The sequence below is a fragment of the Sardina pilchardus genome, chromosome 10, assembly GCF_963854185.1.
Source record: "Sardina pilchardus chromosome 10, fSarPil1.1, whole genome shotgun sequence".
In the NCBI taxonomy this organism is placed as follows: Eukaryota; Metazoa; Chordata; class Actinopteri; order Clupeiformes; family Clupeidae; genus Sardina; species Sardina pilchardus.
In genome coordinates this window covers 10,015,716-10,087,477 of record NC_085003.1, presented here as the reverse complement: position 1 = coordinate 10,087,477, position 71,762 = coordinate 10,015,716, and the positions used below count along the sequence as shown (strand labels likewise).

Sequence of the window (71,762 nt, the reverse complement as noted above, 5' to 3'; positions counted from 1 at the left end):
CTCTCCGGGGACGACTATGTCCAGCAGCTGGTGGAGATGGCCGGGAGAATCGGAGACACCACCATTGTGACCTCAGGGACAAGGTAAGGGCGCTGATTAAGAATGATCACCAGACTACACGATTTTTTGTCTCTCACGATTATCTTTTACGGTTGACCATGTCAGACTAGGCGATCAGAGAACCACAAAATCTTGCCGCGTCTTGGTCATTACAAAGACTTTTGGTCATAACGTCGTAAAATGTCACAGACAATAAATCGTGGATCGTTAAATATAACAAGGGTCATTGGGGCTTCCTCCTTCGAATGTCGTTACCGACTTTGAATATTCAGACACGACAATGGAAATTTGTCGGCCATGACACAATCGTGGCTGAAACCGTGTAGTCTGTACAGGCCATTACAGGAGCCAGCTTCAGGAAGCTTCAGTCAGATCACTTCATTAAAATATAATGTTTTTTGTTTGATTCTTTTTGACAATTATGATGGCTGTTATTGTAACCTTTTCCAAATTCTTGATTCTAACCATCTCCCCATTAGTAGTCTCAGTATAAGCTGTGTTTATTATTATCTTTCATCATTTTACCAAATTGCTTTGGTTGACTAGAAGTATACTTACTTAAGGACATCAATCCTCTTTAATATCCCTTTTCAACCACTTGTAGTTGTTGTCCTTGTCTATCCAGGGAGAGACATTGTCACAGTGAGGGGCAAAGTCAGCTAATTCCTCGCGCATTAGATGTCCCACAAACCCAGCATGCTCCTGCTGACTCTCACCAGTGTGTGGTGGGCTAGTTATGGGTCTGGCTTATATATCTTGTGGGCTTTGACAGTCTAAGGCATGCTGTCACAGTGGTATTACAGGTTCAGCTTTGGCATGGTATGTTCTTCTTATGACTGGGGTATGCTGATGATCTACCAGTGTGTGTGTGTGTCTGTGTGTGTGTGTGCATTTATGTTATGTATAGATTATGTACATTTATGTGTGTGTTTTTTGTTTGTTTGTGTGTGGACTATACTATCTTGGATGGACCATGTTTTTTTTTATCTCAAAATATTGTACATAGGAGATCATTTTCAGAGAGATGGTGCATCTGTATGTATACTGTAGATGTATGTATGTTAAGTGTTACTGTGTGTTTATTCTGTAAGTACATTGACTTTGCAGGTCAGCAGACATCTACCGAATGTGGTTTTGAAACATAATGCATAATAACTGCAAACATAATGAATGCTAAGCTGAATGCAGGACACCCCCATCTGAAGTCTGCGCCCCCTTTTGCAGGTCCAGCCAGAGGCCGCACTTCATCCAAATGTCCCCTCTGCAGTCGGACTGGACCTCCGCTGGAATCAAGGGCATCATTCCGGCCCTGTTGCACTACAGCCTGCTGGGATACAACTTTGTCATTCCCGACGCAGTAGGTAATAAGAATAAGCTGCCTCTCTTCAGAACTTCTTTAGAAAAGCACGAAAGAATGTCCTACCCCTGTTGCAAAAAGGACCTGTCAACTGTTGTTGTGTGTTTTATTATAATGAGGGCAATCGTGATCATTTATGATGGAAAAAAGGGCTGCAGCCAAAACAGCTCCTCAGTGAGGATTACCCTCAGTAAACCCTCTTGATCTTATCAGTGGTTGGAGCCAGTGTTTGTGGACTCACTATTTTTAGAGAGTCCAGATGATTTGGATTCTTTTTTTCTTTTTTTAAATCTCTGTGTTGTTTACTGATTGTAAATTTTGCTGGGTGTGAATGGAGAAAAGGGAGTGAATCAGTTTGGAGTGAATTGGAGCTTTGATGCCTTCAATATGTGCAAAGCTGAGGTATTTTGAGCTACTGGCAAAGGTGTGAGTGTGTGAGTATCCTTAAATGCTCTGAATTCTTGATCCCGAGTACACTGTGGCTATGCCACTCAGTGGGCACGCCGAATACCTTCTCTTCCAGCATTTCATGCACAATCATTTATTTTAAGGCCTAGTTGACGAGACAGGCATTTAATATGGACATAGTTGCCTTTGCAACGTGAGAAGAAGTTTATTTCAAGTCCAAAGGCTTTTAGACGGCAGTATGACTAAAACTTCAAAGCTCCTGCACAGGTTCCTCCAGATTTTTTTGTATGTGAAAAGAAAGCATTTGTGAATGACGTGTCAGTGCTGTATAGGAATAGCTCATCTTCACTGACTTGATTCTTTCGTTCCCCTCCCTTGCTGTAGGAGGCTCCCTGTGGGAAGAGCCGGTCGCTGATCAGGAGCTGTTTGCGCGCTGGCTGGAGATCGTGGCTCTTCTCCCGGTCATGTCCTTCCACACCCCACCGTGGGACTTCGGAGAGGACTGGGTGAGTGCCAAATCCCGTTCCATTCACTTCGTTCTCCTGAAGCCTTAATAGACAATATCAATATCAATGAGCTGAATCGCTGGTCTGTGCCTCTTCCCATCAGCGAGCTGAATGCCTGGGTTGAGTTTCCTCTCTTTTCTCGTTTATTTACTGTTCTCTGAGTTCTCTCCAAGTCTTTTTTTCGTCTTCTTTTCAGTTCTGAATACAGTTGAGTTCACTTCATACTTGACATGATGACACAGCTCACAAAAACACAGAACCTGAAGCATTGAGAACAGAACAGAAAGGGGAAAAAACTGTTTTGTGCGCCTACTCGTGAAAAGTATTGAGTGTCCACTAAATGCACACGGTCCACTCCGGTCATTCAGCCCAAGAGATGTCTGCTCACTGGGAAACGCCGCTACAGCAACTCTCCCCTTTTCATTTCCGTCTGTGGGAACGAGTCTGAAGGGAACGTCTGTGATATCAACTCAGGTGTCTGAATAAACAGACGCAGGCCGGGGGGGGGGGGGGGGGCGAGCTCAGGTGGGTGTCGTGAGCACCATGGCGTCAGAGGCGAGGCAGGGCAGGCTCCCCCCTGCTGAGCGGGACAGGGACAGGGTCTTCATCTGGAGCCACAGTATAAAGACTATAGAGACACACCCAAGACAAACAGCAACTTTAGGTTTCACATTACTGCTCCCTAATGGGATCCGTTCACCCTCATTGATATGTTTAACGGCTTGGTGCCTCGGTTGGATTTCAGGGGGAAATATGGAACTTCTTCTTCTTGTGTGTGTGTGTGTGTGTGTGTGTGTGTCTGTCTGTGTGTGACTAACAGAGAGAGAGAGAGAGTATGTGTGTGTGTGTGTGTGTGTGTGTGTGTGTGTGTGTGTGTGTGTATGGGGGGATGTTGGGTAAGGAGTGGGGGTGGTGGACTGTTTTCCTTGCTTTAAGGAAGTAAGATTTTGGCACTCTCCCAACATCACCTGTGGTTAAGCATTCATCTGTTGTGCATTAGCGTCTCTTTTAAATTTACGACCTTCAATCGCAGCTATCATGAAAACCACTTCAGCTGGAATGATAATGAATTGAGGATAAGCCTCACAAAATGAGCAAAAGCCTTTTATTATGAGCAATTAAAGTGATGTTTGCATTGATGGGAAGATATGGTGAAGAAGAGCATTTATATTCTCCTCTTCAACTGAAGGTAAATAGGTTGGCCATGAAACTCACAAGTCAGATGTTATAAATAACGGACCCGTCTAGTTGGGAAGCTTTTGTGTTTTGCTTACTAAGTGCTGTCTGAGTTGCAGGAGAACTAAGATGCCATGTTTTTCTTTTCATAAGAAAACAGCAGTATTTTACGTGTCCTGGTTAAACTCGAAACTCAAAGCAGTTATCTTAGCTCGTCAGCCCAAGTTTAATCATGCCAAAAAGTTCTCCCCCACTTACCTTCCCATTATGTGTGGGTCTGTGTGTGTGTGTGTGTGTGTGTGTGTGTGTGTGTGAGAGAGAGAGAGAGAGAGAGAGAGAGAGAGAGAGAGAGAGAGAGAGAGAGAGAGAGGCTATTTGAGTTGGCTGTGTTTGAGATTGGTCCATCTGTGTATGTGACACCCATCAGAGACTGTTAAATCAATGACGGAGTTGGGCCTAAATAGGAATAGAACCCAGCATGGTAACCACAAGCCTGTTTTTTCCATTTAAGACAAAGTCGAGCTCAGGGCTATGGCTCAAAATTCATTTCAAGAGATGTTTTTTCTCCTCCTCAAAATACATTTTTTATGAATGTGGTTTGACTGGGTTTCCGTCGCCAGTGGCTGGATAGGATGTTAACTCAAGGATGTGACCCTTCGTGGAATGCGAGAGACACTCCACAAAAGGAATGGATGTATGTAGTGTCAAACCGCAGCTTAAAAATATGCACATTCCCTTTCTACATCTGCAGGACAAATTTTTCCATCAAAACATCGTGCCACGGCCGCCGGGCGGGCGTGCTTTGCGCTTCCTTACCTTCCAGAGGCCAGCCTAAGTAGCATACTGACAAGCGACCGCCGAGCGCCGTGTTGTTTTAGAACTTGAACAACATCAAGGAGAGGCAGTCAGATCGGGTCAGTCGGGTCAGTCTCCGTTGCCTTTAGGACAGTGTGTCCAAACACTCTCTTTATGCCCGTGCGGTCTCAAAATAGGCCGATCCGCTGCCCCTCCGTCCTGTCCCGTCCCAGGTCCCTGTGGGTTACCTCATGTCAAGGCTCTCTTCTGTTTCTGCTTCGCGCGGACGACCCACCTGCCAAACCACTTGCTACTTTGGGTTCTTACCATTTTATATGATGTCTTAAAATTGTAGGCCTTCGCGAACAGAGCCTGCTGTGTCAGAAACCAAGATGTCAAAATTCATTACGTTCAGAATCATTTTGACATTTTTAAATCTAATCACAGGCTATGACTGTCATCTCTTCATTAGATGTGTATGGGTGTATGCTTTCACATTGTGTGGTAATACATTTGCATGATTGAGTGTTTTTTAACCGTTTGAATGGTTAAAACAGTAAGAGAGCATTAGTTAGTGGAATGAGGAAAGGTTATGGGTGCATGAAACAGCTGCCTAATTACATTTTTAGGACATTTCAGCTCGTTTTAAAGGTTCTATAAGATTAAAGCTTGAAAAGTTCCCTCTGTCCTGCTCCTTTCCCACTATAACAATTGTATGTTGATGTATTTCTGCTTTTAAAGGCACCATACTTTTCTGTCTCCAGATGTTGAATCTTACCAGGTTCTACGTGTCAAAGCACCAAGAGTTTGTGGTTCCTCTCATAAGGAAGTACGCTGAGGTGTGGCAGGCCAGTGGTGACCCGATATACAGGCCAGTCTGGTGGATAAGCCCAGACGACCCCGTCACCTTCACTGTGAATGACCAGTTCATGATTGGAGATGAGGTTTGTCTATTGTTTCAAAGTACAGACGCGGTCTAAAAATACTCAATTCTAAACGTTTTCATCCTACTTTGTTAGTTATATTATTGTATATTGTTTTGTTATTAAAAGTAATAGTATTTTTCTACTTTAAAGTATTTATTTAAACATTTCAACAGCAGCTTCTTCCAACAACATCTTAGATACTAATGCAATTGCATCGTGCAATTCACTTATTTGACTTTGTCCAGCAAAAAGAGTCAATCAGGCAGGGAATTTCTGCATAAGTGAATGTGTGATGAGTGTTTAATAAATTTGTGTCTTTGTTATTTTTTAGTTTCTTGTTGCTCCAGTGACAGAGAAAGGGGCAACACACAGAGACATTTACCTCCCGGACGCTGACTCTAAGTGGCAGGACACGAACAACGCTAAGGTGTTTGATGGAGGGACGTTTTTGTACGACTACCCGGTTGCACTGGATGAAGTGGCCGTTTTCTTACGCGGGAACTCTTGAGTCCAAGTTACCTAACTTACTTTGCTGCCTTTTTTTTTTTTTTTTTTTTTAAATCATCGTGCTGATCTTAAGTTGCACTTTCCTCAAAGACCAGTACTCTCATCTCAAGACAAGATCTTGAGACTAGATCGAATATCATTTTTATATTTGCACTTTACAAAAGAAACGATTTCTGTTTTCTCATGGTCGTTGTCCTGTCTCTGATCATCACCATTCGTTTGTCCTTGCTCCTCTGCTCTTTTTACATCCTTTCAGTGTCAACAGTTCTGTGCGTTTACATTTGATCACATTTTTACAACCTTTTAAGATTTTAAATTGTTTTCCTGATTGCATTTATATGGAGTCCAGAGTAGCCCTTTATTTGCTTAAAAACACTATGAATTTCTGAAGACCAAACAAAGATTCAAAGACTGCTACTTCATCTCTGCTGAGAAGAAGCCTTTGATGACAGAAAGAGTGTGAGCAAGTCTTGGACAAAGCTCAAATTCATGTCATTGACTCGTTGAAGGCTTTTTACTTGAACTCTGATGGCTGATTTGCCAGTGTTTTGTAAATGTACCTCAAACTAGGTTTATCAATGCCTTTTATTGTGAATTCTGCTCTCTGTCAATGATCACCACTGTCCATAAGGAAGAAATGCTGCCTTAAAAGCACTTATTATTTGAAAAATTACAAGAATATTGTACTGTCTAGGGAGGTGATGGAAAGCTTGAACATGTTACTGTAGGACTTTAGCTCAAGTCTGAACCTCACTGCCGCTCTTGAAAGTACACTACAAAAAAGTCTGTCCAAACATACTACTAGATTTCCAATCTACTTTTCCCAATCCAAATGTATAGTGTATCAGCACAAAGTTATATTTATTCAACTGATATTGGTTTTCATCTTTGATATCTCCTGTTTTCATTTTCCAGATAATTGAATGAATTTTTGTAATCATTTTTTAAATGTACTTTTTCTGGTATGGTGAAACTGCAATTAGGTTGTTGTTATTTGATTTACTTTTACGTCATCAAAACAACACAATTGCACGTTTATTGATAATACCTGAAATGCACAATGAAAAACATGACTTTTTGAATATTCTTAAAAATTGAGATATCCTTTTTTCGAACCAAACTGTTAAAGTATATGACAAAAAAAATGTAACTGGACAAAGTGATGTCAACGAAGAAGAGATCAGTGTAGCAAGATTACTGCTGAGGTCTTTTCTTTGATTTTAGTACTGACTTGAATACTGTGAGGTACCCAGTGGTGTGAATGTGATGCCTTACAAACCAACCTCTAAAAAATTTTTAAAAATAAAATAACAATGGTAAACAAAAGGCTAAATTATATAAATAAATGTTAGTCTGTTATTAGCTAAATAAAAAGATAGAGAGAAATCTTACCCCAGCTCTATTAAAAGCTACTCTAAGCTACCTTAAATTATACACTAAATTATCACAAACAACCCCGAGCAAAACAACAAAAGCAACAGAATGCTAAAATCCTGGCATGACAGGCATTTAGTCACCTAGTCAGGGGCCTCTCCTCTGCTGCTGAAACCTGTGTTGTGCACGTGACTCTTGAGTGTCCGAGGAATACCTCATTAACACAACTAGCTGTAGTTATCAGACACGTTATCATAAGAGGGGAGAACAAAAGAAAATTATCCACAAGAACAACCAAGTTCTAAGACCATAACAGCTAGCGTGCAGACTTAACTAGTATCGATACAAATCTGTATACACCATTGTGTCCTTGTAGTAGAGCGTGCTGTCCTTTGTAGTCGCCCCAGCCTCTCAGATCGCACAAGGGTTGTTTCCTGAAAGGAACATGTTAGTAGATATATCCAATGCATTTTAATATAAGTAATAATTGTAACAAGTAAGATGAATGATTAGAAAAAAATCACAAGATGATTACCTGGTATCTGTGTCCGCCTGGGACCGCTGACTTTAATAGTTCATGTTTACTGTCATTTTCAGGACACTCAGGTTTCACCTATCAAATGAGAACTGTCTTAGTGAGACCCGTGATTGCATATACTTTAATGTCTTAAACCACTTCTATATGTGAATGTGATTTATACATGTTAAGCTAAAAAATGGAAAAAGAATAAAAATAACAAATACTAACTGTGATTATCTGACACCCTTACGCCTTTTGACAGAAGTTGCTTTTTCTTTAATGCTTTTATTTTAGGTTCATGTGAATGAAATGACATAAAGTTTTAAAAAAAGTTTTGAATTATTCCCTTCTCCGTATCAGCAGATGTTGTGCTATTTTGTGCTTTTGTACCTTAAAACAGGACATACTGTGTCAGTCATGTATATATATATTTTTTCAAACACTTTTGCCATTAAATGTTGTGTTGTTCCACTGTAAATCAGAGAAATAAGAATGACAATATGCAATAAAGTTTACATTTTTTCCTTAACCACTCTTGTCAACCGAGGCGTTTGAGGGGTGCGTGACGCATAGGGGATTTTCATAACAGTGTTTTTGAGCTCATTAAAGGCATAGTCTGCATTCTGTGACATTTGAGCTCAATAGTACACCCCTCCCGACTGCTCCTGAAGCAATGTGTTGATTGGCTGAAAGACTGTGTGCCTCAGTCTGAGGCACTCTGTCCGTTTTCCATTCACGTCGCCAGGCCTCTACAACATTTTTTTTGCATCCCCACAACAGACAGCAGGGACCATGAGGAGCAATATAAAAACCGAATGTCGTATTTAAACAGCCTTTACCTTTAACTTCGGAGGACATGAATGTGTGGCCAGTGAGAGGCCCCTCAGGCCTAATATATTGGACATATCGGGTGGAATTGAATATAGAACACGTTCCCATAAAATGTGTTCCTGTGCTGTATATTTGAAAGCTATCTGAGACAGTGTGGGAACTCCGTCTGTCATAGTGCCATCCTGCCATCCCCCTGAACTCGAGCTCTCGCCTTCACTCGCGCTAGTCTGTAATGAATGCCAGACAAGATGGTGTGTGTGTGTGTTTGTGTGTGTGTGTGTGTTTCCATGTGTATCTATGTGCCCCTGTGTATGTGTGAGCGTGGTGTGAGGAGTATGTATGTGTGGACCCATGCTCATTCACTACAGTACGCACACCAATACACACGTGCATAGTCAAATGTGTAAAGGCGTTGCAAGTGTCTTTTCCAAACCCACCTGACGACAGACGTCTCCACTAATTCTACTTAAACCTTATAAAGATTATTTATAGCCACGGTGGGCATGTGAAGCGGTTCATATGGAGAAGACATTTGCCGGCCCCTCCTTTACCTTTCAGCCAGCAGTGGCCTCTCCACTCTGGCCTGTCTGTCCTCCAGAGCTTCAGCAGAGAAATGAACCCAAAAACCTCCAAATGAGTAATGATGAGTGATGCTGTGACTGTCAAGACATCTTCATCTCCTTCTTCATGTGTGTCATGAACGCTTTTCAATTGCTTAAGTTGGAACTGAGTGGTGCTTCTTTTTTTCTGTTTGTGATTTCAGTGTGAATGTAGTAAGTCTTCATAGGTTTCCAATATGCTTTCCTCCAAGAGTATTATAAAACTGCTCTTCAGTTGAGGTTTTTGAGTGCAGTGGGAAAGAAGGGGGGGGGGGGGGTCCTTGTACGTTTACAGTAAGTCAAGATAACAGATAAGTAAAGATAGCATTGAAATATTGCCTGAGTTAGATTATTTTGTCATTCAAACATTTGCTGTGTAAAGTTAAAAAATCACACATAAATGGCCAGAAGGACTTAAATGATCTCTAGTACACGATTCTATAACTGGGGAACAATTGACCGTTTTGTGGTCAATTGCTTCAAACAAACAAAATGAGAATGAGAATAAGAAATGCATAATGCAAAATCCACGGTTGTTTGTGTCTGAACCGTTGAGCCCTGATCTTGAGATGAATTAAACTGGTGACAAGCAGTGGAGTGAGACCCCTCTCTCATGGGCTACTTTTAGAAAGTGCAAGTTGAGGTTTAAAGTTTCAGTGGCAGTCAGAGTGAATAGGTTTTCCAGCTTGCCAATTACAAACACAATTTTATGTCATGCTAGCAGCAGCAGCAAACAGTCAGCTCAGTTGCGAAGGGCAGACTGTTTTTTTTTAAATTTTTTTTTACATGATGTGTGCATATGTGCTGTTTGTGGATTTCACAACATGTGCACAATATTGTTTGTGTGTGTATGGATTCGTTAGCCTCCGTTCACAAGGTGTTTGCCCTGCATTGGTTGGGGGTCGGGAATGAAATTCAGAATCTTGTCATGTCTTAACATAGGCTACTTAATACTAAAGAGGCTACGATTTTCCATCTAAAGCAGGCTCCTGTGAATGGGACGGCTGGTGTTCAGGCGCGTTTAAGTAAAGGTCTAAAGAGCACAGAGTTGTTGAGGGGCTCATGGATGCCAGGAATGTGGCCTTGAAATGTAAGCCTGGCCCTGGAAAGTGTGGGCTTCCATCGCTGGACTATTGTGGTGTGGTCCGTCTCGGGATGAGGTTATATGTATACAGTATGTGTGTGTGTGTGTGTGTGTGTGTGTGTGTGTGTGTATGTATGGAGCTTTACAGGGGCGTGTGTGTAATGCCAAGGTGGCTCTGTCGCCTGTAATGACTTCCTGTGTCTCCTTGCTGAGAAATCTGTCACCCCCCGAGGGCTCTAAACGTCTTCCTCTCACTACCCCACCCAGCCACTTGTCTCGCCTGTGTGCCGGCGGGCCCTACCCGGCCTCCTCGGCTCTGCCGACCGCAGGGCTATTTTTAATCGGGCAGGGCCGAGCCACCTCCTCACCGGGGTCCACTTGAGTGTCCACCACCTGGTGTGCTGGAGGGTGCGTCCCGAAGGATGGATGACAGAGGAAGGCGTGAGAGAAGTGATCACACATCTCCCACCCAGAGTCATTATGGTTTTGAAATTCTGATTCATTTTTGTTTTCATTTAGTCTTTCAGTGATTTCAGTGATTTCAGTTTGTTTCGCAAGTGCAAAAAATGTTTTAATTTAGCTAGTTAGTTTTACTTACATCGTTTTGAACTGTCCGTTGTCGTTTTTATGTAGTTTGTTTTTTGGAAAACTATTTTTTATTTTTTATTTCAGTTGTTAGTTCATCTCTAAATCATTTTTTGCTATAACTATAATAAATATATATTGTTCTCACCCATGTCTAAAACCAAGTCAGACTTTTAGGAAGTATGAATGAATTTACTCTAATAAGTTACTTGATTTTTAGGCATTACTGCACAATATGACTCTACACTCTTTAAAACGGAGTTCTTGTTACCTTGTTACCATGGACTCCATCAAGTTCAAACTGATTTAAGTTTTGACCCGACACGCAATGCAGGTCTGTAGAAATGTGCTATAAGTGTGCATTCAGAGTACACTTCACTTTTCGCTCCAACACCCCTCAGTTTGACCTTCACTAACAACACTAGAACTAGTGTGAATAACATTGATTGACTTGCTTGCCAATGGATACAGTTGTCTAGCGCCCCAATATACAGTAGGGCGCTATGGTCTGTGGAGGAGCTCCCTCTAGTGGCTGTCTCTGAAAAACAGCCTCAGGGACGTTTATCTCAATTAATCTAATAACACCATTATAGGGTTTGATATGACATCAGTCCACCCTTTGCAGCTATAACAGCCTCAACTCTTCTGGGAAGGCTTTCCACAAGGTTCAGGAGTGTGTTTCTAGGATTTTTTGACCATTCTTTCAGAAGCGTATTTGTCAGGTCAAACACTGATGTTGGAAGAGGAGACTGGCTCTCATTCTCCTCTATCATTCATCATAAGGTGTTCTATTAGGTTGAGGTCAGGACTCTGTACAGTATAGGCCAGTCAAGTACATCCACACCAAACTCTGCCATCCATGTCTTTGTGAATCTTGCTTTGTGCACTGGTGCACAGTCATGTTGGAACAGGCAGTGGCCATCCCTAAACTGCCCCAACAAAGTTGAGAGCATGTCATTGTCCAAAATGTCTTGGCTAATGCTGAAGAATTCAGAGTTCATTTCACTGGAACAAATGGGCCAAGCCCAGTTTTGGGGATTCAGTTTTCCACGAAAATTTGAAGCTGTTGCAAAGAGTGGACCAACATCATACTAACCCTCATCTTGTCCTTGGGGTCAATTTGACCGCAAGCAATGTTTAACATCATAAAATAAATGGTTCACTTTTTTTTTTTTTTTTGCTTCATGTTTCATGACTTTTCCTCATTTGAAGGGTACAACAGAGTAATCATGAAATTTTCACAATATTATGTTTCCAATGTCCTGTAAAAAAAAAAAGTTACATTGTTCTTGGGGTCAATTTGACCCCATTTTTAAGAAACATGAGGTAAATTAATATTTGACACATTATGGATATTATTAATAGTATGAGAACATATAGCTATTATCATTATTACATTTACAAGTACAAGTGGCAGGACTGAAAAAGTTCAGAAAGTCAGTATTTGGGCTGCTGACACTAGATGGGTAATATTGCCAGCCAGGCTTCCAGGGTTCATAAAGGGGTGTGGGGGGGTGGGATTGTTTTGTAGGGCTTTTGATGGTGGTTAAGTACCTACCACAAAAACAACTGGGTAAAAAAAAATATTTTAATAATTTTTTGAGAGTTTGTTTGACCCCAAGGATAACGAACGTCGGTAAGATTTGAGGAGTGGTTCCCAAACTTTTCTGGCTCACAACACCCCTAAACATATCTCTCTCCTCCGCGGCACCCCTATTTTTTTAACTTTTTATTCTCAACCTACTGTACTTTGTGCATTATTTGTACTTCCATGCCATTTTATTTAACCTTGTGATGTGTTGGATAGGCCATAACTGCTTTTATAATCGTAGCATTACTATAAGAAGGTGAGGTTTATCTCATCAAATGAACCACTTTCTTTAATTCAACTCATTTAATAGATCTTTTGAAAACAGATAAGAATATGAACAGAAATATCAGAAATAGCCCTTCAACTAAAGTGCATAAAATGTCTCCCTATAGTGGCCAGAATTTAATTTAAATCTCTCAATTTAGCCTATAGGACACTGACTGGATCTCTTCATTCCAAAAATAGTTTTGGATCTTTCAAGAGGGGTCTTAGGGCATACTGTATGTATTCAATATGCACTTAGTTAAGCATTTCTTATGATTATGGTTTATATATTATAGTGTTGTTTTGTTTCATTAGGCCATTGATTAAATTGACATTGTTGTTTTCTTATGATTGACTTAATTGTTTATTTACTATTCTCCCATACTGTATATTCATTGTTTATTTTCATTAGGTTTCTTGTATTGATACTGCTTATTGTTTATATTGCTATTCTCTTTATTATAATCCGACCAACTTCTTGAATTTGTTCACTGCTATATTAATTTTTGTTTATAGGTTGTGGGAGTGACCCAATACTTTTGGCAATATAGTGTACTTTTACTTTCATAACATACTGTCATTTTTGTGGGTACATACATGTGCATACTATATGTGCTAATTGGGGTCATGCTTATCTACCTGAGTGCAAGTAAAGACTGTGCCAATATTCTATTGTCACTTTTAGATCAATTTTCATGAATGACTACAAACAAACCTCACTTCTCATTTGCAAAAACATAACAACATGGACAACTTGGCACTCCTCTTAGATGTCCAAATTTTATTGTGTTAAAATCTCTTTTGGTTTCTCAGCTGCTCATCCCATTGCACACATTAATCCAGTGAGCATACTGATGTCATTCTTCATAAAAACCATGCAAAATTTCACATTAGAAAACTACGGTGAAAAATACAACAATTTCACGTCTGGAATACCTTGAAAAGGTAACATGTTGATGGTTTGTTAACCAATTCATATCTGTACATTTGACTGTTTTGTCAATATTAATTCATCTACCATGAAAAACATAAGTTATAGCTCTGTCAACCTTCAGTTCCCCCCAAAATATCAAACAAACAAACAAACAAACAAACAAATTAAACAGAAACCCCTACATCCCATGTTCATGTGAAAAGGACTAAAGATTACAACAGATGAATAAATAGCACGCTGTTATCCGCTGTGGAACATCATATACAGATAAAAATTATTCAATTCCTATTATTTGTTCTTGAATATGAAAGAGCCACATTTTGTTTTTTTTCCTCCACTATGATGACAGACCTCGCCCACAGTGCATTCTCAGACTCAGACAGAGGAAGTCAATGTCAACGCCTTCCACCCACCCGCACCCACCTTCCTTCCCTAAACATCTACAATATTGTGGAGTGATTTCTACCACAGAAATACTAGCTAATACAGTGGTCTGCCATCTCTGGTTCTGCTAAAGAACATTCTCCCTTTAAACATTCAGATATAGGGCGCATGAGCACTACACAGACACACGCAGAGAGACGAACACGGAGCTTCAATGCCATGTGGAGTTAACTGGCCATTCATGGAGGGTCAGGGAAGCCAATCAAAAGTGCAAAGGTCAGCCGAGATGAAGAGACTAAGCTGAAGGTACTGCTAGTCAGAAGTACTGCCATAGTCCACACACCTACTGTGTTACGACACTCCTTCCACCTCCACCCACCCACCCACACACACACACCCACACACACACACACACACACACACACACACACACACACACACACACACACAGGCATACTGTCGTGCATGTACTCACACATACACTCTTTTCATTGCCAGTGCAATAATGCTCTCAGTTAACAGGTGCTACATCAGGCATGGAAACAGGTGCTTCATGACCCCCCTCCCCCCACAACCCCCTTCCTCCTTCGCAGCTGGCCAATTCTGTGCTTAGTGAGGCACTAAAAAGTGCTGAATCACAGTTAGAGGTTAGACGTCTGAGAGGAAAAGAGAATAATAATAATAATACAAAAATAACAATCAGTACAGGTACAGTAACTACGTGTCTCGCTAAAGAGCATAGCAGCTAAGAGGGAGGCAACGGCTGACTAACTAGTCAGTCCTACGACAAGGCGTGGGGGGGGGAGGGGGGGTGACTCCAGCATAGCTCTTTAAAACACACTAGCACGGCTCAAGTATGAGCTAGCTCCAAAATGGCCGCCCCTCCCTCCCACTGGCCCTTCAGTCCCATCCCTGTCCACTGACCCCAGTTTGAATAAAAACAAACAGACCTAATGGCAAATATCAAACATTCATCATGAAGAAAAACTTCACTTTTTTTCCCTAGTTACCTCTCCTTGACATAATTATTTGAATTGTATAAATTAAAATCCAACAGTGTTTCTGTACAGGTCAGGAGAACATCCATTATCTCTCTGTGAGGCGTCCTCCTTAGTTTAAGAGAGAAATCACTTGACTTTTTTCTTATCGAGCTGAAAGAGGGCCAGAATGTCACGCATAGCCTGTTTGATGTTCACTCCAAAGCGATGAGAGTCCTGAGAAAGGTAAGAGCAGAAACAAGGGAGCGAGAAAGGCAAAGAAAGAGAAGATCAGGGAATGTCTGAAGAGAACCTGTGACCTAATCATCAAATGTCATTTCTCTGTCGTTGTACTCCCCTTAGAGTACATTGTTGTGATAGAGTCCATGTTTTTCTAAAATATGATTTTACGAGCTTGTTCCTACAGTATACCTTTTGCACACCTCAAGTATACTACCATTGTGTTATATCTGTAATTTTCAAAATCAACTTTTATAAAGAACGATCCATACATTTTTGAAAACCTCTTTCTCTTATCATCACTCTTAGGTCTCTCCTCAGTTACGTCATGCAACAGATATACTCACTGTCTCAGGGCTTGATCTTTTGCTGGATATGTGGAAGTTGATCAGATCCTCCCCAACAATGATATAGGACACGCCATAGCCATCATTAGCCACCTACAATGACAACAGAAGTAGGAACTCATCAAGTGTGCCATCTAGGAGGACATAAAACCTTTCTTGGACGCTATGACCAATTAGCAGTAGAGAGAGACTCTCGACCAGGCTTTACTAGACATGCAACTGAGGTGATTTCTCAAATTTCTCGATTTCTGAAGTGACTCTCACATTTGTGGAGAGTATGCGCTTATTAGCTTCCACTACAGCAGACATCGGCGTCGCTTCGGTGTCTTTAGTGGCTTTTTTGACTGACCAGGGGAGACGAGAGCCCGACTGATAGTCCGACTGCTTTTCTGCCGACGGTCAGCCGGTCGGGTTGGTTGATTAGGCCTTAAGGCGCATGGTTGGGACTCACCGGGCCAAAGCCTCCTCCGCTGCTCACACGCTCCGGGTGATTCTTCAGGTCAAACAGCTCCACCTGCTGGAGGGGAGTCTGACTGGTGGACAGCCGCCAGGGCTCAGACAGCACCTGTACACACACACAAACATGCAGACACACACACACACACACACACACACACACACACACACACACACACACACACACACACACACACACAACACACACACACACACACACACACACACACACACACACACACACACACACACACACACACACACACAGGAGAAGGGAGAGATATGAAGACCAAGAACAAATGTCTGAAGACTTTGAAGTCATTTCTTAAAAAAAAAAAAAAAAAAAAAAATGGTTTCTGTCAGTTTTTCTGAAAAGTCAAGTCTGCGGCCAGGCCCACCTCCTTGAGGAAAGGCGACTCCTCTCCCAGGTACTTGGACACCAGGTAGAGGCAGAAGAGGTGGCGGTCGATGCCCTTGCCAGTCATGGCCTGGCGGTACATGTCCTGATGTTTCTCTGCAGCCTCGCCCAGGAGCTTCATCCTCTCCTCTCTCTGTTGGGGGCAGACAGAGGGACACATTTATATAGACAACGTTTGTGTGTACGTGTAAGTGTATGCAAATCATACAGTGAAGTGAAGCAAAGAATTATAAGTGTGTGTGTGTGTGTATGTGTGTGTGTGTGTGTGTGTGTGTGTGTGTGTGTGTGTGCGCAAGTGTTTGTGTGTGTCTGCGTCCTGGGAAAGTATACCGTCTCATCTCTCATCATAGCGTGTACGAAGGCACAGGTCTCCATGGTGCAGGAGCGCACGGTCTCCGTGCGGCCCTCACGGAACAGGCGTGTCATGGAGGCCTCGTACGTCAGGCAGAACTTCCCCTTGTCCTGCAGAAGCACGCAGCACAACAGACAAAACAACACATTTAGAGACAAACAATAATTGCCTGTGTATTAGAATTAGACACTTCCTGTATAAACCGCATGTGTTTTATGCAAATAATATATCATATGTGTCTGTAAGGTGCCCAACAACCCAATGAATCAGTCAGATCATGCTTTAATCCAAAAACAGCATGGTTAGCAAAATAAATGTATTCCCCTATACAGCCCACCCAGTGTATTACTGTAACCTTGTGGCTGACATTCTGCAGAATCAATGTATAAACCTCAGGTGATAGGTGGTGGGAAATCACATATCACATCATCTTCAGTTCCAACACCAAGGTTGTGAGTTTGACAAATAGGACACAGAAAAATGTACATCTGCACTACACTGTAGCATTATATCTATGTATCCTGATGGCCTATGATTGTATAATGCTAGTATGTTGCTGACAATGTCTGACTGAGAATGAGTGAGTGGCTCATGTGAAAAGATAGACAGCTGGTAAAAAGGTGGCCTGACACACATGGTACTGCTGATAACAAAGAAACAGGGCTGATTGACAGGAAATGATCTGAATCAAATACATTCAAAAACAATAGAGAGAATAGCCTTTTTTGACATCGTACATGGCCGAGCTCAAGCCTGAATTCAGGCACCACGCCTGAACACTATCAGGCCTGAAAGAAAGCATCCTAAAACATTCTGGTTAAGTAAGTTTTGGTGTTTTGTGGGAGTGTTTTTTTGCCTCTGTTCTTTCTTCACTGAAATGAGTCAGTTGGCATGAATCTCCACAGTAACTGCTATCAGATGCCAACTCATGGACGTGATGAGAGAGAGTCGTGTCCTCACAGAGATGGAAACTACCTCTGCGGGCTAAAATCGTCCATCAGAGGACGCACCCTACTACACCCAGAGTTCACCTCACGTTTGCTTATCTGAGCCGAGCACACAGACAGCTCACGGTGGGGCAGGGTTAAGAGGAGTGTTGGGACAAGTCTACTAGACTTGTGCAACATGATGACCTATAAGTGTGTCTACAGCTATGTGTGTGAGTGAGTGAGAGAATGAGTCCTAAAGCTGTTACAGAATAACTATTACAGACAAGCTCAGACAGATCTCATTTCAAAAGGATCTGGTCTGATAAAGCTGGTGTACAATTTCCAACAAAGCTGACATATGCATCGGAAAGTTACCTATCTCAGCTTGTGTCCTATTTTCACCCTTTTACATGTATGTGTCACTTAATATTAATTTCTATACAAACCAAGACGGCATATTCCTAAAAAAACACAAGCACCCACCCCATAAATGTATTTAATTAGCTATGTACCGAAAAAACAAAACGAAAAACGAAAAGCTGTAAAAAGTAAGACTGCGGGTACAAAACCGCTCCAGTAGAAGGTTGATTTCACGACGACAATTCTCGGTCTAACTGTTGATGTGCAGAGTGAGTGGGCGGAAATTTTGTTCAAATTGACACACATATGGCTACTGAAAAATGTAAGGTTCATTTATCAAATGTTAACTGAAACTAACCATACAGGGGAGAAGCAAGTTTTCAACCTTAGCATGTTGAGAGAGGGAGTGTTACCCGAGCTGCTTTGAATGCTGTGGATAACGTGCCGGAGGTTAACAAAGCATTTATCACATGCGTGATAGCTGGCGTGATGGTAAAGCTAATGGATTGATGTAGGCCGTTTGGTATAGGGTCCAAAGGGCATGTAGGACGGCGGCTACATGTCAGAGGTGTAGATATCTCACTCTCAGAGAGAGGTAAATGAACTAAATGAAGTGCCGTCAACCTGGGGAAGGTTGCGGAAGTGCAGTACCATAGGCACCAGAATAAGGTTCAAAGTGTAGGGGACAGATTAGTCTGAGCGAGTTCAGGTTGAAGGTAGAAGTGAATAGCAAAAGCATGTTTATTACCATTGGAACTGATAGGAGATTAAGAACATCAGGCGCCTACAACTTCAATCCTTCAAAGAGAAAATGGCAGACCTTTCGACGAACCACATTATCACAGGTTCCTAATTCAAGTCCAGTGCAGAACTGAACAAGAGAGTCACAAGGCTATGTATATTTAAGTTCCTGTCAACGACAAACTTGATGAGCTAAATATCTTCAACCTCAAGTATGCTGCTAATGAGGAAGTAGAATTGTTAATTAGTTGAAGCTGATGAGTGTCCAGAACAATACCTCTCGTCCCCTAAATGAAAGGCTTGTTGGCAAGCTGATCTCCCTCAAATGTTCCTCAGGAGACACAGGACACAGGAGGTCATTCCTTCCATTGTCAATCCAACTCTACAACTTCTCACTTCTTTGCCACACTAATGTGGCTGGTGACCGATGTAATGTGACTTCATTATTATTATTTTATTTTTCATTTTACTTCTTTATTTTACTTTTATGTGTGTGTTTGTTTACATGCTCAGGATGGCACTGTCAAATTTCCTCCGGGATGAATAAAGTATTTCTTATCTTTCTACTCTTATCTTAACTGCTCCCCACTGTGGAATTTATAATAATAATAATAATTTACTACATAATTACATATAGCACCTTAAGGGTGTGTAATGTCAACAGAAAGCTATAAACTCCTCCAACGTCCAACTAAGTGTGTTTCCCAACAGACACACCTGTGGTCTGGGGTTATGCCAGCAGTTCTAATGAACCCAGGGGAGTGGAAGTAGGAAACATGCATGTCCACACCACACTCCTGTCATCAGGGGCGGTTTCTCATGTGGGCTATGTGGGCAGCCGCCCAGGGTTGGCATCATGCCGTGGGCAGCAGGAGCACGCTAATTGCTTTTACGCTACCGCAATCAGTTTTCTATCTCATTTGAACAAACTAATGCAATTAATGGCATTCACTAACGGAAGTTCGGGAGGAGCATGATAGAATTTGCCACGCCTCCTTCTTCAATCAGTCAGGATACTTACAGTATTTGCAGTCTACCTGCTGAAGCTTCAGCAACGGCGGTACTCCGCTCGCAACCCACCACCTCCCCTTTCACCTCGCGTCTTCCATAGGTAAAGGATAAAGGGGTGCATGGCAGAATCCTGCCCGACTCCTGCCTGCGCAGTCGACTCCGGTGTGATTCCGAGAAGCACTTCAGGACCTTGGCCAGAGACTTCGCCAAACATGCTCTTCTATTATGCTTTTATGTCTTTGTGCAAATTTCGGAATGTGAACTAGTGAAGTAGACTAAAGTCAGTCACACTATCAACTGCCGCCAAAGAAACACGTTTCATTCATAACATTGTTTATACAGGGCTATAGTTGCCCTGGGCATCATACAAGCTAGGACTGCCACTGCCTATCATGTGCTGTTGTATGGGAAACAGTGTAGAAAGGCCAATGCCCACTGGCTGTGTCTGATGCGCGTCAAGTGACACCTAAGTTTAGAACTCCATTTTTTTCAATGGAGCACAGCCCACTGGCGCCATCTGACGCCAAAGTTTCGAAAATAGTTATACTGTATCTCTTGAGCGTCAAATCCATAGACGCAAATGCCAGTGGCCGTTGGCCTTTAAACCTCTATGATGTTCTGCAATACTTGTAAGATATATCCTAACGGTATCATTGATGTTTTGTACACATTCTTCCAACCGTTCTGATCCTGCCTGTAAGTCCAGTGACTGATGCAAAGTTGGATGTTCAAGCACTTGCAAGAGTGCAAGAGTTAGCACTTGCAAGAGTGTGTGTGTGCTTCTCACCCTGAAGTGTGCGAGCTGGAGAGCGATCTGAATGAAGGCGTCGGGGCTGGTGCGGCACTTCTTGATGAGGCCCTTGCCAAAGTCACTGAAGGGGATGATGTGGCAGTCCACGTCGTCAGCCAGGGCCTTGGCCACGTTCAGCGAGCTGTTGATGACGTTCTGGCACTGAGGGCACCAGGCATTGGCATTGGCAAGTCAGCTGACGCAGTGTCACACATACATGTGAAATGTACTGTATACGTGCAAATACTCTATACGCTGATCTGCTAGATGAATGCAAATGTAAACAACAGAAACACAAGAATCTATATGTTGAGAAACCTGAGAAAATGTATATGATTATCTAAATCATTTAAGTTGTTTTAGTCAACGGCACTTCAGGCTCGGGAGTCAAGACAACCATTCACCAAAGTACTGTATTGTGTTCAAAGAACTGAAATGTTTATAAGTAATGCAATCTTTAAGATTATGCCTTCATTATTATATAGAATATAGTAGAGTGAATTCTGTTTTGGACATGTCCATTATTCAGAATCAACATGTATTGCAATATGTGTTGTGTTGTGGCCTATGAATTGTGAAGTTGCAGGCATTTGATAGATTCTTGCCCACAGCGCCTCACCTCTTCTGGGATGTCCCACTGCAGCCTTTGAGGCCCAGGCAGATTGGGGTGCAATTTGCCCTTGCAGTGGCCATCTTCAGCATAGCCCAGCTTGATAGGGTCCATGGACAAGACATGCTGCAACAGAGCAGGTATTTCATCAATACACGACTAGTTCCAATTCTGACATGTCATATGCACACACACTGACATCTAACTACAGTGAAAAGCAGAATATTTAGTCTAGATGCTCCCTACTGTCGTGTTGAAATCATTCTGCGCATTATTTCTGATCCCATTTTTGCCTGGAGCATGCAACTGAACTGACTGACACAGTACAACAGAGTTCCAATGCGTGCAAAACAGTGACTTTCAAAGATCATTTCTGGTTCTACTTCATGTTTCCCGTAAGCGAGCAGTATGTTCACACAGAGTATGAGCGCGAGAGTGGCGTCAAATGACAACCCCACTGGTGTGTGGTGAATTTCAGCCTCTTGGCGACCACTGCTTTTTTCTCCCTAGCACGCTTGCGCCTCAGATCAAAAGCAGGATGGGCCAGCTAGAAGCCAACAGAGGACAACATCAGATACTAGCAGCATTTCATACAACTAATAGTGTCGCACTTGTATGCCAAGTATTGCCTACAGCACTTAGGTGCTTAGTGACCACTGCATCGACTCTATACTAAAGACTTTAGTCACAATAGTAAGCAAGCTGTTTGTCTAAAGCCCAATTCACACCAAAAATTCCCGATGTGACGAGACCGAGTTGCAGCGGTGTGCATTAAATGTTGCACGTAGTTGCAAGCCGTCGCAGAGCATCCAACATGTTTAGTTGCAGTTGCAAGGTTTTAGAATCTTTGGTCTGAACCATACTTAACACTATAAGATAATGTGAAACCTAAAATAATCGTTCCTGCAGGGTGAAACGTGATTGGGCATCCCTGCTTCGCTCACGCCATACCTCCCAGAGGTGGCCCACTATGGGGGCGTCGGCCCACGCGTGCTCTGCATTCAGACCCATGGTACCGTTCTTGAACACGATGAGGTTGAAGGACTTATCAAACCACCTGGATGGAAGACAAAACAAAACATTGATCTTGACTTGATCAAGGTGCCTTCTCTGACCATTCTTTCTGTAGTTCAGATTACAGTTAAGAACATAGTATACTATTATATTATTATCCTATTATAAGATACAACATTTCTATGTAGATTACTGTAACACATTTTCAGATTAAGACTTTTCGTCAGAGAACCCAAGAAAAGAAGAATAAGAATCTGAAAATCACATACACAACAGCTCAACGTGACTGCAGATAAACTTGTAGACTGACCTGTCATAGCACTTTCCATGAAGCAGGGACTTGGCGTAGCTGTCCAGGGACTCGATGGGGTTTTCGGTATCATAGCGCTGCTCTGTGTCATCCAGAGTCACACAGAAGGCGGCCTTCTCAATGGCGTCCAGCGACTGCTTGTTCTTCCCTCGGCTGAAGTGCTCCGTGCGTGCGTTGGCCCAAGGCACTCTGGGAAGGCAGGACAGGGAGACAGGGAGGGACAGGAAGGACACATGAAACGTGTAAAATATCCTACGCCTTGCCTCAGTTAATGATCACAAAATGGTGGCAGTGCTTCTTGCTAAAAAGCAGGAGGTGTCCTCACCTCTCTCCGGCGGTGAGCGCGGCCAGTCCCTGCTCGCCAAACTGCGGCTCGGACTTGTCGGCGAGGATGCGTTCCATCTGCTGCTCGATCTCGCGGGGCAGGAGCAGGCGCCCGTCGTAGAACAGGTAGACTTTGAAGTAGCGGCCGCGGTGGAAGACGGCGATGTGCTTGCTGTCCGACATGTGCTGGAGGGTGTCTGCTCGCCCAGCGGTCAGGGCGGGCGTCCAGACAGCGTGGGAGGGAGAGGAATGAGGATGAGTGGGAAGCTTGCGATGAGGTCAAGGACCGCACGGGTCCAGACACACCACCGCTCTCAGACCTCTTCAGCTGGACAGCACTATTCAACATTTCCACCATTATATTATGCTCTTCTAGAGGGCACACAGCCAAATTCTCAATTTATTCTCATTTTTTTACGTATGTTCAGTATGAAGTAAATACACTAAATTAAAACCTTTATAACAGGAACAACATTTACCAAGGAATGGTGGTTTAAAATAGATTCAAAGCCCACCAAAGAGGATTTAATAGTTTCAGAAAGCAGAATGCAGAAAATAAATTAGGTCTGACCAAACAGTCAGTGCAGTCCCATCCAAAAATGACCCTGTGAGGAATTCTCAGCTTCTCAACTAAAAACAGCTGCATTGAGTTACTGAATGTGTTACACAACTGAGGAGTTCACAGTGGGAGACCGGGTTAAGTGGTGCTGAAAAAGCCACAGCGGTCATTTGTGGATGAGGCTCATGAATTACTGGCTAAGCTAATGAATGCTAACTGGCTGATGCAGTTAATGAAGCAGAGCTGAGGAGAAGAATGGTCAGGAGGGGAACAGAAAAACAAACACACAAGGATGACTCCAAGATGGAAGACTGGATGGGAGTTTGCTCAGATTCACACAAAAACATGTTTTTTTCCCCATCCTTCTTTCATCAGCTGAGATTTCTAACAGGTATTAGTCTGATCCAGAGTGATCACATGCAGTATGCTTGAACAACTTCCCCCAAGAACCGACCCCAATACGACCTTTTCACACTCGAGATTACTCAAGCACACTTTCTTATTTGCTGCAGTTTCCACAATCTCATTTGTGGATTTTACTGTGGTCATAATTAATGATATAATATATCTGGATGATCTACAAAATGTGTCAAATATTAATTTTGTTGTCCTCATGCCACGCATAGCAATCCACATCACAATCAGTCACATATCCCCACATTACTAACAGTCTGAGATTGTAAAACCTAGTTAGTAAGAACCACCTCAGATTATATATCTTTCAGGTGAACAGCCTACTTCACTAAGGACTTTGATCTTGCCTTCCACTTGTCCCTGTTTCCTTATTGTATAATAGCGGACCTACTCATTGTTTCTTTCCTTGTTGTATAATAACAAACTTAATCATTAGCGACCCACTCTTCTCTGGGGACAAATACACTAAGGGCTCCGTCCGGTCCAGATAACAGTGACATTCTCCCCTTGCCACACACAGCATGCTTATCATTTACACTCGCAGACTTAATATCCAAACCACATCCAATTAATATCAATCGAAATTCAATCAGTAGTACTTCCCACAGCCGGGCATCACAATTAGCTGCAATTGCAGACTCCATTGTGGTGGCGTATGACCCTGCATGCAGTGACTTATGGTTTCAGGGCCGGGCGATCAGTCTGAATTAGGGGGTTGCGTAAAAAAAAAGGGCAGGCCAGGAAAAGGGGGTAGGGGGGAGGCGTCTCCGTAAAACTCTACCTGTGTCCACCCCCGGGGTGCGACTGGTGTTGAACATTCGCTCGTACTGGGACGAGCACATGGGGACAGTGTTTAGAAGCATGAGCTGGAAAGAGGCAAGAACGAGGTCGGGGTCAAACACATGAGCAAAGAGACAAAAAAGCGGAGAGGGGCGGACAGAGCACCGAGGCCGGGCTCGCTGAGGGGTCAGCCTCCTGAGACACTGGAGGAGAGAGGGGAGCAGAGAGAGGGGAGGCTATCTGCTGTGAATGAGAAAGATGGCCAGTGAACAGACATTGAGGGACGACAGACAGGGAGGGAGGGAGGGAGGGACAGAGAATGGTTTGGCTGATCTGCAGCACAACGAAGGATCATTTTGGAGTTGGAGGATGGTCAAACATCCACTCTGTCCACTCATACCACCAGCACATCTCCGCCAATGGAAAAGCATCAGCACAAGTCGGGCATACAGTAGCATCATGGACTCCAATGTATGTAGTTGGGTCCAGTATCATGGACGGCAAATAATGACCTACAAAAAGCTTTGATATCCATGAATATGAAAACAGAACTACAGAACTACAATGCTTCATGGCAATAAGACTTTGGGTGGTTTTTTTTGTGGCCAGCTTCATTTGCTTTGGGTTGTGCTGGTGGCCTGAGACTGGGCAGGGGTGGGGTTTGGTGAAGGAGGAGGAATATCTGGTCTGGACGGTGGATCCAGAGAGAGGGAGAGCGACGCCGCCGACTGGCCAGCTTCGGTCCTGCTCTTACCTGACTCCTGGCCGGGGACGCGGGACGTGTTAAACATCCGCTCCCACTGGGCCGAGCAAAGCGGCACTCGGTTCGCCAGCAAGTATATCTGCGGGTGCGGCCCGACAAGCCACAGAGCAGCATCCAAGAGACGGGAGGAGCCAAACAAACACAAAAACAAACAAACAAACAAACAAATAAATACATTCATCCGCCACATCAGCATCATACACAGATATGTGAAAGACAGAGAGAAAGAGGGAAAAAAGAAAGAGGGATAGGACAGAAAGGAAGATGGAGAGAAAAAAGAAAAGTGTGTGTGTTGTGGCTTTTTATAGAAGGGTTTCAGTTCCTCAGGAACTGTGAAGGGAGGGAAGACTCCCACACAAGAGGCACCCATTTATAGCTTTGAGTCAGTTCAAATGAATGGGATTAATCAACAGTTCCTTACAGGTAATAAATATCTTACACAATTACACAGCAATAAAGCCTTTATAATTTCCACTTAATCCACAGGTCGTCCACTGGCTTCCTCGGGAGTATGACTCATGAGGCTCTGTGGTACAGTGCAGGGACAGCCTTACTTCCGGTTACAATAACTTTCTGCACAGTGGAATTGAGCAAATAGCTACTGTACCTTCAAGAGGTGTGGCACCACAATAAGTGATGTCTGTTCAATAACGCTGAATTTCATGAGGCATCTCAAAACGCACCCAGATAGGGCTGTTAACTGCTAATGTGAAATAGACCTCAAACTTTGCATATCCTTGTAATAATGCTGGGAACAGGCAGATTGCATCTTTATAGTTGGCCATCTAAGGTGACAGAATATGGTTAATATTTCACCAGGTCTGAGGGCTAGAAGGATGAGAAGATTAGACTATACAATGTCCTAAGGTGGAGAATGTAAGGAAAGTTCTGTGCGTAAACAAAATGAAGCTATCATACGTGACATTTTTCCTGTCACAAGTTCACATCCACTCTCAGCTGCCGTTGCAATATTAGTTTAGAACTAGAGGCAAGCAAAATAAACTGTTGAGAAACAAACATTTCTTAAATTTCTTCAAATTAGAGTTCTTAATTTGTACTTCTTCAAACTGCATTGCAGTAGACCCTACAACTGATTTTGATACTGCACTGTATTGATGGTAGCAACAGGACATGCTTTGAATTCACAGGATTAAGCAATACAGTGTTAGGGACAGATCAGATGACCAGAGATGTGAGACTTGACTTGGACTCGTGACAAAAGACGTGAGACTTGACTTGAACTTGACACTCAAAAGACTTGAGACTTCACTTGAAGTCGAGCTCAAAGACTTGAGACTTGACTTGGACTTCCAAAAAATGACTTGCGAGCATCTCTAGCACATTGTGTGTAAAGTAGGGTTCAGACCAAAGATTCCCGATGAGCCGAGCCGTGACGTTCTAAAACCTTGCGACTGCGACTCAACTTCTAATTCACACCGCTGCAACTCGGTCTCGTCGCGCCGGGAATCTTTGGTGTGAATTGGGCTTAAGATACTGGCGTGTGTTACTTCGGTGAGAGGATGGACCTACCGGCTTGATCTGGGCCCGGTCCAGTTTTCTCCTGTAGAGCATGATGGCGTGGATGGCGTTACCAGCACGCGCAGCCTGCAAGTGGGTGGGGAACACGTACAGGAAGTCCTGGGGGCAGAGAGAGGGAGAGAGGGAGAGAGGAGGAGGAGGAGGATGAGGAGGAGGAGGAGGAGGGGGAGGAGAGGGAGAGGAGGAAGGGGAGAGATAGGCAAGACGGTGATGGTAAGATGAAAAGGGACTGGCAGAAGGCAAAGTACAATCACAGTGATAAGATGCACTAGAAGTGATCTGTTGTAAACACAAGTAAAAGGGAAACTGCTATGACACGCATGCGCGCACACACACACACTTCTCCTATACCGGTTGATCAAGTTGCTTCTGTGTTACCGTATTCCACTATCTTCAACAAGATAAGACTGCTATCAGCCACTGAGTGAGTGCAACAATCCAAATGTTAACTTGACCAACATCAGCAAATAGGCCTGTGCGATGCAAACAGCTAGGACTAACTTAATACGATTAATTAGACTTTTACTGAAGCCTTTAGCCCTTAGATCATAGCGGCGAAGTCCTTAATCCTATTTGGTATTAAACTCAATTAGACAAACACCCAAGATTACAACAGAGAGTCATGACTGCCCCACAGACATGTAATCCTGGCTCATCTGACTGGTTTTGGTTTTTGTTTCTTGCTCGTATTTTTATCCCTTAAGACATTTTCATCCTCCTTTAGAGGAACTTGTTAGTTGCCATGAGTTCATCCCCAGTAGTGACAAATAAACAGGCTCACAGAGTGGCTGCAGAGTAAATGTACACACAGCATGCCAGAGTGGAGACCTTACCATGGCATAGTAGTTGCTGTTGACCATGATGGGGCCTCTGCCTCGGAGATAAATGTACTCCTCCCACCAGTCACTGACCTACAAATGAAACAGCAAGAGAAGAAAAAATCCAAACATTTGAATGACCAAAATCACCATAATCAACAGCGTGAACTGACATTTTGGTTTTTTTCGTCACTGGAGTGAGACTTACGTAATTGGAGGCCCACCAGGACTTGAGTTTGAGGTACCACTGAAGCCTGGGGCCGAGGTTCTTCTCAAAGTCCTTGGCCAGACCCTCCATCCTTTTGTACTTCTCGTCGTCCATGAGTGGCCGCACTGAATCTAGGTACTGTGGAGGAGACCCAGAGGGGTTTGAGTTAATGCTCAGTACAGTCACTTCCTGTGTATTAGCTGCATTGTGTATAAGCTGCAAGACAGTGCTTTATGAAAGTTGAAGGAAACAAAATGTACAGTATATTAATACCATATCAACTGTCCCTGTGTATTAACCTCATATTTGAAAAAAAATATTGCAAAATCAATGTATAAGCTGCGGCTAATAGTTGGGAAGTTATAGTAGAGCCTCACAGGCTTGGCAGCTGGTGTGTCTTACTCTCCTTAAGCCCTTTAAAATCGTTTTAAAATCCCTCTTTGTCACCCAACATCAAGGGGCCTTCCCTCAGTCACAATGGCTCTCTGTCTGTGCCATGCCGCTCCTTCAACTCAAAGATATAGACTGCGCTTCTTCACAGCCGTCGGCTACTTTCTCAGTGACCAACAGAGCGCCTATTACAAGCTCCATGGCTTTCTGAGCACTGTTTGGAGGCATGTGGGTAGAGAAAAGACAAAGGTGTGGTGGATAGAGAGAAAGAGAGAGAGAGAGAGACAGGGAGAGAAAAAAAGAGAGAAAAAGAGACAGAGAGAGACAGAGAGAGAGAAAAAAAGAGAAAAAAAGAGAGAAAAAAAGAGAAAAAGAAAGCGAGAGAGAGAAAGAGAGAGAAAAAGAGAAGCATCCGTCTCACCCGTCTCATTGTGCCCTTCACTGAGGGGACGGGTAGCCGGGGCAGGGCATTCTGGAAGCTGTACAGCATGGGTTTCCTCCCAGAGAACAGCCTGACCAGGACCTGGAGAGGACGACAGAGGACAAAACACATACAGACTGCAGGTGAGCCGACGGGGTCACACGGCACGGAGTAGGCTAAAGGTTACTGTGTACATGGACCGCCACCGCCCACTCGTGCTTGAGTTTGGACACATGCACTCTAAACACTTGTGGTGAGGTGATGGGCTGAGGGGGCGTCAGCCAAGCACATGTGTCCTATCTGTCCCTGCCACAAGCAGCATAGAGATTACAGGCCAGTCTGCACACACCGTTAGGAGGAATGTGCTATGGAGGGGCCCTTTAAGCAGGATGGAGAATCACTGCACTTTTTATAGTATCTATTTTATCCATTTTTTATAGTATCTATTTATTTATTTTTCTTTTTCATTTATTTCCGTAGTTGAATGGACACTTGAGCACAAGGAATTTCATTCATAAATGCGTTTTATGAGTACATGACAATAAACTCTGAACTTGAACTTGAACTTGAATTAAGAGATATGCTTGATATGAAAAACGGAAATAGAAAAGTGAGAGATGGGCCAGTTTTGCGTGACTCAATCCGGGGCACATGTCCCAATGATATGTAAGTTTCACAGGGACACATACTAATCTCAATGACACATCAACCAAGACATTTACTGAGAATGTACTGACCATCCAGATGTTGCTTTTTAAGGACATTCTGCCATGTTGGTTGTACATCCAGCCGTGCCAGGAGAGAAGGTACTTCAGGACACTCCTCATGACGAAGATAATGGTCACCCACAGCCCTGTACCAACCAGCACACCCCCCACCACGCGCTGACTGTCGTCCGCCATGTACTTACTGCAGAGAGGGAAAAACAGTAAATACAGTAACGTTGTTTTCAATATTATTTTCAGCAATACTGAAAACAGAATAACTGCTCAAAGTAATGTTGCTTCATGTAGAAACATATGGAAATGATTCTGAATTCACATTCAAGTGTATGTTATTAATAACGGCAATTAGTGAATCATCAAAGATTTCTTCCATCCGGTCCAAATGTTTTATCTGTCTAATGTTGATGTACAAACAGTATGACGCATCTGGAGAGAGGTCATTGGTTACATATCTGTCATAGTGGCATCGTCATGGCATGCCACATGACAGCAAACAGAAGAACAGATCTTAGGTAACTGTGTCAGGTAGCAGTGCATAAACTCTGCTGGAAAGAGTTCACATACTACTCTCTTTCACATACTCCTCACACACATACAAATACACACACATTGCCCTTTTGGCTTTGACAACTGTCATATCTATGTAGGCCCTAATGGATGTTGCAATGCTAGGAGTACTGTACAACACAACCCCCTACCCTGTGGTGAATCGATGGAAAAGGTGGGAAAAGCCTGCGAGGAACACTTCCACCATGTGAACAAAGTGCAACACTGCCAGTAATACATCTCACCTGCATACATGGTTTGTACTTTGACTCACATTTTCCATTGAACTGCTTCACCAGGAAGTTAAAGAGAATTCAGCTCCTCCATAGATATTGACTCCTTTGATCTCAACTCCTTTGTCCGCCTCATAAAATAGTCGGAGCATCAAAGGATTATTTATAGACTAAAACGGTATCCAAACAATTATTGTTTGTGATTATAGATTCTTAAAAAATAAGGTATGGGGCATGTAGCTGCAGCATCATACCACATTTGAGTGCCCACGAGGACCTGGTTTCAAATCCAACCCACTGTCATTTTCAGATCCCACCCAATCTCTCCCACTCACTTTCTGTGACTCTTCACTGTCCTATGTGAATAACAGAAAAAAGCCCCAAAATGTTCAAAATAAATGACTTTCAAATCTGCACAATGCAGCACTTGAAATATGGTGCTTTAAGTATAATGCTACTGGTCAACCCACAGCTTTCTATACCACTTTCCCATGTCAATCAAGTAACACAAAGGCATTACACAAGGCCTACTTCTGGAATACCACATCGCAACCTTTCACCTAGTTCTAAAAATAACACCAAATCTGAATGAGAAACATACTATAAACACACAAAGCACAACAAATTCCAAATCAAATGTCACCGTGACTGATAACATGTACCTTGGAGGCAACAAGGAGTTCTTCAATGAATCTCTAATCTCTTTTGAATTTAATCTCTTTTATGACAATAATATAATAAAAAAAGATATCGGACCAGATAAACAGGCTTAATAAGGCCGTCATTGTCCCTGTTCTTAACCTCTTTTTAAAAAAAAAAAAAAAAAAACAGTCCTTGCAGAGATACAATGCTAATGCAAAAACCAGGGAATATCAGGCACAAATAAAGGCCAACAGCAGTCATCTCCCCACAATGACGCATATTTGAACAAACATGAAACACATGGAAGAGCCAATAAACTGTACGGTCAGCTGGCAAACAACTGCATTATTAGTGGAGTAATATTTTCTGTGTTGAACTTTGCGCATTAGCACTACACACATTTCCGCTGTGATCATCAAGAGTGTAACATCTTGATCTCTGTCCAAAGACATGCTGTTGCCAGAGTTAGAGTAGTAAACTGAAGCAGGCAACCACTATCACACAGAGGTGAATGACCCAATTCAATTCAATTCAGTTCAACTTTACTTTTATCAATTGGCATTGCTGACCACAGTGTTTCCCAAACACAGAGTGAAAGTGTGACCGTATCTTTATGTGGTCTATACACAAACCGCACTATTATTACACAGAGGTTATGGATAGCCTGACCTTGTGGCCCTGAGGTCAGAAGAATGTCGCAGAGAGATCAGAGAGGCATTGGCCCCACTCAGACATACAGTAGAAGAGACTAATGATGAGAAACAGTACTGTGTTCACAGTGTTTACTATGTTTACAATTGCAGACAAAACAACCATTGGGAATGACAATAAAGTTAAAGTAATTCCAACTTCTGAGGTGACAAGCAGCAGGCGACAGGCAAAGTGCTGGCACTGTGTAGGCCTCTGCCACTGTCCTGTGCTGTACCTGATGGGTAAGTGTTGTCCCAGCTTGGCGAAGAGGCCGAGTGTGGGATCCATCTGAGCGTATTTAGTAGTGGACATGTATCCCACCAGCACCACCGCCAGTCCAGATGGGCTCCCAGGGTACACTCCAGTCATGATCCCATTCTGGATGGGGTTGAAAACACATGCCACAGATATTAATGATGTGCTATTGTCTGCTGATCGCATTTAACATGACCTGATGGGAGTTGTGAAACTTGAAGCTGGGCTGGTTTACATAAATTCATAGCAGCATTATGTGTTATCCCATTCTAGCCATTTTTCATTTTGCTGAATTGCAAAACAAAACATGTAAAACACAGGTTCACAATTTGCTCAGTTGATCTGATCCAGGTTGAAGAGGTGCTGAGCCATAGCCACTCACCTTGAACCTGATGAACCTCTTCTTCCACGAGTGCAGGCCGGAGAGGTAGATCTGTCGCAGGGCCTCGTGGCACAGCTGGAGGTCGATGCCATCAGGCGTGACGGTAAACTGGAAGGCCACCGCCTGGTGTGCTTCTGCCATAGTGGCTGCTGATGCTCACTGTTTGGAACACACAAGTAGCATAAGTCAGCTCTTATCTAGACCAGCCTCTTCAACCACTCTAACTGACATGAGGCTAGTGTTTGCTATGATCTCAACTTTTAAGACTGTGTTCTTCATTTAGATGTCACTGGCCTCCCACTTGCCTCCAATGAGACAATTTGTGTCAGATATGTAAAAGCACTGTGAACTGCAACATAAGCATACCTGTGACGATCTGCATGCTTTGCCCAGATTACTTTGAAGAACAGTTTCTTTTTTTTTCATGGATAGGATTAAGTGTGTGCATACTGTAGGTGGTGCAACAAGTTCCCCAAGTAATCAAACACTATTACAGAGATATGGGCTGAAAATTGGCTATTCCACATGCATGACAAACTTACATTGTCACTGATACCAGACTAGTAGTGTTGTGGTAATCTTTGGGTGTGATCCCATATATTGCCTTTCTTGTGAACAAAATGGAGATGTATATTTTAGTCATACATTTGATAAGAAACAAACACTTCATCAATAAGGACAGGGAAAGGGAGTGTGAAATGTATTAATGCATTTTGTTATCTTTGTTTTATGGCACCATTTTGATATTACATGTAATGTGCCACGTTATTTCTGTCTTCCACAATTCCTAAACACATCTTTAGGACGAAACTTCTTCAGGATGCGAAATGCTGTAACACTAAAATGTCATAGTGAGCTGTTGCAACTGGTTTGACAGCTTATATCAGACCTTACTATGGAGGGGGGGGGGGGGGGGGGGCTGCAGAGGATACATGAATCAAAGAATGAATGAATGAATGAATGAATGAATGAATGAATGAATGAATGAATAAATGAATGAATGAAGGTCTCAACTCTGACCTACAGCTAACTTGATCAGTTGGCCAACAATGAGCTGAGGTGGTCTAGAACGGCACCTGTCTGGTATGAGTTCGATGATACAGCGTGGCCATGGTAACGGAATGGGTAGAACAATAGGTTTCCTTGGGGAGAACAGGACTGAGGTGGTGAAAACAACAAACAGAATGACGAAAAGAATTCCGTTTGGACAGACATCGACACATCAAAACAAATAAGTAGCCTACATGTCTGTGATAGGAATATTTAATGCAGCGAAATGTGTGCTCCGCTGTTATCAATGTGGCCTGGCAGTAAAATAACACTTACACCGCATTCGAGGAACTCAATTTCCCAAAACTATATAATGCCTAAGGGACATTTATGGTAACGATCCAGACACTTGCTAACATTCATATCGCAGGCTACCTACTCTACCCCATCCCCCAGCGTTACTCCCGTGATCACATGACTTGCCGGTGCCACTGGAAACTAGGGGAAAGGTCGCCGCGTTGAAGCATGCTACTGTTTAGGCAATGGTACAGAAACATCGTGCCTAATGAAGTCGCATCAACAAATAAAATAATACATCAACAGAAGTTTAGTTACACGACTTACAGACATGGTGACGCACACAAATTTAGTTTGCACACAACTGATCGTGAACTAAACAAAGGCTGCAGGGGCAGCAATTACAATAACCCAAAATCTGTAATGTTAAGTTAGCTACAGGCAAATGTCAAACTGTGGCAAGAGCCTGGATCTTTTCATAGACTTGCATTATATAGGATACGTTTCTCGTGGCCTTTTCCCTACTAACCTCCATATTAGACGGCCCCCTCCCCATCTTTTTTAATTCCTTAAACATGTCAGGCTGCACACGACCCAATCCTTTGGACATCTATGCAGGTCTTTCTCAAGTGGCATCATTCAGCACATGAGCCACTACTCGTGAATTAATAATGACCTTTTAATTCAGAAGAAATTACTTTTGTATAGACCTATCTGAAATATTCACTGACCAACGAACAGTAGGCTAAGTGCATTTCAAATCTTTGTTGGGTGACCTCCCCTTGGAGTTCTGCCCTCAGACAAACGCCTTTGCCGACCTGGCAAAGCTACTGCATTGTGCAAGCAGCCGGCTGCCAAGATCTGTTTGTTTATGTTACAATTTATTACACAATTACGACAAGGTAAGAACGTGGCCTGCTGTCAAAACCCTCGAAAGACAGTTACATGAGGGCTTTTGTTAACGTTAGGTCTTGGGACCAATCAAACAATAACAGTTCAAGTTGCTTGCAAAGCCAGAACCTAATGTAAAATATTCTTGCGCTTACAGAAATGAACTCCATGACCCTATAACTTGTGTAACAACCTAAAAAGACACAGACAACTTTCAGAAACTATCTGCACCTGATAGCCTAGGCTACTCAGAAAGTAGACAGCGCAGAATGCCGGTGAAGGAAAAAGCGCAGCAGTGGCGCCGTTGCTATTCTGACATGTTTAGAGTAGCCTACTTTTCCATTAAACACTTGACATTCTGCTAGAGTAAAATACAAGAATGAAAGTTAGCTATAATCCCCACGCTTACCTGTCAGTTTTCGGTACTCTGGTAAGCTGGTGAGGTTTAAACGATGAGGTTGTGTGTTTGTAAGACCGTGTTAGGTTGGAAACACACTGCCGAACTGACCGAGTTTACGCGCTTGATTAATGAAAGTGAAGGAGGACATCGTAAAGGACCGCCCATGTTCATACGTCACATTTCAAGACATGGTTTATAATATACTTACCCTTTTACCCCCATAGATATATATGTTTTACCCCAATGATTTTTACATTGACTAAGATGTTGCCCAGACCACAAAGCTACCCTACTGTAATATCTTCAAAACTGCAAGCTGCATGTTACACATTTGAAAGCTATTGAACGTGCACTATGGGAAACAGGTTGATTAACTGTCAGTATTACATATTGTGATAGATAGTGCCATAACAGTGGGCCTATAATTATGAATTCATGGGTTTCATCAGGTCCCTTTCCACAGCTCTAACATCAAGCACCCAGATTATGAATGCAGACTGGTGCTTCATTAATACACCTGTGACAAGGTACCTGATGAAACCCATGAATAGGAGAGTGTGTTTGCCTCTGTGTGAATGAGAGTTTGTGTTTAATGTGGGGTTGTTTTCATGGGAAACATGAATAGATCAAATGTAAAGATAAATGAAAATGGTATATACACAAACACTGATAATTGGTGACAACCTAGCAGTTAACCAGTGGTGGAACACTAACATGTTAATATAAGCTGTAATGATAAGGTGAAAGGTTAAGTGAAAGGTTAAGTTGTCATTCAACCTGGTGCCTCTAGCCTGTGTTAACCTCTCTAGGCAACCAGGTGTTACTTTAACAATGAAAAGATAGACTGATGAAGCCTTGACTAACACAACTATGTTAGAAGCATTCTGTGATGCTTATGCTGAGTATTCATTTTCTGTAGAACTCATCAATATGCAAATAATCACAAGCATCTAAATGAGAGCCCAGTGAGCTGGTTATGTGGTTGCTCAGCAGCATTGCTCAAAAAAGTTGGCCCATGTATTATCACCTTTACTGTCTTATGGACTATTTAAACCTCTACTCAGTGTGGGGAATGTTGTACCCATCAGATGGGATTACTCCTTTTGGCATAAAGCCACTCCTTAAGAAAAAACAGATGTTCTAAGGTGTGAAGATAGCAGAGGTGTGGACTCTAGTCACATGACTGGACTTGAGTCATACTCGAGTCACGATTTTGATGATTTCAGACTCGACATGACAACTCGTTTGCAACTCGACTGGAACTTCCATGCTTTTGACTCGAGACTTGACTCGAACTTCGCCCCTTTGACTTGTAATGACTTGTTGCATGGGTACATTTTCGTATCTGTATAACTATTTCCTTCCCATATTCAGCAGCCACAAGTTCATCTAACTTTACACTTGCAACACAGCATTATTTTGCATGGAATGCAGGGTCACTTATGAGAAAGGAAATGGTGTCATCATCACTGGTATTATTATCAACGGTATTATCATCTCTGAACATGCTCCCGTTTGAGTCACTGGGCCCCATTTATGAGCCACAGGGCCCCTGGATACAGACATGAAATGGGACCCCTGTCCACCTCAGAAAGTTAGAAGATGTACATATTCATTCAGACACTTTTCATCCTAAGTGACTTACACATGTCAATTCTAGTACAAGACACTACTAGGCATTGGCCCAATAGGCTCCTTCAGAAATCCATCCCTGATCACAATACACGATTCTTAGAATGTTCACAACAAAGTAGTTTTACTTCAGTTATGTTGCTTTCCTTCAATAATTACATTTATTTAGAACATTCAAATCAATGGAGTGTGTGTGTGTGTGTGTGTGTGTGTGTGTGTGTTTGTGTGTGTGTACCATGTGTCATTCTTCAAAAGTGTGGAGCTGCTTGAAAAATAGTCAGTTTAATAATGTTTCAAATTTAAAACTATATGGGCAGAGGTACCGTAAAAGCTTAATATGTACAGCTTAGCATCTCTTTCCTTTTTCTCCCGGTGGTGGCTGTGTGAATGACACCAGGTCTAGTCTCTGTCTCCACTCTGTGGACAGCTTCTCTCACTGCTGTGCTGTCCCTCGGAGAGCCACCTCCCCTGCTCTCTTCACCTGCAGGACTCAGGCTGTTGGCTCTGATCTGACTGACGCTGCTTCTCTTAAACACTTCTTTCCTTTTGCCTGTGGAATGCTGGATGTTTTCTCTGTTTCCTCTCCCTAACAACGGGTCCTCCATCAGCATGATTCTCTCTTGAGAAGTTTGTGCTCCTTGGAGCAGGGCTCAGCATCTAGTTAGGGTTACCTTGACTCTCTTATGAGCATCCTATGTTTGACCATCCGCTGCAGGGCAAATTGAGTCAGAGCATTGAAGGGATTCGGTGAAATGCCGGGAGTACTGGTCCACTGCTTGAGTGGTGTTAGCGCTAGGAGTGTTGAAACACTCCAACCAGTGAAATCTGGTTCAAGGTAGCACAGGGCACATGTCAACACAATGATGGCGAGGTGTTTTTAAAAAAAAAAAAATTTTAAGTATATTTTTTACTTTTTTGCCTTTATCAGTACAGGACAGTGAAGTGGTAGACAGGAAGCAAGTGGGAGAGAGAGATGGGGTGGGATCGGGATATGACCGCAGGCCGGATTCGAACCTGGGTAGCCTGCTGCGCCACAGCGCCCCCCCCATGGTTTTGAAGCCATTCGGAGTAATAAGACACAACAAATGAATGAGCAAACTCAAAAAGCAACCACACACTTTATAAAGCAAAGTGAAATCTGAAACTTCGCTGTGTTTTCTGTTCTAATTAGAACTCGTTTCCAAGGTGCTTCTGCAACAAAGAATTTGATGACAGGGCAGATTCTCAATGACAATCATGGACATGGAAAGTGATCCCCTGACCACCTCAGAAGGCCCACCGGATTTTATTTTATTTATTAAATAAACCTTAAATGAAGACTTCTGGTGAGTTTTATGGCTGACACATAGAGAACAGAGCATCAAGGCCCCCTTAGCGCTTGCATCCCTACATCAATGAAGACGTTTTTCCCTTCAGCTAGCTGTAGTCCTTGGAGAAGCTAGGTGATTTGGAGAGGAATTAGTGTGGATTTCAAAAGCATCAGTTATCTCTTTCTCTAGGCCTCGGGGAAATCTTCAAGTCTATAATAATCCTTGTCTGGTAGAATTGCCATTGATCACTGCCTCATCTGCCCCAACCTTCTCTCTCACAACAAATCAGGAGGACTCCGGAGAGTGAGTTTGGGTGGCACCCTTGAATGGGAATACCCATACAAAGCTTCGCCAAATTTGGGATTTGCTCTGCAGGTCCATCTGGCCATTGAAGTCCATTTCTAATGTCCCTAAAACACAGGCAGCAAATACAATCTCTAATTCATCAGCTTAAACCTTTTGAAATCCTGTGGCGATCAGCCGCACAGGAAAGTTGGACCTGGGTCTGATGCCGGCCTTGCCACAGCTGCATAAAACATTTTGCTTGATACCAGGGCCAAGGACCTCACACACCAAAGCCCTAGCTGACCAGTTGCACTAACATTTCACTTAATGTATACCCTGCAGGTGGTCATCATAGTCCATACTCCTTGGTGATGATATCCTCAAGATCCTGAACATGAGATGAGATTGTAAAACCCGACAAGTGCTGTTCATCTAATTAAAAAAAAAAAAAAAAAAAAAAAAAAAATCGATCGGTTGATGTCTAATGGTACTGTACCTCCCTGAAATAAGTTTTTACTATAGGGATTTCTGCTTCTGTGTACAAAGGCCTACCTACACTATCATCCAACATCCAGTGTTGCATTTCCACTTTGTAACTTCAGCTTGTTGTCATGTGTAGGCTAGGCTATGACACTGACTTTGGGTTGTGGGAAAAAATGTTTCATGAACTATACACCTCCCCATCAAGTTGGCTTACAGGCTGGCTATGTTACACATTTGTTACTTTGTAACAACATTAGCTGCCAGATATGTCGTATTTTTAACCTGCGTTTAAAAAATGACCAGGCTACAAACAAAATAAGGAAAATGTGTCCTCTCGGAATCTAACATATTAAACAGCACAGGTCTATTAAAAATTAAGGTAACATTGTTCTTCTCCGTGACTTCTGTTGGATGACCGCCGCTGGCTGGCCAATTCAGCTAATTCAGAGAGGTTGCACTGTCTGTGGCGCCTGCGTCTTCTCGGTTGCCCAATAGTCAGCCAATTGGGATGAAGTATAGTGAAGATTGTCCAATGAGAGTGTCCTATAGTAAGAAGTGCATTGCGCTCTTTGCGGCGAAAACGTGAGGTCGGTGGCAAGCTTGTGAACATTTGTGAAGTTACAAGGTACAGTAAAAATATACATTTTTATTGGCAAGGCACTATAACAAGATCAACCGTATCGGGTATAACAATTTTCTTTGTTTGGGAAACGTTTCATGACGTTTGTCCTTTAGATCACTGATGCTGTCACAACGTGACAGTCTCCATGTGCCCCGAGGTCTCTATGCGGGCATTTAACATAATAACGGCGGGCGGTGTAACGAGTAAAAGTTATATATGTTTGTTGATTACGATAAAGTTAACATCAGAATCACAGTCATCTTGTTGTGTGTCAATAGAACTTTGTTGTAACAAAGTTGTATAGTTGTTGGACAACTTGAAACGTTGAAATAGTGACGGGGTTAATCACGTTAGCGAAGACTGAGACATGCACCAACGCTAACATAAGAAATTTAGCTTACTGCGCAACTTTTAAGTTGTACTTTGTGATCATTTGACCTAAATATCAAGATGTCTAACTGTTCCACGAATAAACTATGATTTAACCTTAACCCTTTATTCCACGAAAAGTCAGCCAATCGAGAATGGCTGCCTTTCTAGTTAGCAGTTGTCTGGTTGGTTAAAGCTTCTTGTATCGATATTTCAAGCCAGATATGTAACCAGCTCATGTTCTCCTCTGGAACAGCTGTAAATAGGCTACTGCGTTACTCAGTTGATGTTTGGAAGTCTACTTTGTTCTTTAAGTATTGTCTTCATATACACACGGATCATCTCCGTTATCTTATAGTGGTCGTATAACTTTAATTGGAGCTGACTAAACAGCTCTTACTAAGGACTATGGACAACGCCATTGGCTCATTGTTAGATACTAACTACATTTTTCAGGGTTTGTCATTGTAGAAAACCTAAATTCCTGCTACAATCAGTTTACTTGAGCAGCTGTTGCATCACTCCAACTTGGTTGTGGTGTTGTGGCCTAGAAAGTGTCAAATAGCGACACAAAAGTCACAAGGGGTTGCAGTGTGAAGTGCAGTTCCCATGCAGACACAATCTATACTCTCTTTGGGTTGGAAAGCAGACTTACTTGTGTGTTGTTTTCACAGTGGAAGGGGAATACACTTAGACATGGATAGAAAAGGTGATGGTAAAGGTAACTTAAATTCTTTATTTATATATTATTATACTATGTATGTATATTTTTACTTATTGATTATTTGGTGTGTTAAACAACTTTGCGCTGTAATGACAAACGGAACTCTAAAATATGTTTCATGAGGCAAAACCACTGGATGACTAATATATTAATGTGTCAGCACTATTGAAAGGATCTCGGCAAGCACAAAGATGTTTAAGCCTTGAGGCCATAAGGCTAGACAAGAGCAAGCTGTACTGAACACGTCCGTAATTCAAAAGCATGTCTGATTACAGTAAGAACTTGAGTAATCTGTGTTTTTTGCCCAACATTTGATTGGTGATTCAATCAATGTGTTATTGCCTTGACTTGACAGTTAAGGCTGAGCTGATTATGGCAGCTGAAAGACCTGAAGGGTTTCCCCCTATCGAGAGGTAAGGAAAATGGGACATAGCAGACCATTTAATTCCCTTACTAAGTTGAATAAATGATACACAGAGTAATTGCTCGTTAAGATTTGGCATGTGATCAGAAGTTTGAATCCAGTCTTGTCATGAGACTGCGAGTAGCACAGCATTAAAGCAATAGTTCGGAATTTTGGACATAGGACCTCATTTCCAACTCAGTCTGGGTGATATAGATCGGTGAAGACCATTTTCAGTGAATTTCTGCCCTTCCTATGAGTTGCAGCGTTCATCTCGTGCTAATCTGGTGCCAAGATAACGCAAGTCAACGGTAACATCCAGCCTGCCACTGAAAACACTCCACAGAACACCCGAAACAAATACGTTTTAACGTCAGACTATCGATGCACATGCCTAGTGTTGATAGAACCATGTTAGAAATAAAACGAACCTTGCATCGCATTGCAATAGCCTACTTTGTTCCCTGTATGGCAGTGGCGGATTGATATTGAGAAACTAGTCCCTCAAAATGTAATACATCATTGAGTTGCAAGGTTAGTTTTATTTCTAAAATTATTCTATCAACACGGACATGTATATCGATAGTCCGACGATTTAATTGACTTGTCTTGGGTGTGCGGTGGAGTGAGTAAGACTGTTGTTGATGTCAGACTGATGTTACCGTAGAAATGTGTTAGCTCAAAACCAGCGTTAGCAAAGGGGGACGCTGCAACTGAAGGAAGGGGCTAAACGCGATAAAAACGGTCTTCACCGACCTATATCACCTCGGTAAAGTTGGAAATGAGGTCCTATGTCCAAAATTCCGAACTATTCCTTTAAGAGTCATTGCATGAGAAAACCAGGCAGAGGTGGGAAGATGGGGGTCGGCCAAATCGGCTCATACTTTGTATATGTGATAAGTATGTGGAACTATGAACAGCCATATACTTAAAACCCTCCAGCTGTTTTTTGTTATGGAGTTCTGGGACCCCTCTCAGAGACCCTCAAAAATCCAACAATTCATGGCTGAAAATGACTGAAATTGCCATTTCTACCCTGATTATCCTGATAAAGATATGAACATAAGCTTTATGTTTCCATAGAGCCTAGGTAGCATAGTTTTAAAGACCAAAAGGTGCACCGAGGGGTTATCTACACCACTGAAAGCAGAATTTTCCTCCCTCTAAATTTCGGTCATTTTTAAGAAGCATTATCTCGTATTCGCAGTGGCTTTGGTGGATGGTTTTACTGTTGCTGGAGAAAGGAACATCTACTGATTCAAAAACAATTGTCGTCTAATTGGGCCACACATAATGTGTGCCGTACCAGGAGGGTCACAACAAAAAAGAGTTCGAGGGTTTTAAGTATATGGCTGTTCATAGTTCCACATACTTATCACATATACAAAGTATGAGCCGATTTGGCCGACCCCCATCTTCCTACCTCCTGCTGGTTTTGCCTGGTTTTCTCGTGCAATGACTCTTAAATGCGTAGGCTCTCTATGATCCTGAGATGGATTTGAGATTTGAGATGCGCCTCGATGTGCCTCTTCATGTGAGTTGTGCTCACTGGTCCTCTGTCCCCTCAGCATTCTCCCTAAGGCGGTGAAGAGGAGGGTCCACGCCTTGAAGAGGCTGCAGCTCCAGTGCGCTCACATCGAGGCCAAGTTCTACGAGGAAGTCCATGAGCTGGAGAGAAAATACGCCGCCCTCTACCAGCCACTGTTTGACAAGGTAGCCCCCCACCTGCCCGCCCACTGATCTCCGTTCAGTCTCGCACCCTCAGGCGCCCTCTTCTCTGCTGCTGACTGCATTCCTAACAGAGCTCTCGTAACATGGAGAACATGGGTGGGCTACTTAGAAATGTAGAATAGAAACTGTCCCATGCCTCTGCTGCAAATTGGGATAGGCCTATTTCATGGTGAGTTCACCAGGCATGTAACTGAAGCGTTCCATTCACAGAGTGTATGCCGCAACGATTAGCCTACCACTGTAATCAATGGAACTGGCTACACCGGATACGATAGCCGCACGTGCACTTGAAAAAAAACTAGACCAGTCGACTAAAACTATTTTTAAAGCTCTGCAAACGGAATGCTTTCACATGCACAGCCAGTGCAGCCCGGCTGTAATGCACATGAGTGCTGCCTCTCCCATTGGGGTTTCCAGTACGGCAGAGGCGGCACACCAGTGCTACATTTTCCTACCCCATCTCTTACGAGTAGCCAGCTGCTCTCCGCTCAAGCTGAGCTATTTCCAGTGATGGGGACAAGTGTTCCAACCACAAGCCAACAGGAGGAACTATGAATCCACAACGCTAGAGCAGCGTCTCTGGTCTTTCTGTCTGTCTGGCCGTGCAATGCTGACACTGATGAAGCTAAGTAGTGCTGTAAAAATCCGGTGTTTAAAGTGCACAAGGACAGAGATGGACCCCCCTCGGATGTTATTCTCCATTGCTGCATGCATATCTGGGGGAAGTACTCTTCCTGTGGAAAGAATAGCAATTCGTATAGAGCACTGGTAAAATGTGAGTGAAACATGAAGGTGACATTGTTCGTTTGTCCCAAACCTGACATGCAGGTTGATTTCATGGGTTTGTTTCAGCACATGTCTTCTTTTGTCTACAATGTTTTATTGGCTCACACTGTGGAATGCCTTTCAACATCTGAGAAGTGAAAGGCACTGGTGGTTAATTTTGTGTGGGTGTGTGCTCATTAGACATGACAAGTCTTTGTGCCTGTACATGCGTGTGTGTGTGTGTGAGTCTATGTGGGTGTGTGGGTGTGTGAGATTAAGATTGACTCATGTCTTTTTTTTTTTGTTTGTGTGTACCAGAGACGAAGTGTGGTGTCCGGAGCCGTGGAACCCACCGATGAAGAGTGTGAATGGCACAGTGACCGAGAGGAAGATGAAGATCTCACTGTGAGGATTTTTCTTCCCCAATTGGCACAATTGTTAATTATTTATTTGCACCTCACGTGTAAATTCTGTCAAAAGCTTGTATGGTCTACTCTAACTGTCATATGGTCACTTCCAATAGTGCACTGTGGATGTGTTACATCAGCTCAGCTAACCCCCACATGAATAGCATGTCTGTTTTTAGCCTAGCTAAAATGTAGAATATGTTAGAAACTGTGCAATGAGTAGTGCACCCTCAGACACTGCCAAGTTCCTGAAATAGACAAGGAGACAAGGATACAAGGAGGTTTATTTGTCACGTGCATATGATTACTAAAGTAAAGAATGCAGTGAAATTGTCAGTTCCTTCGCCTGTTCTGCATATGACAATGTCATATCTTCATCTTCTCGATAGCCATTCTTCCTGTGGCACGCTACAGCTAATTAGTGGTGTATCTGAACATGTCGGTGTGTTTGCTGTGTGCTCCTCAGGAGGGACTCAAGAAAAAAGCTGTGCTGGAGGAGAAGAGTGAAGCCGGAGAGGCCCCCAAGGGCATCCCAGAGTTCTGGCTCACCATCTTCCGGAATGTTCCCATGCTCGGCGAGATGATGCAGGTCAGCTTCAGCCCCAGGCCATGCTGATCTGGGCGTTTTTTTTTTTTTGTTGTTTTTACACCCAGGTGCACAAGACAGGTCCAAGGGGTCATAGAGTAAGAATTAGGAAAACAGGTTCAAGGTCGTAGATAGAGATGATACGTTATGATATACTTAACCTTTTAAGCGAGTTTGACATTTGTGATGCTTTTGTTGAAGTATTTTTCAAGCATCAGTGCCTGAAATGGAAAATATGTATCAGAAGGCTCTAGCTTGTATATACATCATACATGAAGAGACAGTACAGTTTTCATCAAGCTATGATGACTAAATTTCACTGTAGGCAAGTTTAGAATATTTGTTGCACAGTGCTCTCTCCCATAAGATTCCATCCTCCGTCTCAACAGGAACACGACGAACCTATCCTGAAGCATTTGCAGGACATCACTGTGAAGTTTTCTGAACCTGGACAGCCAATGGTCAGTATCTCTTTCAATTACAACATGGTTGCTTGATCATTGCTTATTATGTGATGAGTGGTAGAAATCTGTTTTCTTGTTTTTCGTTAGCTATTCCCGGAATGTGCGGTCAAAGTCATTTTATCAAACCAAAAAAGGCGCTGATATTTGTCCCTCTTCTTCTCTTCACAGAGCTTCACCCTGGAGTTCCACTTTGAGCCCAATAATTATTTTAGCAACACAGTCCTCACCAAGCTGTACAAAATGAAAGCTGAGCCGGATGCGGCGGACCCCTTCTCCTTCGAGGGCACTGAGATAGTGGACTGTGAAGGGTAAGAAACGGGGTTGAGCTAATGTTTACGTGTTTAGATGTTGAGCTGATGTTCAGATGTGAAGGTGTTGAGCTAATGTTTACATGTTTAGATGTTTACAGTAGGTATTGAGCTAATGTTTAGATGCCTAGGTGTTGAGCTAATGTTTACATGTTTAGATGTTTACAGTAGGTATTGAGCTAATGTGTAGATGTTTACTGTAGGTGTTGAGCTAATGTTTACGTGTTTAGATGTTGAGCTGATGTTTAGATGTGAAGGTGTTGAGCTAATGTTTACATGTTTAGATGTTTACAGTAGGTATTGAGCTAATGTTTAGATGTTTAGGTGTTGAGCTAATGTTTACGTGTTTAGATGTTGAGCTGATGTTTAGATGTTAAGGCCTTGAGCTAATGTTTAGATGTTTAGATGTTTAGGTATTGAGCTGTGTTTAGATGTTAAGGTGATGAGCTACAGTAATGTTTACATGTTTAGATGTTTACAGTAGGTATTGAGCTAATATTTAGATGTTTAGGTGTTGAGCTAACGTTTAGATGTTTAGGTGTTGACCTAATGTTTAGGTGCTTAGCTGTTGAGCTAACGTTTAGATGTTTAGTAGTTTACTAGTTATACACCCCATCCCAAATCCTGCTATTTTTTTTGTGTCTCTCTCTACTCTCTGAATGAAGGCTGAAAAGTCCCCAAACCAAAAGAAACCAATGCAGGATTTAAAATAACGCATCTTTTTTATTGTCTTATGGCAGATGCCAGATCAGCTGGCAGAAAGGCAAAGACGTGACGATGAAGGTCATCAAGAAGAAGCAGAAGCACAAGGGCCGGGGCACGGTGCGCACTGTCACCAAGCAGATCCCTCAGGACTCCTTCTTCAACTTCTTCAGCCCCGTCAAGGGTAAGGCCCGAGGCAGCCAAGCGTCTGTAGGACCACAGAAACATGTACATTCGCCCTATTATTCTAGCCCTCACATGGCTCATTATTCTGTTACTGGTTGAGTTAAAGAGGCCATGTTGTGCAAAACTCTTTTCTTGTGCTTTTGTACATACGTTTTGGGTCTCTGATGTTTCTACAAACACACCAAGTGTGAAACAAAACCGTGCATTGAATTTTTGTGGGCTAGTTGAGAGATGTTCATGTCAGAAACCGTGCGCTTTTGTGAGCTAGTCAGATTTCTCCCCTATTGTTAGGTCACAGTAGGGGAAAACTGAATATTGTGTACCCCCAGAGTCATATATGGCACTGACTACCCACCCCCAGAGCCATATAGATCATTCTAGGGCTCTACCCACCCCCATCTGACAATTCCTACCCACTAAGTTAGGCGCTTCCTGTTGAAGATTTTCTATTTGGGCCATAGCCTATCATTTCCTAGCCTGGTCGTACCAGACTCTCGTACGAACATTTCTTTAAGAACAGAAAGTCTGGCCACTTTCCATTGCCAAGTGTTAACTTCCTTGAAGGTGAGTACTCTGTTGAAGTTTAAAACTTATTGGATCTGCCCAGAGCCACTATGGACCTGCCATAACCTCACTCTTGGTTGTGACGTATGTCATGCTCAAACTAGCACGTCATCGCTCTCCGTCACGCCTCTGTTCGCTGACAGATAAAACAGGTAGAAATTGGCCAGAGAAAACCCATGAATATTTACAAAAACCCAGATGAGTATCAACAGTATTTTGTGTGTAGTAGGCTACACAAAATATCCAAACATCTTTTACACACCTGATATCATCCATATTGTCACCACGTGTCCACGTGTTGCCAACTCATGTTCCCTGGCTTTCGACCATGTTAGCCTACAACATCAGTTCCGGAGTGAGGTGTGGCCAACAACAGCTAATTTCTTTTTAAGGCAACTGGCCCCAGAAACAGACTATTCTGAAAGGTCCTGAAACGGGCTAATATGTAATCTGAGAGGAATTTTGTGCAAACAGCTTCAGGGACATGTTTTGCGCAGCCCATAGATCTATTTTGACTTACTGTCAAAGAAGTATAATATGGGACCCTTAAAAGGTCAACATGCAAAATCTACAAGTACAAAAGGACATTCCTGCTGTGAAAGGTTTGACTGAACTTTGATACACACGTACCAATGATAACTGAAACGCTATGCTATAGGTAAAAATTGGTTACAGTTAATTATGACAACGTCATCATGATGAACTACATGGTCTACAATGGGGATCAATTTCAGAGTAATTTTGAGAACAAGACACCTGTCAGTCAATCAGAATTTGAGAAATCTCATTCACAAACATGAAGAATATTGCAGAGATTGCAGAGATTGTGGACATAACTTAAAGGTCCTTTTCAAAACAACCAAACTCAGTCCACTAAAACTGGACCAGAAAGTCGACCAAAACCAAAAGGACTCACTTGTATTCACACTGATGCCACTGCTTTGAATTATGGGCTATGTAGTTGCTTGGGGTTAGTGAAGTATTTTCGTCATCATTAATTATGAGGTTCAAATAATTATCATAACCCATGATTGGTGTGCTGGTTTGTTGAATAAATATAGCCTATATATTTGTCTGGGTGTCAGAATCTGACACGCCAGCCAGTCACACTTTCTAATTCAGAGTAGACCTCGCCCCTCCTGATTATTGTTGCTATGTCGACCAACCTTTAGCTCATGTCCGAAATGACAACTGAGCGGCAGTCTGTTAACTCTCTCACACGTTTAACATGCTAGAAGAGTTGGACAGAGAGATGATGGATGCAGATCATGAAACAAGAGTAGCAACATCATGAGTCCACTGATTTCTACATGATCCAATAGCCTGGATGAAAAGATATTCATTAGTGTGAATGTTAAGAGCACACTGCTTGGCTGTAGCCTATGGTTGCACGTGTCTGTAGGCTATCATGGTTTTGTTATACGGTAGGGTTAACGGTAATCGTTTTGATAATTATTACCGTTATGCCTTCTCTTCTGGCAATGGCTAGTCAAGGTGCATAAAATAGACTACAAACAATGCGAAAAGTGAACCTGGAGCACACTGTTCATGTAGAGGGCTGTAAGGGACTAAGTGTGAAGACACCATAAACGATGGATTGCCCAAGTGCACGATGCATTGATAACCCTTGAGATTTTGTAAGTTTAGTTTCCCAACCGTTGATCGTTACTCTGCACTTCCGGCCTGTCTCTGAGAACCTCATATGGCCTGTCTGTCTGTACAGTTCTTTCAAGTGTCCCCTGTCACTGCAGTATTCTGAAGTGTCTGACAGATTTGTTGTGAAGCACCCTTTGATAGTTGCATTCTACCACTCCTCCACTAGAGGACAGCAGAGGTATAGGGTTTTCAGCTTGAGCTGCTATAACAGCACCTCTCCATTGGCAAAAAGGGAGCTAATGCGCTGCGAAATTAAGGGGCGCCCTGGCGTTGGATGTGTGAACTAGCTTTTTGCCTGCACACACCCGTACAACACCCCAGTAATGGTCTTAAGATTTATTGAGATATTCAACTTTTAGAGCAGTATAATGTTGTCCTTCTACCTCAAAATAATGCTTTCAGACTTGAACCCACACTGACTTAAAAAAATAATGAGAATGGAGTTAGGAGGGAGGTTAGGAACATGACCCTTGTCGACTTAAGATGAATTTAATACTCCTTCAGCGTTAAATGTGAACCCAGTACACTGATATTTGACAAAAGGGGGAATTCCTACACCGTGTTTCCTTACAATTAAATGAAAAGAACCTATTGAGAGATGGACAGATACACTGATGTATGAACGCAGTAACGGATCAGTGGTCTCCGCCTGTGGTCAGCCGGTCAGATGAGAGGAAATGTGTGCCGTCAGCAGGTTGGATTTGCACGCGTCTCTTAACGTCTTGGCCTTGTGTGTTAGTCAGCCATTGCTGTGGTTAGAGGCTGTGGAGGCAGCCTGTCTGTGCCTGCTTAACTGCCTTCCCACAATCCACCTCTCCTGGAGCACAGCAAGTGCCACAAGGAACACCGGGGGACTCATGTCACCTTGGTTAAGTTTGCATGCGATCGGGAGGAGCAACTCCCACTCTATTCATAGAGCCTGGAGGTTCTGTTTGCTTGCCAGCACTAATAGAGGTTTCTTGCTATCTAAAGAAAGATATCAGACGAATAAGCTTAACTGGATCATGTTACAATGTAGTGTACTAATGTATTAGCCATTTCTGTGTCATATTAAGCAACAATTTGTGCAAGCGCTTCTGGATTGTGTGTATATTGTAGTATGTAATGTTGTGTCATTTCAAGTAGTGTAGTGTAGTGGCCGATGCGATGGGTTAGCATGCAGTAGCCTGAAAAGTTGTGGGTTACATTTCTGGCTTCCACTGTTGTGCCTTTGAGCCAAGTTGCTTTAGGGAGAATGCTAAATGAATAAATGTATGGTTACCCATGAAGGGTTTTTTACTATAAAGATAAAGGCGGGAAATAACAGGAGCTGGTGATACTGCCAGAAGCCCTGACCTAGCTAAGCTTGCATTTATCAGAAACCTCCAGTAGGGCACAGACAACCACTTCTTCACTGATAAACCTGCTGCTCTGTGGCGTTCAGTTTTGTGTGTGTGTGTGTGTGTGTGTGTGTCTTTTCTCCAGCCTTAAAACCGCATACCAACCACTTGACTGCCGAGCTCGGAAGGTGTTAGCCGGTGCCTTCCTATGCGAAGGTATTCCTTTGGAGCGGCCCACACCTTGATCTAAATCAGCACAGTCATTCAGGAAATGTGACCAGGCGACGCTCCATTGGCTCAGGCATGGCCACTTAACCTTCACCAGGCTCATGTCTTACAGTAGGGCTGAAGAATGCAGCCCTGCCTGGTTAAACTGTGGGAAAGTCAGTGTGTGTGTGTGTGTGTGTTGAAGGTGTGTGTGTGTGTGTGTGTGTGTGTCTGGGCGTGTGATAGGATGCTTGGAGGCTGTGCCCTGCTGTCGCTCAAGCGGCCGGATGTGTGTACACTCTACTGTGACCGCAGTTTGTCTGGGGTGTTAATGGGTTGCCACGGCGGTTTCCATGGCGTTCTCCTGTGAGGTGTGCCTCGCCTGTGATTGGCTGGAGGTTTGGGAGTGATTCGCTCACCACCTGTCTGATGTCATCACAGCCAGACCCTGTGCCAACCCAAAGAGTTTTCAGAGTACAAGCATGTCCCAAACAATGTGGGATTATTGTATACCGGTTAATTCTTTGAAGTCTGACTCGTCTAAGTCTGGCTAACTGCCAGTCTAGTTGTGTATCTTATGTTTAAGGGTCCAAGGTTCAGGTTTCTGGTTGTGAAGGCATCTTTTTGTGCTTAGAACTCAGAAGTTAAGAGTGCCAACACCATAGTGCCCAGGAGGCACACGCAGTTATTAAATGATTAGCTTGCTTTTGAAGTCACTTTGCTTTGGCTAAAAGGTCTCATTAAATGACTAAATACTTTATTGATGCCAAAATCACAGTCATGGACGGTATTTGTTATTAACAAATTATAAATGAGGAAATAGTGTAAATAAATGTAATTGGATATAATTAGTGATAAGGATAAATAGTGATGTGTGTGTTTTTAAAAGGCTAATGTTGTTTTCTCCCTTTCTCCTCTCTCACCAGCATCTCCAGGAGACAGTGAAGTGGTGAGTCGGCCTCTTGTACTGTAGTTTGATGCAAATGAATGGATGCTTTCTGATGCACTGTACCAATGCAAAGCATCAATCAGCTACTGCAGCTCATACATGCTGTGTGTGTGAGCACACACAATGTGAATTCTTGTTTTGTCTTTGTTTTACGCTGTCTTAGGATGAGGAGCTGGACTTCACCCTCGCTGCAGATTTTGAAGTGGGCCATTTCTTCCGCGAGAGAATAGTCCCGAGAGCAGTGCTGTACTTCACTGGCGAGGCCATGGAAGAGGAGATGAGTGTATGTGTCTCACCCACACTCAATACACACCCTGTTTTACGATTACATTATAGAAAGTTGGGTAGAGTTAGACAATTACATTTAGACAATAGGTATTTGCAGAGTAGTGAATTCTAGTGAATGCCAATGCACTTTCAAACTTTTAACCCCTTAATGGATGGGTTGGCTGTAAACTGAATTGCTCCTTGGGGATTAATAAAGTTTTCTGAATCTGAATCTGAATCTGAGAATAGTTATACATTTCTGTAATATGCTTATTGCTTTAACGTACATGTGAGATGTATTGACATTAAAGCTCTTAGTGCTTTATACTGAACACATTGTGCTTTATCCTGCAGATTGACGAAGAGGAGTATGAGGAAGGTGATGAGGTGAGTGGGCAGAGGGGAGAGTGTTTTGCGCTTAGGGATGGCATTAAGAGTTGGTTTATATGACATCCGCAAGAGAAAGGAATAACAAGGAGAAAGGAGAAAAAAATGTCTGCATGTATGTACTGTATGTTTGTATGTATATGTTGAATGTTGTGTTTGTATTGCTGCTGAAACACTGTAATCTCTGTAATCTGAATAAAGTATATCTATCTATCTATCTATCTATCTATCTATCTATCTATCTATCTATCTATCTATCTATAACGCTGTCTCCTGTGTTTCAGGAGCAAGAGGAAGAGGGTGATGAAGATGACGATGACGACTATGAGCCCAAGGTAGCTTGACACACGGCCGCACTGAGTGTGTTGGTGTTATTAACGCTGTCTGTTGGCGTGTTTGTAAATAGACAAGACGATTATAACTCTGGCCCTGATCCGGAGGCGTTCTGTGCCGTTTGGGTTTGAAAAAACATTAGTCTAATGCCTTGAGTAGCGGAGTGTGACCTTTTTTCAAATTTGCCTTAACACACACACACACACCCGCACGCACACATATTCACTCTCACTCACTCACACGCACTCAAACATAACACACCCAACACATGCTCTCACACATCTACACCCATATATGCACACGCACACACACACACACACACACACACACACACACACACACACACACACACACACACATACACACACACACCACACACATACACACTGTCTCACACAGACGCACGCAGTGGAGGAGATGACTCAGAAATCACAGCATAATTGCATGTTCGTACCTGCTTGACATTTGTGCTCTTTTTTGTTCCTCTCCCTCCCTCTGTTCCCCCTCCTTGCAGGCGTAGTCCTCTCTCCCTTCATGCGTTTCTAGGTAAGGGAGACGGGAGGATGGCGTCCTGGCCCATCCTCTGTCAGGCTTCTTGTTTTTCCTCTCGTATAAGTGTCTCTTCTGCTTGACTCTTGACAGCTCCCAACCTCCTCCTCCACCCCTGTCACACACACACACACACACACACACACACACAGACACACACACACACACCTGCTGTACCCGAGAAACACAGAGTGAGTTCAGTGCGCATAAGAGTATTCTGTTTTTAGTCAAGTGTGAATCTACACGCTGACAATTGATTCGTGACCGTGAACGTTGGTTCACATTTGGTTAAAGGATATTTTATGTGAGGCGATATTCTGCTCGCTGTACAAGGTGAAATTCACCTGCAGAGCGAGACTCACAGGCACCTGTATTCCCTCCATTAGCGCGTGCTGTCTCACGTCCCACTCTGGTAGTGCAGCATCACGGCTAACTCGCTCTGTCTTCCTCGAGGGCCCCCCTCTCTCTCTGTTCCCCTCTCTAATTCAGGAGGAGAATCCACTCAAGGTGTGTGTGCTTGATTGAATTCACCAGCCACCACTGGGGGGAGGGTTGTCCGAGAATGTTTTCCCTTTTCTCATTGGCCTGATCTCTCTTCCTCTCTTTTCACTCTTTCCCTCTCTCCCCTTCACTGAAACACTTCACTGCTTCCTCTGATCCCATACCCCTCCTCTCCTCTTCTGCTTCTTCTCTGCAACTCTTTCTCTCCATCTCCATCTCCATACATTTTGTCTGTGTCCCTCTTTCCTACCTGCGCAGACAGACGAGCCCCCGCCTACTGAGTGCAAGCAGCAGTAAGGTGGGGATTGGACTGGTGAGCTGTCCATCAAACTGGCCCCTTCCCCCCCCCGATCCAGCAGGATATCGTACTTCCGCAGGAGAAGGTCCCTACCAAGCGCCCTAAAAAACAAATGTAACAGCAGAACACTGTTCAGAAATATGTATTTGTGACTTTGTGTCAATATTTATGTCAATTGGTTGTTGTTTTCTGTCTTGATATGATGTGGTTTTGTACAAAAAGGTGACCTTGTATTCAAGTCCACCATCCATAGTTTGCGCTACAGCTGTCTGTTATGAAGAGCCAGTGTGCCACTGGGATGTACTGTGTCAAATGACCACTTTAAAGTTAAGGGATGGGAAAACCGTCCAGTGAAATCCCTCCGTTTCACACTTGTCTCTCTCAGGGTCTTTTTACAGCAGTTCTGACAGAGGACAGAACTGACCCCAAAGATGGCTCCAGATTTTACCCAATGCCTCCCATTCTGTGTCTGTGTCTGTGTCCCAGTATCTATTTAAAGAAACTTGAGATTTGAGTTGTTTCCTCTGTCAGTGCTGGTGGTCAACAGCTGGCTAAAGTATGCCATGAATTTTAAAAGTCAAGTCCGCTGCTGTTGCCTTTGCCTTCGCTCAGACATTATCACCCATGATAATTGTGTGCTGCCAAATTGTATCTTTTCAAATAACAAAGATAGGTTGGAGTGGTTTTCGAAATGTACTGTATTTGTGTCTGTTGTTTTTTTGTAGGTTTTTTTTTTTTGTAACACTCATTTATTGTAGATGTGTCAAAGTTGCGAGAAGTTTTGACACTTATGAGAGCAACATTTTCTCAGCCAATATCTGTGCACATCTGTGCACATCTGTGCCATCATCATAATCACAATGATGTCTTTGACTTCATCCTGCACTGGAAACCATTGTGGAGATACCCTGACCATCTATGTCTGTCCAACATTCAGAAATAAGTACACGCTGCAGTAGGAGACCGGAGGTCACCTCGTGATGCACTTTGACCATGGGCTGCCAACTTTTGTCACCACGCTTTGGAGTGGTGAATTTACTCATATGCATGTCTGCCTAAAACGCACAGTGACTTGGGGGTGGACAGTAGGTCTGGCTCGTGGAGGCAAGTGGTTGGGTGGATCTCTTTATACCGTGACGAGCTCGTTTATGTCCATAAACTTGCAATGGCCTTAGTCGTCTATTCTCAGATTTGTTATGCAATGTTATTTTTTTAGTTTATACAGACTAGTCATACAACTATATTCAATAAAGTTTAAATTTGTGCAAAACGTGCAAAATGTCCCTGTGGCCTTTCTTTACCTAGTATTGTTTTTAATGATTTGTTTTATTTCTTGTTCTAAAGTACCTGGACTTCAAAACTCCATGATGGTAACGAAAGCACAATAGCTAATACAACAAAACAAAACCTAGTCTAGTCAAAATGTAACAAAATCTAGCCCATCATTGACAAACAAAATATTTGTTTGAAGTAGTCACAAATGTAACAAAACAGTATCAGGTGACATCACATTTGGCCACAACAGTACCAATACAGAAGAAATGTATTGAAATGTCCTTTGTTACACATTTGCTTTTTCTAGTATTATGTGTCCTTATTTGGTGTCCCATTTAATCAGCGCAATAGAGTAATGATCGAAAGACGGATGTCACAAAAGTCTGTTTACTTGTACACGAGTGGTCATGCCTTAAAAAAAGGGCCAAATCCAGCTGTTCTTTTTTCCAGTTTAATATTGACCTTGCATGGAATGTCTCTACACGAGTATACCACACAAAAGCTCCCTTGAGTATGCCTGTCGGTGTCGGGCCATTAGGTTGCCAAGAGACCTGGATGCCTCCTAAATTCCTTAATATGTGAACGAGGAGGCTAATCTTGCTGCCCGCATTCCTTTGGAGTGAGGACAGGTACTGAGCAGCCATGTCACACTGCTTAACACTTTCCATGGGTGGGATGCCAGTCGCGGTGTCAGGGTGCATGGTCAAGGAAATGGGAAAGATCAGACCCGCTGGCCTCAACTTGACAGAACTTCATTATCAGCACTCCTGAGGGGACTGAAGGAAAATATTCCAGGCCTGGAGAACCACATCTTCAAGTGGTCAGATTCTGTTCTCTCTCAGAGCCCAAAATGGAGGGGGGAAGGGGAGAAGGACGGTCGTGGTACATATCCATGCATTTCACTATGGCCCTAGTAGACAGACCTAATTTGTGGAGTCAACAGAAGACATACAGTACACAGCTACACACAGACGCCAAGCTCACCCACAGATCTTTGAACAAAGCGTGATGTATGCGTCAACACTTGGGAGTGGGATTAAAGGGATGGCACTGTGTGACAAGGGGCTGCTGTGCACACTTTGCCACCAAATGAGAAGATCAGAAAAGACTTTCTGGAATGTTTTTGTGTGGGATGTGCAATTAGCATGAATACTGTACTATAACCATTTTTGTGACGACATTAAGCATAAATGTGTAAACCAACACTGTCTCCAGAATTTTCCTTTTTTTGCTAAAATATTGTGTGCTGCTGAACCAGTGTGTTACAAACCAACCCAAGATGAAGTCTGGCCTTTGAGTCACTGCAGCAATTGTGACTGAATATATTGCCCACACAAAAAAAGTCATGCCTATAGACAATTTCTGGAGGAACATCTGAGACTTTTCCCCACACCAGTCCAGACTTGGTGTCAGACACACCCTTGTGTGACTCGTGGCCACTGAAGCTGGAGGCGTTTCTTTGGCCACCACTGATGGCGTTTGGTGCTGGATCCGTTTCAGGTTCTTGTAAAAAAAAAAAAAAAAAGCCTCCGCAGCAACAAGAACTCTGCTGTGTGGCCCGACCGGCAGCCCTGGAGCCAAGCAACAGCAACGCTCGGGGGGGGGGGGGGGGGGGGACTGTGCAGTGTGAGAGCATCCGCAGGGCGGAACACCACCACTCGCGGTGCAACTCGCCCCCGCCGCCCCTCACCACCACCTCCACCCCCCACCCTTGGCCAGTCGTGGACAGAGCCTCCGCTGTCCGGCACATCAGAGACGAGCCACCATTACTTCCTGCCGCAGCTGCCCCTCTTTCTCTCTCTCTCTCCCTCTCTCTCTCTCTCTCTCGCTGGGCCACTCCTGGCAGCTCATCTGCCCTGGCTCAGCTCCACCGGGGTTCTGGGTCTTTTGTATGGGCTCTTTTCATGTCCTGCCTATGGAAATGAAGAAAGGAGCCAGACGGGCGCGGGGGAGAGAAAGAGAGGGACACTAGGGCCTTGTGTGTTAAATGTCTGTGATGGCCTCTGTATGCTGCTATTCTCCCCATTCTGAATGGCCTCTGGTGATATAATAACTATCTTCCTGTGGCAGAAATGTGATAGTTCCTCCTCTGGCCACCCTTTTACTGATGGGCAGCAGGATAATTCATCATTATAAAGATTGTCAGAAAGATACTGAACTTCTGAACTTTTCCCTTCATTCTTATAGTATCTCATGCCTTTGAAACTGTCCATCTCATCTTAGATCATTTTGATATTAATAAGTCCGAACAACAATACATTGAAAATATGGTGAATTCATGCTGAAAGCTTTAAAATACATATTAATGGTCCATTTTTTTCCCCTGTGAAATATGCCAATATAGCACATTCTCATCTAAGCACAGTACATGCTGTCCACTACATAGTTATAATCGTGCATCAAATGACAAAGTTATCCACACTTCGGTGAGGTCTTGGCCAGGTCCTTTTGGTTCTCAAACACGCCATTTCAAAGACATCAACAGGATGTGAGTCCCGATATGGAGGCCATTCCCTTGAAGTTCCCAGGGAGGGAAGTGTGCTGGAGATAAGGGCCCCTGGGAATGGCTTGTGCTGAATATATTATTAATGTTATGACATTTTCTCTCAACTGCTAAAACTCTTAATCACCTTATCTGAATGGAATGCCCAGTGGCTTGAAACCATTCATTGAAACCCATTTGGCAAAACCATCAACAATTTTCAGGAGAGTGGCTTGATCTACTGTACATGTGTTACTATCAATGTTATTAATCATTAACAAAGAAGATACTAGTATTGCCTCCGGTTATGAATGACAAATCACAAATGGGTTTGCCAACAAGCATGATTAAAAGGGCACACAGTTGATAGTAAAATAAAGTTGGACTTTCATCTACCATGCCCACAGGAAGTTATAAAACTAAAGTAAGCCTGTCTTGATATAACCCATTGAAATGTGTTACTTAGAGAGACTAAACCAAAAGAGAAAGATAGAGACAAAAAAACACTTAAGGAAGGAAGGACATTTTTAGCATTCAGTAGGAATGTATATGTCATGGATGACAAGGAAACTAGAACAAGAAAACCGTATGATGAAATGACAGCTGAGTCTACCCACCAGACAAGTTAACAGCACACAAGAGCTAATGCATATTTCACTTTATTCAGCAGAGTAAGCCTTTCCTCCCTCCTTTGCCTTCACTAACCCAAGGCAGAGTGTGTCTAGGCCAGGCTAATACGCTCTGGAAGGTGCGCTGGGCAGAAACAAAAGGGAAATTCTGGCATTCCAGTCATTGCAGAGAGTGACAGCCATAAAGCCATTCTTGAGATAACTCCGCTTGTAAAGCAATGAGGGAGTTGACACTGTACCGAAATAACATTCTCTTTCATGTGCTATGAATCCTGCCAAAGGGCAGGCCTTAATTGGAACAAGCGTTCTTTCAAAAGGTTAGACAATTAGTCTATTATTGATATGGCCAACTATTGTTCAATGTTGATAATAACTATAAGTATATATAGTGAAATCAGTGTGTCTCTGAACTTGTTCAAACACATTGTCTTTGTGGATTATCAATGACTTCCTTAGAGGCTAGAGCCATTTGTTCTTTTTCCCACGGTTCAGAAGCACCAGCCAGCTCGGCCACAGTTGTGGCTTATCAGAACAATGCTTCAAATAGCAAGCGGAAGACTCATCGCTCATACCATCAAGTTGCGAGGGCAACTTGTGTGTGTGTCTCTGTAAGCAAGATCAGTGTGTGTGAGTGTGTGTGTGTGTGTGTGTGTGTGTGTGTGTTGGTAGATGTGTGTATGTGAGTGCTTAAAAGAAAGCGAGAGTGTGTGTCCAGCAAGGGCCCTTAAAGCCTATATATAGCTGTAACAATCGGAGAAGAAGACATGGCTTTAACGGGCTGTTGACATGCAAAGAAGGCCAAGCAGAGGGCCCATGAGAAACAGCTGCAAAAAAATGATACAACTGTGTCTGCCTCCATTTCGTATCCACTGTCTGCTGGTTGCCCCCGACCAGTTCCTTCCACTATTTGTTTGTGTCAGAAAGACATTGAAGAACACAGGTTGCTCCAACTCTAAAGATCAATATGCCACAAAAGAATGGATGAAATGGAAGGGATATTAAAAGCCCATTGTGTGTGTGAGACTCTACCAGAGCAGAGGGACAAGAGGGCCTCTTGTGTTGCTGGATTGTGCTGAATCACTAGAGAATCATGTCATATAGATCCGAATACACTACAGTGGATGCTATATACAAAACAGAAGCTGATTTGGATCCCATAGCTATAGGGAAATAATGTAACCTATTTGGAAGTGAGCTGTCTTGTCTTAACCTATAGTTACCTACGGCAATTAAAGTATTAGTAGTTCTGTGTAAGCTTCTTTTTTTTTTTTTTTTACTTAAACAAGCTCACTTAAAGTTCATCTTGTCTTACACACACACTTTGTGTGTCACACATCCGGCTAAGCATGTCAACAATGTATCGTCTTTCCTTGTTTTTCCCATCTCACCAAGAGCTTTTATTGTGACTGTCTCCAGCACACAGCGAACATGACTACAAGGCTCTCCAAATACGCCCACGCCAGCAAGATTCCGGAACTCGATCTGCCCTCATTACTGCCGGTGTGGAGGATTGTAAATGCAGAGGGTGACTGTGCAGCGGTTGTGTGTGAGTGTGTGTGTGTGTGTGTGTGTGTGTGTATGGTTGTGTGTAAGTGTGCGTGTGTAGAATAAAGGACTGAACAAACACAGAGCCAGGCAGTATTCATCCCCACCGGGTTCAGAGGTTCAAGGAACTCTCAGCAGCATCGCTGCCTCCTCCACTCTAAACCGCACCCTGATGCCTAATAACCCTTGTTTTTTATGGTGTCACGCACATACACACACAGACACACACACACACACACACACACACAAATACACACACGCACACGCACACACACACACACACACACACACACACACACACACACACACACACTTACACACAAATACACACACACACACACACACACACACTTACTTACACACACACACACACACACACACTCACACTCACACTTACTTACACACAAATCACAAATACACACACACACACACACACACACACACACACGTACACACAAACACATACAGACACACAGACACACACAAATACACAAACACTCAAACAGAAACACACACACTCTCTCTCTCTCTCTCTCTCTCTCTCTCTCTCACACACACACACACACACACACACACACACACACACACAGAGTCACTCAATTCTGCCAGGTAATTGGAACACAGAGGAGAAAGGGAGGGGACTGTGTCAGCTTGCGTCTCTAGGCACTCAAAACACTGTAGGTTCAGCATGCTCCCATCAAGTCAACACAGGCCTAGACATCACACACAACAGCATGAGCATAGTCTACACAATGTACGATTGTGCGGGTTGTTACAGAAGTGTTTCTTACTTGCTCACTGCTTAGACAATTTGTATTTCAGTGTGTGTGTGTGTGTGTGTGTGTGTGTGTGTGTGTGTGTGTGTGTGTGAGATAAACTTGTGATTTTCTCATTTGGCATTACAATAATTTATCTGAATAAATGGTTGACAACTAGACAAGCTGACATGCACTGTCTGATAGTAAACTCAGTATTCCCCTATCTCACCAAAGGCATGTGCTGCTGCCAGAGAATTTCATTGACAGGTAACCTTAGTGATGAGTTTCACATGATATGGAGCAGTGATATAACAGACACACCCTTTCCCAAAATAGGTTAGTTCAGTTCAGCTCCTGAACTTCAGCTGAATACAATAAGCAATCCACTCTTCATGTATGTAACAAAGAGATGAAAAGTTGGCAATCCTTAAAAACCCCAAGGATAATAATCATAATGGCGCAAATGACTGACAATGCTTAATGGAAAAACCTCTGCCAAGTTCTTACATGAGGAAATGAAATGATCAAAGCTTATCTCAAAACTATGATAATAACTATCTCTGTCGTCTCCATTCTGTGGATCTCACATGTGTTGACATATGAACGATTATATGCGCTATTATTTGCGTTTTGGGCAAAGACGCAATATGACTCTTTCCCTCCTTTCATGCCCACCGCCTACACACTTCACTCACGAGTTACTCAAGCAACTGTTGATGTAGCCCAGTTCAAACTCTAGTGTGACGTCAGGAGGGCTGGCCAAGAGCTTGCCTAGTATAAAGCTGGAGCTGCCGCTGGTGTTCATTCATAACGCCGACCTGGATTATCACGCGGTACAGAAGAGGCTCCTTTGCCGGGGACTTCGGAAGAAGTTACTAGGAATACTTGGGACTTTCAACCCCATCATTCATTGCCAGAGTAGAGAGACGAACGCCGTACACACCGCCAAAACAATGAAAATGTCTGCGTCGGAGACCTCCAAGGTCCTGAAGGAGGGAGAATTGGAGAAGAGGAGCGACAACCTGCTTCAATTTTGGAAGCGGAAGACCTGCGTTTTGACCACAGACAGCCTCACCATTTACGCCGACAGACAGAAGAAGACCAAGGGCAAGGAGATCATGCTCCAGTCCGTCAGGAAACTGGACTGTGTGGAGAGAACGGGGAAATTTGTCTACTTCACCATTGTTACCAGTGATAATAAGGAGATCGACTTCAGGTGCGACTTCGAGGATACCTGTTGGAATGCCGAAATTACAATGGCATTGATTGACTTCCAGAACAGAAAAGCCATTCAGGACTTTAAAACACGACAGGAACCAGAGAACACGACCCCATCACCGCAAGAGAGGCGAATTGGCCGAGCACCATGAAAAACTTCCGACTGACTTCGCTTCATTTATACATGGTGAGTTAAGTGTAAGCAAAAATGTATGTTCTGAATAATGTTATATTAGGCTAAATAAACGTTAATTAAATTATTTCTGTGAGAGTTTACAGTTTAAGTTAGATACAAAAAAGAAAGAAAACTCATGAATGTGTTTATTTATCCCATAGTTTGAAGACAGAACTGGATCATGACGCAAAACTGGACCAATCGGAGGCTCGATCACCCAGTCTGAAGTCGGCCACTTCTCAATGGGCGCACACCACGAATGTCCCGGAGGTCCTGAACAGGAGACAAGAAAGAAAACCTATTTCGGTAGTCACAAGCAACCGTCAAGACTGAATCTTTGGACTTTTCTGAGTATTTCAAATGCTTTTTTTTTTTTTTTTTTTTAAATCAAGGATCACTTTCCATGCGTCAAAGAACCCCACGTGTAAAAGCCTAATTTATGTGTCAATTCCTTGGTTTAAAAAGTGTATCATACATTGCCTAAATTATTTTCATGTGCTATTGTTTGTATTTATTTAAATAAATATTTGTGAATTTAAAATGAATCACATGTGGTCAGTTTGCATACAATCCTTGATAGGTCTTGTCACATGTTCCTCTCTAATTGTATTGTAACTTCATCCAAAATGATGCATTAAGGGCAGTGATTTGCAGTATCATATTGCATCACTATAGGCCTGCAATTACATTTGTATAGATTAGCATGATGGTCAAGACAGTGGTTTCTTTTAAAATAGAAAGCCTAACTATCTAAAGGTCACAGAAATCAGACCAAACGATTTTGCTGCCTGAAGGAACTGAATCGGTCTGGAGAACTCACTGCTGAATGCCAACTGAAGATCCCAGATAGTTGACATTTATGATCCATAGTATAGGCTACAGTTCAGAATAAAGGCTCTGATCCCCCATTAGAGAGAGAGAGAGAGAGAGAGAGAGACTGTAATTGGCCCTCATTTTATTTCTCCTTTACCTCAATCATCCTCTCACTTTATGGACATTTTGATAGGCCTATGGCTTTACTGTAAACCTGTATCTTGATTAGCCACATTTTAAAAACGTCACATCAGGAGTAATACAAAGTTTTAGGATTCTACCAACGCCTTTAAAATGTTCCGCAGCCGCATGAATCCGGCTAAACAATCTGCAAAGCTCAGGGCCACTTCATTGAGTATAAACACACTCGACAGTATTTTTTGCAGCTTACACTTTATGAGCTGCAGCTCCCAACATAATGCGAACAAGGCTTTGTCTTATTACTGCATCTCTGCAGACGTGTGTGTGTGTGTGTGTGTGCGCTCGGACGGAGGGTCCAAGTCTTGGCACAGCTCTGTGTGGCTCCACAGACGAGCGGGGCCCCAGACCAGAGCCCAGAGCCTTTGAAGCCGGATCAGAATACAATGTGGATCAAAGAGCTGCCGGATCTGAGCCGGAGTTAGCAGAGGTTTTTTTTTTCTATCCATCTAAAAATACAGCTCCCGCTAATTTGCCCCTGTTCAAAATCACTTGTGCCGCCCGCCGGATGCCCTTTGCGTATGCCGCTACGGACACTAAGGTGCGAGTAGGGGAGACTTAACAGCTTAAGGGTCACAAGGAGCCTACAAGAGGTTGTAAATCTCAGGGCCGCAATCAGATATCTTGGCTTTTAAGTGCATCTTCTCAATGGTGCTGATGTTATGCCGTACATGCTGCACTTAAAAGTGGCCCGATTCCTCGTTGCATATTGCAATGCACTCTATAGGTGTACAGTATGTTATGTACAGGGCAGGCTAAAACACACACACACACACACACACACAGAGAGACACACACACACACACACACACACACACACACACACACACACACACACACACACACACACACACACACACACACACACACACACACACACACACACATACACACACACACACACCTAAAATAAGACTGCTCTCTGACCCATGTTGGAAATTATTTTCAACTCAATTCCTGAGTTGAGAACTTTACTCTGGACTGCTATAGTCTGTAATAGATTGATGAACTCTTGAGTGGAAAGTCCCTGAAATGAGCCAAGTTTACCAAGCTGGCAGGACGGATCTCTTCGTGGTCTTCAGAGGTGAAGAAAAAACATTAGCCACGTTTACATGGACCCTTTTCTTGTTTTCCGAATGAAACAAATGATTTGAAATATGAAAAATGGAGGTGTTTTATGAACATGTTTTATTCTGATAGAGCCATTAAAAGTGGCTATTGTTTGAATATTCGGAAAATGTATTCATATTATTTATTCCCCCCCAACAGTCCAAGTTTTCTCTATCAGTGGGCTGGAGGAAACACACGTTTCAGGATCTGTGGCCATGGACACCTCCCCGAAGTCAAGGCCTTGGCTCTTTGTGGAGGTCCTTTGATTCCCTCAGTGGCAATGACTCTGCATGCAATCACCCACAAGCCATGCGAGCGTGGGCTCTAGCACTTGTGAAACATCATTTTGCATTGTTTCAGGAACGGCAATTTATCTCCCACCACAGTTCTTGAGTCAGCACAATGGCCGCAAGTCAGAGTCTTTGCTGAATAACCAGTCAGGTGTAATATACATAATCCAACTAAGATGCGGTGAGGGTGTGGGTGTTGTGGGGTGGGGATAAGCGTGGGTGAAGCCAAACAGTGAACAAAGATTGCATTTGCCAAAAGAGACAAGCTCTATTTTAATCATTTCATGAATTACTTTTTAAATTTCAAGCAAGTTGGGTTGTTTTGATTAAGATGGATTTCTTTTTTTTATATATATAAACAACCAAACAGCATTGACATTACCTAGAATGCACAACAAAGTTGTAGCCTATCATTTTTCAAATGTTAGACCCTTTGAGTAATCTTTGGCCCATGTTGGTGAAAACATCAATCAGAATGACTCCTCATTACTCTGTAAATGATGTGGGTATAGTTATTACACAGTGGCTTGTAGTTAGCCTATTCTTATTACACAGTGGTTAGTTTGCCTACCCCCTTTTCTCCTGGCTGGTGGCTATGCCCATTAACAGAAGCCATGACTCACACATGCATCTGTAAGTTGGATATTCACAGACGCCCCACTTCCGGGCAACATCTGCGACGCAGACCTCCCTTTGATATGCTCCATAATACACTTGCAATATGGCATTCTAATTGCAATGCTCCTACCAGCTGTGTTTAGGACCACCAAAATGAGCATTACTGGATGTTGGGGTGGATCATTTATCTCATTGTCAGATTGTTTGTAAACTGACTGGTTTAGGACGTTGCTGGCGTTCACTTACCGGAATGTGCTTTAATGATGGGAATTAGCCCACGCGTTAGGGTGAATGCATACCTGAGCACATTCCAGTCATCGTTTGCGACTGACATGCCGACAGAGGTATAATACCTGAGTAAACCAGGTGACCTCATGCTTCAGTGGCGTTTGAGGAAGTTTTTCTTGGGGGATAGGTGAACAGACGCCTGTCAAGGCCTCTGACGCACTTTGAGAAATTCATTTTCCCAGGCTGAGGTGATGTCACAAGATGCTACCTTAAAAGGTTTGAACATACACCTTTTACATTGTGACTGTGTCTTGACAACACCCTCTCGCCAAATATTGGACTGATGTGGACTCTATTAAATTGAACTTAACCATATTCTGTAAAATTCAGCTTTGTCTTACAGTAATTTCCTGTGTATTAGCCACATTGAGTATAAGCCACAGGACAGTGTTTTATGCCAGAAACAAAGCCATATTAATACCATACTAACTGCTCCTGTGTATTAACCTCATACTGTAGCTGAAGACATTTAGCAAAATGTACTGTGTAAGCCATGGCTAATTTGGGAAGTTAAATCAAAATTCACAATAAACACTGTGGGAAGGAAACCCAAACTGGATGAAACATTGAAAAGAACCGATGCTACCCCCCATCTCCACCCACTACCACCACCACACCCTGTCCGCAGAGGGTTGATGTGTCCCCACACTTGTCTTGAGTCTCAACTAGTGTGCATATTTACGGCCACATGTCTCAAGTCACAATCTGTTCCTCATCAAATCATGTGTCTCGCTGCCGCACTGTTATGCTTTGACTGTCTGCAATCGGAAGCATTGATGCCCCCCGGTGTGGATTTCACTTGTGTGTCTGTATGCCAGAGAGGCACTGTGTACTGCGCCCTGTATACCATTACCACCAGTTTAGATCCATTTGAAGAGGAATCTGGAGCATGTGGCACTTCCCAAGGCATAGCTGAGATGCACGCGCCTACACTTGCAGATCTGAACGTGAGGAGTGAAAACGGTGGATCCGTTTTCCTCAGCTGTCTGGAGGACACTCAGACAAATGAGAGAGAGAGAGAGAGAGAGGGACTGAGACAGAGAAAGAGAGAGAGAGAGAGAGAGAGAGAGACAGAGCGACAGTAAACCATGTCTTGAGGAGAGTGTGGTGATTGAAGGAGATGTCAGCTGGGGGGCCTTTGAGACGCCGCTGCCCCCGCCGTCTCCCGGCGCTCCGCAGGGGTGGGCCGGATTACAGACAGAGTGGGAGTCCGGCAGGAGACGGAGGATTTCACAAGATTTAATGGCCTCTTTCTCACACTCCAATATCCCCTCTCAGCACACCGTGATAAATGCATTTGAGACGTGTAACACAATTTTATGATGGCATGTTGAAATAAATAATGAAATTACCAGTTTCGCTTGCCAGACACACCAACAGTGCAGTTGGCTTCACTTCCAGACATCTTGCTGCCAATGTGAATTACTAACACATTGATTCATAATTCTCAGAATTGATTTGGTCACATGAATTGAGCAAGTCAAAGGGCAAGCGAAAGGCACTGTCTGTCTGACATGGAGGTGATGAAGTCCTGGCTATTTTCAAAGCAAAGAACAAGACAGGACCCCATGAGGGAGAGGTAGAAGAAGAAGAGGACTCTGAGCCCGATAGCGTTAGTAAAGCAGGACGTGGGACAATCTGTCCCATCTGCCAAGTCAATTCAGTACGGCCAAGTCAGCCAAGTTCATCATCCCTGCACATTGCTAGACGAATCACAAAGAGTGAATGAGAAAAGAATTAAACGACTGAACGATGAATTAACAAATGAAAGGAATCCCTTCATGTGTGGACTATGCTTTAAGAATCAATGACAGAGTTATACTGAGGCAATTTCAATCATCTATTGCCGTTTAAATGAAAAATGTTAATGGATTCCACATGCTTCTGGTCTGATTGAAGCATTATATACTGTACGTATGACATGGGCAGGCTGGAAAGTCCCCTCCTCGGACTTCAGAGTAGCCGAGGTCTCAAATCGTTGCACCAGCTCGGCTCTGAGCTGCTCGACAGTATGCAGGGATTTGTATCCGTGTCCCTGTAAATGACCGGGGGGCCATACGGAGTTTAAATCAGCGCTGTTTCTCTCGCTGGCTCATCTCCGGGCATGAGTGCGCGGAAATCCCCTAATCAATCCTGTGGATTGGGGTGAAGCCAGGATCTGTCCTCTTGGCGTCGGCAGGAAATGTCAGTTTGTCAAACACAAACAGGTCAGATCAGAGGAGGACATCAGTGACTGACCAGAGATGTACAAAGTGCAGAAGAGAGTCCTTGAGCCACTTTGGGAAATTCAAATCTGGGCTAGATATATTGACATTTATGTAAAATGATATGAACTTCAGTTAGCCTTTCAGTATTTAACAGAATAATTAAAACATGTTTTGCAGGTGCAGCATGTCTGGAAGATATGTTAGTCTGCTTTGATTAGTTTCAGACCAGACGGTTCACCTTTGTGACACAGAGTCTGAGAGTCCAGGCTGCAGCTGGGGCCCATTGTGTGTCTGAAACAATGGTCAGCCCCTTTACGTTCCCCTTTACATGCACACAGATGGGAAACACAGACAGGAAGTCCCGCTCACACAACACACCTCTGGAGGATATCAAGATATTCATCATCACACTGAGGGCCCTCACCGCCCCTCCACCCCCGCGGCCCCTGCGGCCCCCACCCCAACATCTGCTCAGTCTCTGGGTGGAAGTGAGATGTTCCGCACCGCGAAAAGGAGTTCAAAGATCTCTGTGAAAAGGATCGGTGAAAGGAGAGGCAGTGGGAAAATGTCGATCCTTTGGTAACAATCCATTTTAAAGGTAAACCGACACCTGGGGTAGCATGGGAAAGTAACTCAATGCATGCATAAAGGTGGTCTCTGGGCAGACGTAAATGTCTATTGTTTTAACAGGCCATGTTTTTTTTACATCGCTGCTCTGATCAGATCATTTGGGTGAATAAAATGTCCACTATTTGAGGAGAGCGAAATGGAAAAGTCAGAGAGCAGATTGACATCTGAGCCACAGAGGTGCGTGAGGAGGAATTACTTTGCATCACTTGGGCTGTCTGTCTCTGAAATGGCCGTCTTTTGTTAATCCGGGCGGAAGGAGACCTTTCTTCGCACAATCATATGAGAATTTGAGCATGAACACACACACACGCGCGCTCGCACGCGCGCTCGCACCCACACACACACACACACACACACACACACTTTCTCACACAATTACAGTAAAGCACATGCAAAGACATACTGTAGACACACATATACATAAACACACAGACACACACACACACACACTCACACACATACACATAAATACAGGGAGACAAGCAAGCCACTATCCCACTGTAAACGAATCCAGCTACACCCAAACGTTTCCCAGTGCAGCGCTTGTAACACTACCTCGGTGCTCTTTATTGGCAGTTTGCGGGTCGTTGCATATCGGACAGGAGGGCACTGAAGGAAGAGGGCTTGGGGGTGGGGTATTTTGGAGAGGGGTGGTGGTGGTGGTGGGGGCAGTAGAAAGGGAGCAGGGGCACGAGTCACTGGAGCCCCCTTCAAAGGCCGCCCGCCGCCCCGTGGCCCCTGAGGAATCCCGGCATACCCAGGAGCCGAAAGGGGCCGGCTGTGGCAGGGCCAAGACCCCTGTGTCATGCACTTCCTTTGTGAGCGTGCTCCGCAGCCCATGAGCGCGTCCGCCTCCTTTGATCTGCGGTGTGTGCGTGTTTATTTACATGTGTGTGTTTACATGTAGGGCACGTATGTTGCCTGCCGTGCATACGTGTGTATGTCTCAACAGGCATATGTATGCATGCGGGCCTGGGAAATTCATCCATGCATACAGTATGTTCCTATATGTTGGAGAGACTTTGCTCATGTAACTGATCATGCAGGCATGTGCTTTTTGACATATTAGGGTATTTAGCATTTATTTAAGGAGCACTGATATATAGATTTTCAGTGTACAGCTTGTTTAAGTTTAAGGATCTAACATGAGTGGCATTCACCCTGCAGCCTGTTAAAACTTCACACTATGAAAAGAGCCTTTTACTGTAACCCCACTGTCTAACAGTTGTGAAGGGCTCTTGTGCCTTTACGGTCAGAAGGACTGGCTCCCATGTAATAATATACTGTGGATCTGACCATAATATGTCCGGTCAGCTTAAGAGAGGGATTTGTGGAGGAACAATGGCGGCTCTGTGATGGCTATGCGTCATGCCTCCAGATCCTCCGAGCCATGGAGACCCTGCTTGTTAGGGAGGAGGAGGGGGTTTTCTGCATGGTCGACAGAATGTTTTAAAGGCAAGGTCATCACTCTTCCTAACACATATAAATTCCTGTCTGTAAATCATAGAAAGGAATTTACGTCGGCCATATCACAGAACAGTAAAAATCCAAGCACCAGGCATTAGAGAATGCATAAACTAATACAGTACGTATAAAGAATGTGTTGTCTTTATTACTGTACATGTTCTGGAAGATTCTTCTTCTTCTTCAAAAAAAAAAAAACTGACATGTATCCGTTCATTAAGTTTCCTGTATTACATTGCAATTCAACAGCTAATTCTGGCATGTTAAGCATCTCCACTTGAGTTCATCTGACTTGACTACATTTCATGGCCTTGTGAAGTGCTATTTCCAAACACAAACTGAGTCATCAGTAATGTAGATATGACATCCTGTTATCTGAGACACAAACTTCCCGGGTCTTTTTCTCGCCATCTTTTTCATGTTTCCTTCTTCTGAAAAAAATAAATTAATAATGACATGAACGCATACATTATGGAACAAAAGTGAAACCTTACTCTACAGGGGGAGGCAAGACTGACATGACACCTGTGACTGACACGACACCTGTGACTGGCAAGACACCTGTGACCTCATCCGGTTGGAAGTCCCCACCGCAAAGGAACATGGGGGAGGATGCTTGTTCACTCTGGGTTCCTGCCGGGGGAATTCTTTCTCCCAGTTTCAGACAACATTTTCTGATTATCTCATGTTTGCCAAGGAAATTGTGAGCATACAGTGTGACCACGGGCACAAGCACACACACGCCCCTCAGCTTTAATGCTTCTCGCCTAATACAAACATATAACAATGCGTGTGCATGCGCGCACACACACACACACACACAAAAGCCGCCAAAACATCCACAGAAACTACACACACACACACACACACACACACACACACACACACACACACACAGGCATTCACACTCTCTCTCTCTCTCACACACACACACACACACACACACACACACACAGACATTCACACACACACTCAAGACATATCAGCTGTGGCTCCATACCAGTACCACCGCAATACTGTTTATCAAGCTCACAACAGCTGCTTTGACAGCAAATGCCAAGAGAGACAGAGGAAGGGGACAAAGATGGAGAATGGAGAGGAGAGGAGAGGAGAGGAGCAGAATGGAAAGAGGAACAGCAATGTAGAGAACTACAGAAAAATAAAACTATTGATACGGGGGATGGATTGATGAAGCCAAACACGGAGAGACCGTGTTAGTGTATGTGAGAATGCCAGTGAGAACGAAAGAGAGCAAGACTATGTTTTCCATCTAACTCATTTGCATATTTGAAGTGCCTGTATGAAAATATGGGTAAAATACAGTAAATGCAGGTCTGTGTGTGTTTTTCTTCACCTTGTTATGCAAATCAACTTAAGAAAGGACACTCAATCAAGTGTTGTGAACATCTTGAACAGAGACAGCTTTTATTTTGTCAGGTGTTATTTTATTAGAACAAACCCATTTCCGTCTAATAAGACCCTACTCACAGTATAGGCGGTATAGACGGTACAGTATGTGAATCAGGAGAGAGAGGGGGAAGTACCCTGAACAGACCGCATCAAACATTTGGCAGCAATCAGTGTAAAATGGATGAGACCTCCCACACTCCCATGAGCACACTGTGCAAATGAATAGGCTCGAGTTCAGTCTGCAGAGTGCCAAACCCTGGCCATCAGTCTCAATTACAGGCATTAGTATAAGCTGTGGGCACCTGGAAGCCAAGGCCAAGTGCAAACACGTGTGCTCTTAGTGGGCCTCGGGACCCACATCCCTGCTGGAACACAGACAGACACATCCTGAACGGATCCTGGACGGCAGGTCTTCTTGTCAGCAGAGACTGAACGCCAGCGATGTCAGAAATGTGGCAATGCCGGTATCTTCTGTCCTCGGAGAGACTGAGTGAAAGTCCCTGGAGTGAAGAAAGAGAGAGAGAGAGAGAGAGAGAGAGAGAGAGAGAGAGAGAGAGAGAGAGAGAGGCGGTGTGTCCCAGAGGCGGTGTGTCCCAGAGACAGGCCCAGGCAAGTACCGGCCGAAGCAGTCCCAGCCCCAGACTTGAAAACCTCATGGCACGCCAACCCAGCAACAAAAACCACATTGCCATGACGACCTGCGAGGCCTCAGACGGCAGACTGGGCTGAACGAGGCGATGATGAGACGAGACGAGACGAGATGAGATGAAGAGTTGTGAAAAGGCTATCAGTCTTGTGTGACCACCTATTGAAGGAAGACTTAGGGCTCACTGACTCACTATGATCTTACCTCTTGCCTTTGATGGGCTTTGGGGATGACAGGTCAGAGCCGGGGGGGGGGGGGGGGGGGGCTCACTCATCCAGCGATGGGACCAGCTCCACTGAAAGAGTGTGTTTGATGCTTCAGGTGCGAGCCGAACCACCTGGTTTTCAAATCAGCACGGAAATCAGGGAAGCCATCAAAGGCGCCAGAGTGATGAAAGTTGACTCGCACCTGCAGGCGAAATGTCTGTTCAGAACATCCACTTACTCACTACATAGTGCACTATTATGGTTAACGGTCACCAAATTACAAGTCCTCATGAATACTTATATTTAAATACCAGATATTAAAGTTATTCTCTTTGTGTCTCGACAACAAAGTTCCAGTTTCCTATATTTTTGACCAGGCTCGGGTTCATCATAAATGCAGGTGTGATCAAGGAGTCAGTGGGACAATAGATTTGTGTCTGGGAGTAATGGCTCAACTCCCCACTCATTCATCAGCAATGATTTATAGCCTGTTCATTCACACACGCAAATGGCAGACATTCAATTATACCCTTAATATAGTCTTTCTCACTCATGGCTCCCCCACACCAATACACAGACACTCCAATACACACACACACACACACGCACACTTCACAAAAGCAGACATAAACAAAAGGAGAATGACAGTTCCAAAACCAAGGCGGTGCAGCCCTGAGTTAACACTCGACTCTTTCAGTCAGCAGGACGTGCCTGGGCAAGTCGCTTGCTTTGTCTCCTTTCGCCACCGCTGACAATGCTCAGGATGTGTTCTAGTTCTTCCCATGATTACTAAGCAAATACCCCAGAGGAGATAAGGCGGCTGGACGCCGGTCACGCCCAAGGGGTCAGGGGAGTGCAATGGGTGCAAACCTCTCTTAGTCACCTGCCCTGATGGTACCTGCATGACAGTGTTCTTTTGTATTCTCATACTGTGATGTGTGAACACACTGGCTTCTGACTTTCATTATCGCTGTCTAAGAATTTCATCATTTTTTTCTCATGACTGAGATCCTTTCTTACTTATTTCCAAGGAGGACATGACCAAATAGTGATTCCAAATGCTGAAATAC

General features: G+C 43.4%; 4 protein-coding genes across 7 annotated transcripts in view; 3 read left to right on the top strand and 1 right to left on the bottom strand.

Annotated features, from left to right (window-relative positions):
- si:ch211-236l14.4 (SITS-binding protein) overlaps positions 1–8,146 on the top strand; it is a 27,555-nt gene extending 19,409 nt beyond the window's left edge. Inside the window, exons 7-11 of the mRNA XM_062547279.1 lie at positions 1–83; positions 1,285–1,421; positions 2,210–2,331; positions 5,067–5,246; positions 5,560–8,146. The exon at positions 1–83 is cut by the window's left edge and continues 186 nt beyond it. Coding sequence (XP_062403263.1) covers positions 1–83; positions 1,285–1,421; positions 2,210–2,331; positions 5,067–5,246; positions 5,560–5,736 — 699 coding nt within the window. The 3' untranslated portion in view covers positions 5,737–8,146. The remainder of the gene's footprint in view (positions 84–1,284; positions 1,422–2,209; positions 2,332–5,066; positions 5,247–5,559) is intronic.
- A 5,198-nt stretch (positions 8,147–13,344) lies between these two features.
- Positions 13,345–34,846, bottom strand: cpt1ab (carnitine palmitoyltransferase 1Ab (liver)). Of its 2 annotated transcripts, none has more exons than XM_062546590.1 (19): positions 34,733–34,846; positions 32,146–32,304; positions 31,744–31,886; positions 29,410–29,581; positions 28,673–28,774; positions 27,862–27,999; positions 27,669–27,746; positions 26,827–26,934; positions 25,288–25,375; positions 22,782–22,977; positions 22,457–22,645; positions 22,084–22,189; positions 21,142–21,258; positions 20,520–20,684; positions 16,670–16,801; positions 16,320–16,472; positions 15,917–16,030; positions 15,466–15,558; positions 13,345–15,115 (listed from the first exon to the last, which is right to left on the bottom strand). In XM_062546590.1, the coding sequence occupies exons 2-19, from the start codon at positions 32,284–32,286 to the stop codon at positions 15,029–15,031; spliced, it is 2,322 nt and encodes a 773-aa protein (XP_062402574.1). In that variant the 5' UTR covers positions 32,287–32,304; positions 34,733–34,846; the 3' UTR covers positions 13,345–15,028. The 2 variants fall into 2 exon arrangements, with proteins under 2 accessions (XP_062402574.1, XP_062402575.1); XM_062546591.1 differs by lacking the exon at positions 25,288–25,375 and adding an exon at positions 24,535–24,619.
- A 4,141-nt stretch (positions 34,847–38,987) lies between these two features.
- nap1l4a (nucleosome assembly protein 1-like 4a) lies at positions 38,988–54,001 on the top strand. 3 transcript variants are annotated; one of them, XM_062547371.1, is made up of 15 exons: positions 39,000–39,058; positions 40,099–40,145; positions 40,504–40,561; positions 42,120–42,264; positions 43,366–43,452; positions 43,921–44,043; positions 44,430–44,501; positions 44,673–44,812; positions 45,553–45,698; positions 50,373–50,395; positions 50,559–50,678; positions 51,017–51,049; positions 51,334–51,384; positions 51,897–51,928; positions 52,691–54,001. In XM_062547371.1, exons 2-14 carry the CDS (start codon positions 40,121–40,123, stop codon positions 51,900–51,902), a joined length of 1,029 nt encoding a protein of 342 aa, XP_062403355.1. In that variant the 5' UTR covers positions 39,000–39,058; positions 40,099–40,120; the 3' UTR covers positions 51,903–51,928; positions 52,691–54,001. The 3 variants fall into 3 exon arrangements, with proteins under 3 accessions (XP_062403356.1, XP_062403355.1, XP_062403354.1); XM_062547370.1 differs by lacking the exon at positions 51,897–51,928; XM_062547372.1 differs by lacking the exons at positions 40,099–40,145; positions 51,897–51,928 and having other exon boundaries at positions 38,988–39,058.
- A 6,235-nt stretch (positions 54,002–60,236) lies between these two features.
- Positions 60,237–61,357, top strand: LOC134094711 (pleckstrin homology-like domain family A member 2). Its single transcript, XM_062548337.1, has 2 exons — positions 60,237–60,824; positions 60,974–61,357. The coding sequence occupies exon 1, from the start codon at positions 60,373–60,375 to the stop codon at positions 60,787–60,789; it is 417 nt and encodes a 138-aa protein (XP_062404321.1). The 5' UTR covers positions 60,237–60,372; the 3' UTR covers positions 60,790–60,824; positions 60,974–61,357.
- Positions 61,358–71,762: the final 10,405 nt, after the last annotated feature.

Bases quoted from the DNA above. Each gene is read 5' to 3' on its own strand.
- cpt1ab (XM_062546590.1), bottom strand. From the start codon at position 32,286: ATGGCAGAAGCACACCAGGCGGTGGCCTTCCAGTTTACCGTCACGCCT. The intron at 20,685-21,141 runs GTGAGGCGCTGT...TGGTGCCCTCAG, and splicing joins AGTGGGACATCCCAGAAGAG to TGCCAGAACGTCATCAACAG. The intron at 16,473-16,669 runs GTATACTTTCCC...TGCCCCCAACAG, and splicing joins CTATGATGAGAGATGAGACG to AGAGAGGAGAGGATGAAGCT.
- nap1l4a (XM_062547370.1), top strand. From the start codon at position 40,121: ATGGATAGAAAAGGTGATGGTAAAG. The intron at 40,146-40,503 runs GTAACTTAAATT...TTGACTTGACAG, and splicing joins TAGAAAAGGTGATGGTAAAG to TTAAGGCTGAGCTGATTATG. The intron at 45,699-50,372 runs GTAAGGCCCGAG...CTCTCTCACCAG, and splicing joins CTTCTTCAGCCCCGTCAAGG to CATCTCCAGGAGACAGTGAA.
- LOC134094711 (XM_062548337.1), top strand. From the start codon at position 60,373: ATGAAAATGTCTGCGTCGGAGACCTCCAAGGTCCTGAAGGAGGGAGAA.